This window comes from Juglans regia, chromosome 16 (assembly GCF_001411555.2).
Source record: "Juglans regia cultivar Chandler chromosome 16, Walnut 2.0, whole genome shotgun sequence".
Lineage (NCBI taxonomy): Eukaryota > Viridiplantae > Streptophyta > Magnoliopsida > Fagales > Juglandaceae > Juglans > Juglans regia.
The window spans coordinates 27,019,382-27,088,821 of record NC_049916.1 but is presented as its reverse complement, the minus strand read 5'-3'; the positions used below and the strand labels follow the sequence as shown (position 1 = coordinate 27,088,821).

At 35.9% G+C, this 69,440-nt stretch overlaps 11 protein-coding genes and 1 pseudogene across 15 annotated transcripts; 3 read left to right on the top strand and 9 right to left on the bottom strand.

Moving 5' to 3' along the window:
- Positions 1-9,880: 9,880 nt before the first annotated feature.
- Positions 9,881-14,543, bottom strand: LOC108995736 (serine/threonine-protein kinase PEPKR2-like). 4 transcript variants are annotated; one of them, XM_035686466.1, is made up of 5 exons: positions 14,322-14,543; positions 13,656-13,721; positions 12,611-13,529; positions 11,623-11,919; positions 9,881-10,552 (listed from the first exon to the last, which is right to left on the bottom strand). In XM_035686466.1, the coding sequence occupies exons 3-5, from the start codon at positions 13,407-13,409 to the stop codon at positions 10,215-10,217; spliced, it is 1,434 nt and encodes a 477-aa protein (XP_035542359.1). In that variant the 5' UTR covers positions 13,410-13,529; positions 13,656-13,721; positions 14,322-14,543; the 3' UTR covers positions 9,881-10,214. The 4 variants fall into 4 exon arrangements, with proteins under 4 accessions (XP_035542359.1, XP_035542358.1, XP_018826898.1 ...); XM_035686465.1 differs by having other exon boundaries at positions 13,656-13,698; XM_018971353.2 differs by having other exon boundaries at positions 9,881-10,579; positions 14,322-14,542.
- A 246-nt stretch (positions 14,544-14,789) lies between these two features.
- Positions 14,790-15,730, bottom strand: LOC108995696 (annotated as a pseudogene).
- A 5,019-nt stretch (positions 15,731-20,749) lies between these two features.
- LOC108995750 (protein DMR6-LIKE OXYGENASE 2-like) lies at positions 20,750-23,147 on the bottom strand. The gene is made up of 4 exons (XM_018971376.2): positions 22,775-23,147; positions 22,419-22,663; positions 21,385-21,712; positions 20,750-21,210 (listed from the first exon to the last, which is right to left on the bottom strand). The coding sequence occupies exons 1-4, from the start codon at positions 22,991-22,993 to the stop codon at positions 20,962-20,964; spliced, it is 1,041 nt and encodes a 346-aa protein (XP_018826921.2). The 5' UTR covers positions 22,994-23,147; the 3' UTR covers positions 20,750-20,961.
- A 1,685-nt stretch (positions 23,148-24,832) lies between these two features.
- On the bottom strand, positions 24,833-26,618 carry LOC108995749 (RING-H2 finger protein ATL54-like). Its single transcript, XM_018971375.2, has one exon. It carries the CDS (start codon positions 26,406-26,408, stop codon positions 25,218-25,220), a length of 1,191 nt encoding a protein of 396 aa, XP_018826920.2. The 5' UTR covers positions 26,409-26,618; the 3' UTR covers positions 24,833-25,217.
- A 908-nt stretch (positions 26,619-27,526) lies between these two features.
- On the top strand, positions 27,527-29,107 carry LOC108995705. Its single transcript, XM_018971316.2, has 5 exons — positions 27,527-27,897; positions 28,013-28,084; positions 28,251-28,333; positions 28,421-28,623; positions 28,913-29,107. Exons 1-5 carry the CDS (start codon positions 27,659-27,661, stop codon positions 29,003-29,005), a joined length of 690 nt encoding a protein of 229 aa, XP_018826861.1. The 5' UTR covers positions 27,527-27,658; the 3' UTR covers positions 29,006-29,107.
- Positions 29,108-31,074: 1,967 nt separating this feature from the next.
- Positions 31,075-31,818, bottom strand: LOC108995697 (early nodulin-20-like). Its single transcript, XM_018971309.2, has one exon. The coding sequence runs from the start codon at positions 31,766-31,768 to the stop codon at positions 31,307-31,309; it is 462 nt and encodes a 153-aa protein (XP_018826854.1). The 5' UTR covers positions 31,769-31,818; the 3' UTR covers positions 31,075-31,306.
- A 1,620-nt stretch (positions 31,819-33,438) lies between these two features.
- On the bottom strand, positions 33,439-34,128 carry LOC108995699 (classical arabinogalactan protein 1). The gene has a single exon (XM_018971310.2). It carries the CDS (start codon positions 34,073-34,075, stop codon positions 33,710-33,712), a length of 366 nt encoding a protein of 121 aa, XP_018826855.1. The 5' UTR covers positions 34,076-34,128; the 3' UTR covers positions 33,439-33,709.
- Positions 34,129-36,365: 2,237 nt separating this feature from the next.
- LOC108995744 (bifunctional riboflavin biosynthesis protein RIBA 1, chloroplastic-like) lies at positions 36,366-41,899 on the bottom strand. Of its 2 annotated transcripts, XM_018971367.2 has the most exons (8): positions 41,728-41,882; positions 40,414-40,574; positions 40,181-40,281; positions 39,844-40,065; positions 38,883-39,205; positions 38,464-38,593; positions 37,794-38,090; positions 36,366-37,071 (listed from the first exon to the last, which is right to left on the bottom strand). In XM_018971367.2, exons 1-8 carry the CDS (start codon positions 41,778-41,780, stop codon positions 36,796-36,798), a joined length of 1,563 nt encoding a protein of 520 aa, XP_018826912.1. In that variant the 5' UTR covers positions 41,781-41,882; the 3' UTR covers positions 36,366-36,795. The 2 variants fall into 2 exon arrangements, with proteins under 2 accessions (XP_018826912.1, XP_018826911.1); XM_018971366.2 differs by having other exon boundaries at positions 40,181-40,574; positions 41,728-41,899.
- Positions 41,900-44,358: 2,459 nt separating this feature from the next.
- On the top strand, positions 44,359-48,116 carry LOC108995746 (dicarboxylate transporter 2.1, chloroplastic-like). Its single transcript, XM_018971369.2, has 4 exons — positions 44,359-45,469; positions 46,036-46,349; positions 46,976-47,424; positions 47,778-48,116. The coding sequence occupies exons 1-4, from the start codon at positions 44,666-44,668 to the stop codon at positions 47,891-47,893; spliced, it is 1,683 nt and encodes a 560-aa protein (XP_018826914.2). The 5' UTR covers positions 44,359-44,665; the 3' UTR covers positions 47,894-48,116.
- An 814-nt stretch (positions 48,117-48,930) lies between these two features.
- LOC108995679 (phytosulfokine receptor 1-like) lies at positions 48,931-51,937 on the top strand. Its single transcript, XM_035686469.1, has one exon. The coding sequence runs from the start codon at positions 49,557-49,559 to the stop codon at positions 51,630-51,632; it is 2,076 nt and encodes a 691-aa protein (XP_035542362.1). The 5' UTR covers positions 48,931-49,556; the 3' UTR covers positions 51,633-51,937.
- Positions 51,938-53,764: 1,827 nt separating this feature from the next.
- LOC108995711 (eukaryotic initiation factor 4A-3-like) lies at positions 53,765-60,123 on the bottom strand. Its single transcript, XM_018971321.2, has 8 exons — positions 59,622-60,123; positions 57,748-57,988; positions 57,551-57,631; positions 56,167-56,274; positions 55,930-56,049; positions 55,270-55,437; positions 54,465-54,551; positions 53,765-54,129 (listed from the first exon to the last, which is right to left on the bottom strand). Exons 1-8 carry the CDS (start codon positions 59,930-59,932, stop codon positions 54,016-54,018), a joined length of 1,230 nt encoding a protein of 409 aa, XP_018826866.1. The 5' UTR covers positions 59,933-60,123; the 3' UTR covers positions 53,765-54,015.
- A 226-nt stretch (positions 60,124-60,349) lies between these two features.
- On the bottom strand, positions 60,350-61,559 carry LOC118344886 (photosystem II CP47 reaction center protein). Its single transcript, XM_035686769.1, has one exon. It carries the CDS (start codon positions 61,557-61,559, stop codon positions 60,627-60,629), a length of 933 nt encoding a protein of 310 aa, XP_035542662.1. The 3' UTR covers positions 60,350-60,626.
- Between the last annotated feature and the right edge of the window lie 7,881 nt (positions 61,560-69,440).

Below are 69,440 nucleotides of genomic sequence, written 5' to 3'. Positions count from 1 at the left end.
TAAGTTAAAGATGCATAATAATTTCATTCCATTTATAAAGTAATAAGTCAAACAGTAATAAGTTTAAACAGACCATAGGTTGAAGTAAGGTTGGGAAACATTGGAATTAAATGAAGATTAAATTCAAGATTTTTCCAGATTTAAACTGACTTATTGGAAAGTACAATACACCCACCACCAGATATGAGCAAGATTTTGCTACCTTATTGGCTATTGGAAAGACATGATATTTACAACTTATTGGAAATCAGGGTAGCAAAATCTTGCTCATATCTGGTGCTCTGGTACAGTCTAACTTGAACAAGTCAGTTTGCTGCAGCCAACTCAATCACAATGAGACAAATGGAAAAAACAAATACAATAATCGAAAATGTAGGTGAGCAAAGCCTTAAGTTGCCCCATAATGATGGTCATAAAAGGCCCAACTCACCAGATTTGAGCTAGCTATTACTTCTATGTATAGCGCCCAAAACACAGATTTCAATAACGAAAGTATTATGTACATGACAAAAGTATTCAAACTAAACCCACCACCCCACGGCTTTTCAACCTCCACTACATCCATATTTACCAAGTCCAACACTACCCAATGACCAAAAGCCCCCTAATCATTCCTCCAATTTGCACACGCTTGCCCCTTAAGCCTGGCTTTCCATTTCCAGGCTGCCATGACCATCACTGATAACCACAATAATCTTCCATTTCCAACAATAACAAAAAAGTGAAAACATAAGTACTAAATAAAAATAAAAATAAATAAGATCATTAGAGATTGAAGGAGAACACGATCAATCGAAGAGAATTTGATCTTCCACAACAATCTCTCTGTCTCTCTATTGCCCAATCCTAACATACCGATTCTAAAAAAAATAAACAACTCCAATTTTTGGTAATTTCTGCTAAACAAATGACCACCACAAAATTAACGACACCACCAATAACAACAACACAAATAGAGGAACACAACACAAATAATCTATTTTACACTAAAATCTAAAACTTACCAGCAAGAGAGGCCAGAAATATGCGAGACCCAATCCAACCCAGTCATAAAAACACTCCGAGCCAGAGAAATGTTTTCTTCGTATACGCTGGTGTTGGTCCTCGGCAAGAAGAAGTTTTCTTCATGAAATACACTGTGCAAGAGGAAGTTTTCTAACCAGATGTAAATAACCGGACTAAGAAAAACCAAACTCAATACTCTAAAAACCAAAGAAACGAAAGGCTCAACAAGAATAAAAGAAAGAAATAGAACTCTGACTCGGTCAGGGGAGGGGACAAGATCACACTGTAGTGACCAAACAGAGAACACAACACTCAGGGACACAGCCATGAGAGATATCGTAATGAATCGCGGTGGTTTGAGAACCCACGCATTTCCTTTAAACCGCGCGTTGGCGCAACGCACCGCTCTGATTGGCTCCCAATCCGGTCGACCGCAAGATCGTCGAGTGAGGCTTCTCCCAGTAGTGCGCATGTCGGACGATGGTTACCGGAGAAGCTCGAAACGGCCACCCCTTTATTCGGCCGAAAACCTGAAAAAAAACAAAAAAAAAACAAACGAAACTACCGGAGACTAAGGGCCGGCGAGGAGAGGGAGGAGAGGAAGAGGAAGAAAAAGGCGAAGCCGAGCGAGTTTTAAGAGAGAGATTGTCTGGTTTCCAGAGAGGAACGTTCTAGAGAGGGTCTGGGTTTGAGACTTGAGAGAGCGATTTTCGAATGGGACAAAAAGAACACAGATTGCTTTTAACGTGGACTTAACGCCGTTTGATAGACACTTAACGGAAAACAAGAATTTCCGTCTACAGCCGTATGATAGGCACTTATATAATAGAGATAGATATATATATATATATATATATATACACACACACATACTAGTTAGGGAGCATTTGCACGTTGTAGTTGAGTGAAACAATTTTCTTTTTTACAAAAATAATTAATGAATAATTTAATGAATGAAAAAAATAAATAAATTTTGACAAATATAAAAATAAAAAGTATAATAATTAAATAAAATTGGTCAGTACTGTCATTTTTAGAGTTGACAAAGATATAATAAAAGGAAAATCACTTTTACCCCTTATCACATAATATCTTATCATCGTTCATGGAATTATTTGGTCACACACACACACACACACACACACACATATATATATATATATATATATATGTATATGTGATATTATTTATTGTAGGTTATTTGGGTGAGTCTCTTAATTAAATCGTATTAGATATTTCTTAAAATTAGATAATGATCAACAAATATTATAATCCTCAAATGTCATAATCCTCTCATCATTTTATAATATGATATTTGATGATTATAAGTAAATTATTTATTATATTTTATTTATAAATCTAACATTAAATTGGCAATGAATTGATTTTTTATACATAATTATATATATATATTGAGTGATCACAGCAGTACTTGAGAATTGGAATAATATAATACGGTAATAAAAATCTCAATTGAGGTAATGAGAAGCAACTCCTCCCCTCGCCAGCCCTAGTGGTTTTTATGTTTATAGTTTGTTGTTTGTATTTTTTCCTTTTATTTTTATTTAGTTTTTTCTCCTTAGCGTCGATCCTCCCCAATCCTTCCGACAACCTCCGACCAACATGCAATGCCAGTTCAATCTCTCTGGTCGCCGATCTTCATGCTCGCAGAAGAAGAATGCGAATATGCTCGGCGAGTTTGACGCATGTGCAGCCATAGTTGTGCGGTATTTTCAACTGCAGCTGTGTACCAGAGGGGTTTCGGCGGCCACGCGCGGCCCCCCAGGTCTCAGAGGCCTCAAATCTTTCAGATCTGCTCGTCCGTTCACCTCCTTAGGTGGCGCTTATCATACACACGCCGCCACCACCTGTGTTGGTCTGTTACCGCCGACTCGGCTTGGATTCCGACTGCTCTTTGTTACCGATTTCCCTAACCAGTGATTTTGTAAGAGGGATAGTGGATCTCTCCAAAAATTAACTCCAGACAATATGTGACAGTGCACCCACCACCACCACCGCTTCAAGTGGAGGAACTACCGTCTCAAGCGGTAGTTCTATTGTTCGTTTTTTTGCGAACACTTTTCCGTCTTTATATAAGAATGCCTCTTCTTGTAGGACAGGAGTAGGGATCAAGATATTGATCCCAAATAAACCTCACCCCCTCTCCATGAGATGGTTAAAAGTGATTTCAAATTAATTATTGATAGAATTCATTAGTTTTTTAACTTCTCATAAAAAGATTAAATTTATTTACATACATATCAATTTATTTATATTTAAATATATCTCAATAAAATTTATAAAACACTATTATTCACGCATAGATTTAACTTTCTACTGTCATTCTTTTCATTATTCAAAGTCGTTAAAAGGTGGAAAATATTATTGCATGAAAGTCTGATAGTGATATTCCCGTTCTGTTAGTACTCCATTTCCATTTCCCTTTCCCTCCCAATGATATATCTTATTATTATTATTATTATTAGTGGGTTTTCTTGCACAACCCCATCACAGACAACTAGGGCTGGGCTCTGACTCCGACGGAGTCGGAGTTGTCGTTTTTGACCTCCGACTCTGACAAGAGTCGGAGCCCAATTGTTACTCCGACTCCGACTCCGAACTGGAGTCGGAGTCCGACTCCAATCTCCGATTGAAACTCCGACATCAGATCGAAGCTCTGACCTCCGATCGGAGTCGGACCGTTTATTTCTCTGCATTTCTAACAGAGAGGATCGCTCGATGTGCGCTCGAGCGAAATCCATACAGAGATATTCGTTCGTATTACGCTTGACTCAGCGCTTGAGCAGAACTCATCCAGAGAGGTTCGCTCGACGTGCGCTCGACGTGGCGCTCGAACAAAACTCTTCCAGAGAGGTTCGCTCGAGCAGAACTCTTCCAAAGAGGTTCGCTCTACTTGCACTTGACATGTCGCTCGAGCCAATGTTAAAAAAAAAAAAAAAAAAAATCGGAGTCGGAGCTCCGATTCCGATTTCGACTCTGAATTCAACTATCTATTCGGAGCTACTTCGAATTCCGACAACTCCGGAGTCGGAGTCGGAATGGAAGTCGGGCAGAGTTGGAATTTTCAGAATTTTGCACACCCCTACAGACAACACCCAACCCCTCCCAATGATATATCTTTTTTTTTTTTTTTGTTAGATATTATATATCTTCGGGAAACTTGTTTAAATTTTATCATTTTTAATGTCTTCGTCATTCATGCTCGGCGATGTCCTTCGGCTAGACTAAAACAAAATAAAGATAAAGAAACGCACGCGGACCTACACGAAGAAAAAGAAAAAATATCCAATATCGTTGTTTTTTCTTTCCAATATCAATATTTGTTTTACACACTTTAAAAAGCACTAGCATTAATTTCTTTATATGTATTATTGATGAAATACATAATAATATAATTATAATTATAATGAAATTAAAATTAAAACGAAGTCAGTTTGAACTGAGGCACGAAAATATCGCTCTCTTTAAGGATATTCAAGCCCTCTGCAGTGTATAAAGTCTCAAATTAACCGGTGCAGCAGAACTCATCTTGACTTGACTCTTTCAAGATACAACAGTCCAACTGATCGTCGTATGACTCAAGCCTACTCTTCACAAGTGGTTGAGCCCAAAGTTCCACTAAAAAGAATACATTTCTTTTATCTAGAAATACTCTAAAAAATATATACTCACTAAATTTGTTTTTCTTATCTCACTTTCTCTTAATGTTCACATTCCCGTACCCACCGATCAAAAGAACATATATAAACCACATGGACAATAAACGCCCTAGGAGGTAAAAAGACTTAACGGGCAAAAATAATAAAAAAGAATTAAAACACAAGCAGCCCACCAACAACTATAATAAAGATACCAAATGACTACTTTATAACAAGCCTATTAAAAAATGTTACTGGCAATCAAGAGAATAAAGGTGGGCTGAAAAACGTTTAAGCAATAAACCTCATAACGTACAATAACGCTTCAACCATTAAAACTATTAACGGAATAAAAACACTTTAAAAACCCTTCTCAATATCAAATGTCACCGTAATTGCACTAAAAGAAACGTTACAAAAACTCTATTTATTAAAAAAATACCAACATGTATCTTTATCACATTTTTTGAAAATTAATTTTATATATATATAAAAAAAAAAACTCTCATATTGAATTATGCATTTTTGAATCAAATAATAAAAAAATATTATTATTTTTAATTTTTTTCTTAAAATTATTATTTTTTATATATTTTACAATTAAAATCATGTGCTCAAAAATACAAATTTTATATATCTAAATATTGCTAATTTTATATATCAAAATGATCAATTTTATCAATAAATATTAATATGTACTAAAAAACACTTTGTATCATCTACTTAACACAAATTTCATATATCAAAATCATCTTAATACAAATTTTACAAAGTTGATTTTAATGGGTAGGAGAGAAAAAATATTAAAAATAATGTTTTGATAGTTTGCTCCCTCTTTGTTTGCCGACTAAGTTTCTTGTCCTTTTACATTTCTAAAGTTTGACTTCCACCACCAACAATCGTTAGTCTTCACACAAACTTCTTTTTTCTTCATTCAGTGGAAGATGTTTGAATTTGTACAGCATGAGTAAAAAAAATCTTACGTATATACATTATGTTAAACCAAATTCAAAAACATGGTCAAATATATGTCCGGATGTAAAAAAAAAAATCTCATCTAGAGGATTGGAGATACAGAGGGTAGATCTCAGATCATACATATATACATTAAATTAAACCAAACTGAAAAACAATCTTCAAAAAATATGTTCGGATCTAAAAGTAATAATAACTCGTTTGTAGGAATTGACAAACATAGAGGGCAGATTTGACATTGTTCAGATCTAGGGGAAAAAAACTTTCGGTCAGAGGACTTTAGAGACAGAGAAGGTAGATCTAAAATCATACTCATATACATTAAATTTAAGTAAACTGAAAAACATACTACAAACTATGTGATTAGATGTAAAAAAAAAAAATCTCAGACGATTTGAGAAATAGAGAGAGAGAGTAGATCCGACAAATCTCTCAAACTAGACTTTAGGGCTGCTGTTTTTCTTGCTTGTCTTCATATCGCACGCTGCTATATGCGATTTCGTGGAGACTGGCAGTTGTTGGTGGTGGAAGCCGAATGGAACAAAGAGAGTTTCTAGACCCCGAGGCGCGTCGTTGGTGTTTTCATTACTTCTCTTCAGACTAGGTTGTATTAGGAACCCTAAGATTTTGCCTCTTGTAATTTTGTGGAGCGTTACGACGACAGCTACTGGCTTTCTGTAATGTGATGGTGAGGATAGGAGACGGAGAGAATGAGAGAAAGAAGAGAAAAAACAAGAAAGAGAGAGGAAGGGAAGAAGAGTCTCGAAGATGGATGTTAGGAGAGAGAGAGAGAGAGAGAGAGAGAGAGAGTTTTAAGAGAAAAATAGGAGTGTCAGCGCTGAGTGGGAAGGAAATAGAGGAGAAAAAAAAACTCTAGGATTTTTTACTTCTTTAAATAGCGTCGTATGGGAGAGGGGGTGAGGTGGGAGGGGCTGAGATTTTGAACTTCAATTTTGTTTTTTTGGACTTTAGATGTAAGAAATACATACTGTTAAAAATAATTTTGTACGTAACTATTACCCTATAGCTTGATTTTTTTTTTCAAAATTAATATACAATTGCCCATAAAATTGTAATAAGAAAATAAAATCTTCAAAAAATAAATTTTATTTATTTTCAGCATTTTTTCCCTTTATTTTGTACTTTAATAACTAATCCAAAATTAATAACAATATTTGAGGAGTTTTAAAATTTGTAATGTATTACAATTTGTTTAAATTGTATTTTGTAGTTGTACATGATGAAAGTTTATATTATAATTATATGATTAAATTACTTAACACTTAGTAATGTACTTTCTAGGTTTAAAATTAACACATTATATGTTTATTTTGGAAGTAATAAATATACGACATATGCAATCAACTATATTTATTAAAATTAACAATAATAGTTTATTAATATATTTATAAATCTTCGTAAAGTAAGAAAATATATTTTATTAATAATTTAAATAGATCTACATATTCATTAAATCACTTAATGTCTTTAATATACTGTTATTTAATATAATTTATTAATAAGTGGGTTCGATATTTTCAAAATTTAATATTAATTGTTGAATATTATATTTTATATTATTAATAGATCTCATATTGATAACATTATTAATATTGTTATTAGTAACACTATTAATAGGAAATTTCATTTCCTGCAATATTTTATTGTGTTTAATTTCCGATTTTGTAAATATTGATTTTATTTATTACATATGTTATTATTCTTAATATGTTAATATAGTCTTATTTAACAAATATAAATATACATTTGTTATGTTCTATTTTTTTAATGTGTTCTTTGTAACCGATCTGCTACTTTTGTTCTTATTTCACTCTTCTGCATTCCGTTTCTTGTTGATTTCCCCTACTTCCACGGTGTGACGTCCCCAATCTCTGCTTGGGATATAACGGAGATTTAGAGCATTGGGACATGTAACACAAGGTTACATACCCTCATACATGACAGTTAATATGCAATGCATCATAATATTCAACTAGCAATATGCATAAATCGCAGCGGAAATAAAGGTGAAAGTATAACTTTTGCCAGAATGACTAGAAACATCATAATTTTAATTATCAAGTTCAAAATATCAATGTAGCATAGACCTAGTACATCTAAGAGTTAAAGTCAAATCATTCTCTTCGTGCGATCTAAAATATGAAGAACTTGGGCTATAAACATCAGGATTAAATCCAATCTCCTCTCAAGGCCTGACTCCTCCTCAATCAGTTGGATCCAGCGCTCCATCTAACTCGTCTTCCTCGAGACTTGACACATCTTCTATCATCCTGAGTGATAGTGGTCCCACAAGGGATGAGATTTACTCGAAATCTCAGCAAGTTAAACAACCAACTTGCACAAAGATAAATTAAACATGAAGTATGATAAATATGCAATGCATGAGATAAAGAAAAATCAATATGCATGTCTCTCATCCAGATTCCTTAACAGTTTAGAAAAATAGAGACACATGTTTTCATTCAATAAACATTTTTGGCATCATTTTTGAAAACATAATTCCATCATAAACTTTCATTATTATTAGCAATTCATAATTAACATCATAACGTGTGGTAATGTCACAATTCTCCATTTGCACTATGAGTACCTATCGATGACCAATTCAAGTTTAAACTACGTTGTCTATAGACTCTTTCTCAATGTATTGATAAATATAACATAACATCATAACGTGTACATCCACCAGTATTAGATGCCGTAGCATTTATACCATATTTATCTTCTAGCAATAATTTATTTCTCATCAAATTGAAATTTTTTTTAATAGATTTATTCTATTCTTAGACGTAGTAAGTAATTTATATTAAACAAACGAAATAAAGTTTTTTTTTCATAAAAGTATATGAACTTGTAACTAGTTATAATGATTCCTTATTTATTACATGTGAATTTTAAGTTTTATTTCTGAAAAATTTAATGTCATATTAGTTTATTAATATTAGTTTGTTCAAATAATAATGATTTCCATAAATATCTACTCTAAACTGTCAGGTGATACGCCTATCTCCTCCGTCTCAATGCAGAGGTCAACATTTTTTTATTAAAGAAAATTTTCCATGGTTGATTTACGTCATGCATTTTACTACGGAGATGTTTGGATTCAAAATCCACCTCAACTCATCTCATCTCATCTCATCATTATAATTTTCTCAAATTTCTACACAAAATATAATAAGCAATTCAACTTTTTCAAATCTCAAAACAACTTTCTCAAATTCCCACATCAAATATAATAAATAATTCAATTTTTATTATACTATTCACAAACCATCTTAACCCATCTCAACTCATATCTAAATCTAAACTTCTCTTACATGTCTTGCACAAACTACAATAAAGCAACTCATGTATTGGTATCAATTTTTTAAACATTTAAACTTTTTTTTTTAATTACAAGCTCATTAAAATACACTTCATTCACCATTAGGTAAAAAAAAAAAGATTTATTTTATATTTTTTCATATCTTCCAAATAAATAATATTTCATTCTAAAAATTAGTATATCACACGGAATTAAAAATCCAAAAATAAAACTTATTTTTAGGAAAATATAAATATTAGTTTAATTGACTTGTAACGTAGGAATTGTAAAGGCATCATCCTCAGAATAAATAATAATGCCGACATTCTTGCTGACCCATCCATTTGAATGCTTACAGTCTTGCATCCACTGAAACTGGAGTTCAGAATTTATCCAAAAATGTGTTTCTATATAAAATCGTTGTCAAAAAGTTAAAAAAATAAAAAAATAAAAATTTGTTGATTGTGAGATGTTTCTTACAACCATTCATCTTTAACATTAATAATTCCTAACAATAATTTTTTTTTTTTTCTACTAATCACTCCATACCAAAACTCATTTCACATGCCTTTCTTTTTTTTCTTTTAATCAGGTGCTATACGCAAGGAGCATATGTGCCTTGCACATAACACCTTAACTAGTATATATAATAAGAATTGGTCTAACCTTTCAAACAGTTGCTGAATCCATGGGCAGACAAGAGACCACCTGGCTAACTGAAACAAACGATACCTCAACTATACCTTCTGTCTTTCACAACCAGACCGACCCAAATAAACAAAGAAGAGAAAAGCTTAACCCACCACGACAAAACTGTAAAAAACGAGACCCAATGAACAAAAAACGGATTTATTTGATATGCATAGACCACTCTACTTTTAATTAGCACAAAACTTCTACAATAAATAGATACAGATTTGAAGCCAATCAGGTGTCTCGGGGTGTAATACTCGGTGATCAGACTGCAGATTCACGACTAAGGCAAATCAAAATAACACAATTTCTATCTACATAAAAAGATATACAAACCAGAATTACATATTTTCCGACGTGTCAGGCCAACCCAATTGTTTAGACATGACCTCTTGGTTCCAGGTAAAGGGTCAGCTGGTTATTAGCCTTGTTTCTGCACAGCCAAGCCTAGATGTTTTTTATTACAGAAGGGGCAAAACAATCTAGTGATTTTAAATCAACCCCACGATGGGTACAGGTGGCGGCTGTGTCAGTGGGTTATGGTTTATACAGCCAACTCAAAATGCTGTACAGAGATTATTAAGCTTCATGTTAGAGGAACACTGTTGTCGGATTGGGCTGGTGGGGCTGCAAAGCCTACTTCTCTTTGGTTCAGATATCCTCACACGTGAAATGGCCACTGCAAGGGCATCAACCAATCCACATTCCTGCTCTTCTGACCTCCTACTCGAACTATCCGACGATGAATTTAGGCAAGAGTCATCACTGAGAAAGCTGCCGGCAATTGTCTTGTTTCTCTCTGACTCCACCCCAGTTATAGCAGTCAGTTGTTTGGAAGTCAGTTTTACACGGTTTCTCGTTTTTGACTTGAATGTTGAAGTCTCCAATATTTGTTCTGTATAGAACAAAAGCCACGGATGTCCTAAAAAATTTCACAACTTGATTAAAAAAATCCATAAAATGGGTAGAAAACGAAATCCCATTTAGTCTAGATGAAATAAATGGGGAATATAACTCTATACTGCCCTACACAAAAACCAAGGCTGCATCTGTAACACTGGTGAAGTATTCTAAAGGTAATGGCTCTAAATTCTTCCCTATACGTTGAGTTGAGAATTGAAGATCAAGTCTCGGACAGGTTTCTACAGTCTTCATCCAGTAATTGGATGGCTGTAAACTGGTATAAACTGCAAATACAGGACCCAGACCCAGACCCACAAGCAGAGCCCTATATTCAATCAAGCAAAACATGGCGACCCCATAAGATCCAAGAGGCTGGACAAGCTTCAACATTTGTTCGCTTGGTCATCTTGATGACAAACTACAAATGCATAAAAATACTTAATTTTCATTGCCGTGCAGCTGAACCAAGATGGCCTCCTTTCTTCATCTTCTCCTTCTCCTTCTTCTTTTATTAAGAAGATTTGAAACTAAAGACCAAACTTAAACCCACGCTGCCTCTTTGGCACTTCAGCCAAAGCAAAAAAAAAAAAAAAAAACAGCATACTCTCCTTCAAGGTTGATAAAATACTTGATGGAACTCAAAACATTATAGATGTTTGCACAAGACTACAGAAATGCATCAAACGAGGGATGCAGGTCTGGCTTCCTCAAAAAGCCTCCCATAGATGGCAAGGAAAATTTCAGACTTTGTGATTTAAGTTATTTTTTACTAGGTACAAATTAATTCTTCAAAACTCAGAGGCCCCAACGAACATTTAAGGTTGCGTTTGGATGTTGAAGTGAGTTGAGTTGAGTTGAGTTGAGATGATAAAATATTGTTAGACTATTATTTTTTAATATTATTATTATTTTGAGATTTGAAAAAGTTGAATTATTTATTATATTTTATGTTGGGATTTGAAAAAGTTGTAATGATGAGTTGAGATGAGTTGAGAGATGTTTAGTAACCAAACGAAGCCTGAATTCACTTTGTGGAAACAAAAGGGAATAGAGGGAGCTTACTTAATACTTCGTCAGCAGTTAGCCTTGCTGAAACATCCCTTGTCAGCATACCAGCAATCAGATTTCGGGCAGGTTGAGAGACTGATTCCCATACTCCAGTCTCAAAGTCAAGGTTCACCTTCTTGATAGCCTGAAAAATTGCCTCCACTGAATCACCCTGAAATGGAAGCATGCCAACCAAAAGTGCGTGAAGGAGGACACCGGCACTCCAGATATCAACCTTTTCTGAGTAATCACCAATCAAGACTTCGGGAGCAACATAAGCAGGGCTGCCAACCACACCTGCCAGGCTCTGACCTGCAGAAAAGAAACCACAGTTTCATTTTAGGCAAATCTACTAATTGTTGAATACAGTGTACAAGAAAAAAAAGAAGATGGATGGGAAAAGCAAACCAGTTGCAAAGCCTACTTACGAATCCAATTACTGAAACAATTATTACCAGGGTAAGGAAAAAGGCAGTAACAGTAAAACAGATAGAACAGAAAATAAATAAGTTAACAACCATTACAAGTTCAATTATTTACACCATCTGTGACAAAAATAAACTGGGGTCCCAGCAGAATAAAAAAAAAAAACAGGAACCATTTCAGGTCCAGATCAACAGAGTTTTGATAATCTTAATTGTTTTCTTCTTAAATCTCATCATGTGGTCTCAATATGTTTGGGCAGCAGGTATGTTTGACAAGCGGGCACAAGACTTCAAATGAAGTAAGATAGAGTAAAGACCATGTTTCTGATTTAAAGCCAAAAGGAAAGTGGTAAAATAGAAACAATCACCATGCTTTCCACCATATTTCAGAAATAATGAAAACAAAGCAAATGATTTACAAAAGAAAACGACCAGAATGATGTCTAGTTGATGATTGCATACAACCATTCTCATGAACAATTAATTTATACTTGAGCAACAGGTTGTACAACGTCTTCCTTAAATTAATTCTAGAAATAAAATATATGTATCCACTCCATTGATAGAAATATTATTACCATTAGACACCCTTGCAGCTAAGCCAAAGTCTGCAAGCTTCATCCGTCCTGAACTTGTAAGCAGGATGTTCTCAGGTTTTATGTCACGATGAATAACTCCCATCTCATGGCAATACTTGATGACCAAAACCAGTTCCTTCAGTATATTCGCAGCTCGATGCTCTGAATAATTGCCTTCCCTAGCCATCTGATCAAGCAACCGTCCTCCAGAACAGAACTCCATCACAAGATAGAATGATTCTGCATCTTCATACACTGCCCTTAGCGTTACAATGCCAGGATGACCAGAGAGATGCTGCATTATCTCCACCTCCTGATATACAAGCTCCTCACCCTTCCGCAATGTCTTGCACGCAAACTGCTCTCCACTCACTTTATTCCGACACAACGTCACTGACCCAAACTTCCCTTTCCCAATTATCTCACCCAACTCATAATCCTGATCAATCTTCTTCTTCCTACCCATTTGTGTCGCAGCATCAATACACCCAATTTTTCTCTTAAGACCCCTTGCAGGTTGGCAGGTGCTCCTGCAAGGTGGAGCAGTAACTATTCCTTGAAATACATTTTTACTGGAACTAACTTCTTTAATATCGTCTTCCTTACACTTCTTTTTGTGCCTTGAGCTGCTTTCCAATGACAAGTGAGACCAAATGGTTAATTGTTTCAAAGAATTGCGACTTAACTGCAAAATTTCCAATCCCTTCCTTTTCTTCCCAAGTGCCTCCATGATACACATTAAGTTAGAAAAAAATCGTAAAACATCGTAGATGCCATGAGCACCTGAAGAATATTGCATTCACTGTGTAATTGACAGAATCTCCCCTGTAATTCTTGAATCCAAACAATAACCGTCAACTCTTTTCACTGGAACACTGGGAGAAACCCCTACATCAATCGATTGCTTTCTTATTGAGTTCTGCACTTTCAGGAAATGAGTATTATTCAGAATACAATTAACCCATTATCAATTCCCATGAAACACCATAAAAATCCTAAATTGACATGATGATTATGAAACACAAAAAAGGGGCATAGTTTAGACCTTTGAACATTGGAAGCCGCTTGTTCTTTTTCTTCCGCCCCATCTGCTTTGATCAACAAAGGCAATCTGAGAACGCAAGATAAAAAAAATGCACCATTTTTTTGCTATAAGATTAAAGAAAAAGAATATAAAAGCATGCTTTTAAGGGATTAGTCTTGCATCCATTAGTTGGGACCTAAGAAAAACCATAAATTTCCTCTCATCCGAGAAAATCTAGTAAGCATATTTGATGTTGATTAAGGCAAATTTCTCTTCTTTTCTGTTTCTTTCTTTTTGTTGAGATGAATTTCTCGATCTTCAAAACAGAACTCGCTAAAAATATAGAATTCACCACTTCTTGAGATCGAAACAGAGTTTAATTTCAAGCCAAACTCCTAGACCCTAGTGAACGAAATACAAAAGTAGCTGTTTATCAGTTAAATTTTGAATGGCCCACTGCAGGATAATTTACATATTAAAAGATAAAACATTGTCCCAAGTGCCTTTCTTTCCTTATTATTTGCCTCTGTTTTCTCATTAACCAAACAGGAGATAATCTCAAGGGGAAAAAAGAAGAAGAAAAAAATTTCGGGACTAATAAAAGTAAGCTTTGGATTGATAAACTGAATGATGGACAGGGAAACCATGAAGAAGAAAAAAAATGTAAGCATCGGTGCGTGAACTTACCTTCATAGAGGAGAAGGGAATTAGATGGAGTGTTGATTGGAGACTACTGTGGGCTTTGATGGAAAGAGAGAGCTGCGTGTCGGAGAGAGCGAGAGAGAGTGAAAGGGCTCACGTGAAAAGGGCAACAGCCGTATATTATTTAGATCTCTGTCGGTCTCGGACGTCCCCATTAACTACCATGTGGTTCCAAACACAGTAGTAGTGTGAGACCTGCAAGTCTTCAACACAAAAGTCGGGGTGGAGCCAAGTCCCAAGTTCCAGCATTCCTATTTTATACTTTTTTTTTTTTTACTTTTTTCTAGAATGTTAATTTAAATTAAATTTTATCATCATCGTTAAATTTATTACGTGAAATATTTTTAATTAATTATTATTCGAAAGCACTTGAAAAGATAAATACTTGAGTATCGATCATCATGAACAGCAAGCGTCTTGATTAACTAATTACAGTACGACAACATTCTTTAGTTAATTGAAAGCTCGAACACGATCCAAGCAGGATTTCCCATCAAGTTGGTTGCCTTGTTGAAGTTCCATGTAGTCTTTGCATTTCATCCCAATGTATGTTGCTGCCTGCTCCTTGCTTTCCAACTCAGGTGCTGGCCTGATTATCGTCTCCAACGAAGGCCCGTTCGCAATGCCGAGTGATATCCTCGTAGCTTTGCTGTTCACCACCGCTCGATGCACGTTACTCTTGTACTTCCCATTACTCAAAATCTAAAACAAAAATAAAACATCATTGTGTAGAAATTAGAATATACGGCAGTATTCGATTAAGAAAAAATGGTATTTTTCATCTTAAATTTTATTATCTTTTCCATTCAAGTGATTATGAGGTATCGGTACTTGCTGATTATGAATGATGAAATTAAGAACAAAGAAGCTTTAAACCTGGAGCTGATCGGCAGTATTGAGTATTGACTAGAAAGGAGTTGGGAATGGCATTGACATTGACCCAATTCCCATTGTGCCGTGTTTGGAGGCCACCAATTCCATTCTGCATGAGAAGAGTCAAGAGGCCGTGGTCCGAATGTGGTGGCGAGCCCATCGCAAGTTCTGGCTGTGGACAGGGCGGGTAAAGGTTTGCACTTATAAACCCGATTCCAGATTCGTGGCCTTTTCGATGTAGCAGGGCTCGGCAAAAGTCCCAATACCTGCCCCATTTCGGAGTTCCTCGACGCATTAGTAAACCAGGAATTTATCAATTGATACCATGAGGATCCTTCAACATCACCTAAACTCATCTGAACAGCCGCCAGACCTTTTTTTGCAAACTCGCATGCTGCAAGCACGTGATTCAAGTCCTCGTACCCATCCTGCAAACAATAATCACATTTTGACACTATCGGGATCCCAACAGATTTCAACTTATTATCCACACTTAGTGCATTGTTTATCGCCTTCCACATGATAACTGAGATATTTTTTAAAATACAAAGGTGTCAAATCCATTCAGCCCATCAAAATTTTGGGGCTCGGATACTTATGCACTACCATGCACTCTTAGCAGTAAATTTCCTATTTGTATTTTCCTTCCACACCAAGACATCTGCCTCATTTCTTACCTTGCTTAAAGTTTTTAGAATCCCTTCAGCTTTTTCGACCCCAAGTAATTGCACTCATTAACTTATAAATTCTGGTTCTCCACAATTGGGTAAACATCTCCAAGAGGGCCCTCATATGCCCAACTATCCAACCAAAAAGTTACATTTACATCCCTTATTTTCCACTTTGCCAAACTTAGAACATCCAGGATACATGAGTGAACCTTCCTCCAAAATCGAGTACCCTTACTTTCTTCCAAGAACAAAATATGGTGATTTTTAACATATTTCACTTGGAAAAATCTGGACCATAAAGAATTTTCCGTAACAATCTTCCAAGCAAATTTCATAAATAAAGACTTTTGAATATCAAGAAGGCTTCTAAAACCCAAACCCCCTTTCTCGGTTGGCAAACAAAGTTTCTTCCAAGATTTCCAATGCTTCTTAGGTCTCACATCTTTAATACCCAAAAAACAAATTACTAAAGCATCTACTAATACTTTTCATAACCGATAAGGGGACATGCACAATAGATAGCAAGTGAATGGGAAGGCTCATGAGGACATGTTTAAGCAATAGCACCCGAGCACCATTGGATAGTAATTTATTTTTCCATCCCTCAATCGTAGTTTTTATTTTATCCAAAATTTTAGCTAGATGCATAGCCTTCAAACGGCCCGAGACAATTATTTAAAAGGTAAAGTTCCTTCCGCAAAGCCCAACATATCTAACAAAGCTCTACGTCTAGTCATCTTAATACGTTTAGAAAAGGTAATAGTGGGCTTAGCCTTACTCACATGTTGGCCCGACCATCTCTCGTACATACTAAGAATCTCAGCAATAGCCCGAACCAAGGCTTTACTACCATTCATAAAGATTACTATATCTTCAGTATTACTTGGATTTTGTGGAGCAGGAGGTGTTGGGCAAGAATGGAAGGCTCCCTACAATTTGCAGGTTCAGCTTGGGTTCAAATTAAACTATGGATGGTACGAGTTGGAGAGAAACTTAAAGCCAAGAAATTAATTACCACACGGGATGAAAATATTCTAAAGGATCTAAATATTCTAGTCAAGTTGTCAGAACAAAGGAATGCTCAGCTTGTCTATTGGCAACACCCAAATCCAGGAAAAATAAAATTGAATGTAGATGGGGCCTCAAGAGGAAATCCTGGAAGAGCTGGGACAGGTGGTGTCTTTAGAGATTCGGGTGGAGATTTGTTTGTTGACTTAGGTATTGGAACTAATAATTATGCAGAATTGTTGGGCTTACTACATGGTCTTTGTATGGCAAAAAACATGGGTGTTGAGCAGCTTGATGTGGAATTAGACTCATTAATGGTGGTTAAATAGTTTAAGGCGTAGAGGTGTGAAAACTGGTACCTTGAGGATTATTGGGAGGAAATCTTAGAGGTGGCTAAGTTCTTACAGATTAAAGTATCACATATATATAGGAAAGGGAATGCCTCGGCAGATTTTTTGGCGAGGATGGGAGCAGAAGTGTGTAGTGGTCAATGGTTGTCTCTAGTGGATGTTCCCTATGGGCTTAAAGGAATTTTGTGGATAGAAAAGGCAGGTCTTCCAAATATTCATCTCGTTTAAACTCATGATGGTCTAATCTCTGGTTTAGGGTTATGTTATGCCTCATTCTCAGTTTCATATGGTTTTTTTTTTCTAGTGTTTTTGGTATACTGTAAAATGTCTAGAGGTTATAGTCTCTTGGCCTAGGTTTTGGTTTTATGAATATATATAAATCTCAGGTATTAGTGTTTGTTACTACGGTTTTCCTCCGCCAAAAACGAGGGATGTCAATAGGATGAGGTATTTTTAAAAAAAAAAAAAAAAGGACTCCAATCCCAAGCTCATTGATATTGCTTTCAATAATTCCCTTGCCACTTCTCGGATTCTTTTATAATAATCCAATGAAATATTAGAATTCATTTTAATTAATATTAGAATTCCTTTAATTAATATTATAATTCCTTTTACATGAGAAATATATATATACATAATATATGTATATTTATAATGAATTGTATTATTCATCATGAGATCCTAATGATACCGAGTAGAAAATACTCTCTCAAATTCTCCATCAGTACCCAACATCATGGGTATCAACTTGAGGTTATCCTCTAGTGATAGCAATGAGTCATTTTGAACATGAGTCGTCTAATATTATTGCATGCTCAACACTTGTACGTGTAGACAACCGTTTTTAAATGGACAAATCATGAAAGAAGACAACAAGATTTTGCTCAGCATCCCTACACCTCATACTATACATAATTTTTTTTTTCTTACTAAATATGTGGTCTATAGATGACGAGTGAGAACTTTATCTGTTCAAGCCGAAGTGATCACAGAAGGCCATTTACCTCTCTGATACGCCATGATTGATCACTTGAGACAAGTTTTCAAACTCATGAGCACACATGCGCAAACTACACACGTATCTACACTGGGAAAGAAAAGAAATATTTAAAAATTGATTGATATTTTACCAGGAAAAAGCCCCAATTCTTGCACGCCTTGCCAAGCTCTTGGATGACTTGAGACTGTTGATGAGTAAAGAGGAATGCAAATAGACAGGCATTGAAGGTATTTGACAAAAGTCATCTATCAAATGTTTTTCATTCCATAATCTCATTTATGTGGCCTTTTACCCTTACTACATTTTTACAATGTCTCACAGTATTTATAGACCACAACAGATGGCAATTACATGGGTATCAGATCACATGATTTCTATTATGTAAAATTCTTCTAGTGCCTTCCGTAGAAGTGCACAATATTCTTTCTGTTATATAGCATCTATTGCCACAACCAGTGGCAGAACTAGGAATTTGTTGTAGGGGTCGAGTAAAACTAAAATTATAATAAAATATTTTTTGTTCTATTTCTAGATCAAAATAATCTGTAAGATCAAAATAATTTTGTAGAGAGGGCTAAGATAATTCTTTAGAGAGGGGGCCAACACAAGATGAGATTAATATAATCCTATTAAATCATAAAAAAATAATACATTTTTTTTTCAAACCTTGGGGGGGCCATGGCCCCCCTGCCCCTTGATAGGTCCGCCCCTGGCCACAACTGTACTTTTCTGTTTTGCCTTTGAGCTGATTTCTCTAAAAGCATCATTTTAAGCACAATGATCTGAGGCAGAGGAAATGTGTGCCTTAATATCCCCCCACGAATCAAGCGGCACCGAGAAGATGGTGAGGCTTGAGCGTATAAAGGAGAATCTAGTTGTGGATAGAGGCTTGGTGAGTATATCAGCAACTTGATATTTACGTGACACAAAGGAGATTTTGAGAGCTTTAGCAGCCACACAATCCCTCACAAAATGGTTATCAAGATCCATATGTTTAATCCGAGAATGTAAAACAGGATTAACGGACAAATATGTGGTGCCAAAATTGTCACACCACAAAGTTGGCGGATCAGTAAGAAAAATTCCTAATTCTTTTAACAATGGTTGTAACTATAGAAGTTCACATGCAGTGTTAGCCACTGCCTTATATTCAACCTCAATGGAGGACCGAACTATAGTAGGCTGCTTCTTAGAGCCCTAGGAGGCAAGGTGAGAGCCAAAGTAAACACAAAAACCTCCCGTAGACTTACGGTCATCAGGGTAGCTATTCCAATCAACATCAAAGAAGACAGTAAGTGTTAAAGACGTGGAAGAGGAGAAATGCAGCCCAAAATTAGCAGTTAGACGAAGGTAACGAAGAATCCTCTTGATAGCTTGCCAATGAGGAAGACGAGGACAATACATAAATTGACAGACTTTATTTACGACAAAGGAAATATCAGGCCTAGTAAAGGCAAGAAACGGGAGAATTTCCACCACACTGCGATAAAGTTGAGGATCCTTAAAAGAGGAGCCATCAAGAGCAGTGAGTTCCACTGAGGCAACATAGGGGTGGACACGGGTTTTAAATTATGCATGTTAGTACGAATTAACAAATCAAAAGCATCCTGTTATACAACATCTATTGCCATAGTTGTACTTTTCTGTTTTGCCTTTGAGTCGATTCCTCTAGAAGCATCCTTTTGAGCCCAATGATATGAGGCAGAGGAAATGTGTGCCTTAATAATGAGGAGTGCCTAAGGTGAGTAAAGAGAAGTCAATGACGAGGATTGGGTCTTCCGAAACTGCTTGATCTTTGGGATTTGTGGTGTAAGTGTAAAGGGAAGGAATAGAGGTGAGGCCAGGTGATTACGCTAGTTTAGTGCATGTCATCGTGGGAAATTGATAGAAAATGGTTGAGAGGATGATCGGAAAATTGAGTAGGAAATGGTTAGACGTGATTGAGATCAGATGTGGAAAAAACGAGTGTTGGATGGATGCTGATATAAAGTAAAAAGAAAGACCTGTCTTCGTAGAGGACTTGGTCCAATTGAGTGCATTTATTTAAATTAGTTGGCCACTTGAATGCATTTTGTTGATGGTATGGATGTTGGAAACAAGATGGGGACAAATTAAACACACAAAGAAAGAGAAAAATGGAAGAGGAATACACCACTCAATTCTATTCACCGAATCATAGCTTGAGTACATGGCTATACAAATTCAAAAGAAAATTCTAGAGTCTAAATTAATGATATCTAGTGCTATTCAAGTCCTCGGACGTTTTACACAACCACATGCTAATAAGAGACACACTTTTCGGTTTTCGCGATTTCTTAATTGGCCCCAACTTTCTCAATAAAAATCCAATTGATAAGCTAAATTTGGATAACTGTAGCTCCTTCAAATTCTAATAGAAAGTAACCATTCAGTTTGATCAGCAATAAAGTCAAGTTTAATTTTCAACAATGGAGCTAGCTAGCTAGCTGATATATTTGCCCATCTTACTTATTATATGTTAATTAATAAGGATAACTTTGAAGCTTCCATTAATATTTATTTTCACCATGAATGAAATCTTCCATGATTTTCGGGTTTATAAGTGCTTGATCCGATAAGATCCAATAAATAACTACACAAGCATTATTCGAAAGCACTTGAAAGGATAAATACTTGAGTATCGATCATCATGAACAGCTAGCATCTTGATTAACTAATTACAGTACTACGACAACATTCATTAATTAATTGAAAGCTCGAACACGATCCAAGCAGGATTTCCCATCAAGTTGGTTGCCTTGTTGAAGTTCCACGTAGTCTTTGTATTTCATCCCAATGTATGCTGCTGCCTTCTCCTTGCTTTCCAACTCAGGTGCTGGCCTGATCATCGTCTCCAATGAAGGCCCGTTCGCAATGGCTAGTGATATCCTCGTAGCTTTGCTATTCACCACTGCTCGATGCACGTTACTCTTGTACTTCCCATTACTCAAAATCTAATATGTACAGAATTAAATTTTATCATACTAAATTATAATGTGCTATATTTTAATTAACTTCGCATTAAAATTATTGATATAAAAAAAAAATCACTGCTTATAACTACTATACATGATTATGGATATAAAATTAAGATAGAAATATCAAATATTGTTCGAGGTTTGCAGTACCTCAAGTTGATCGGCAGTATTGACTAGAAAGGAGTTGGGAATGGCATTGGCATTGACCCAATTCCCATTGTGCCGTGTTTGGAGTCCACCAATTCCATTCTGCATGACGAGAGTCAAGAGGCCATGGTCCGAATGTGGTGGCAAACCCATTGCAAGTTCTGGCTGTGGACATGGAGGGTAGAGGTTTGCAATGAAAACTTGTAAACCCGATTCCAGATTCGTGGCCTTTTCGATGTAGCAGGGCTCCAATCCCAAGCTCATTGATATTGCTTTGAGTAATTCCCTTGCCACTTCTCGGATTCTTTTACAGTAATCCAATGAAACCTCCCTGCAATAACAACCAGCAACGAATTAAATCTAAGAGCACGCGAAGATCCTTTTAATTAATATTAGAATTCCTTTTACATGAGAAATATATATATTTTTTATAATGAATTGTATTATTCATCATGAGATCCTAATGATACCGAGTAGCAAATACTCTCTGATCAAATTCTCCATCAGTACTCAACATCATGGGTATCAACTTGAGGTTGTCCTGTAGTGAATCGTGATAGCAATGAGTAGACAATTGACCATTCCGAACACGAGTCGTCTAATATTATTGCATGCTCAGCACTGGGACGTGTAGACAACTGTTTCGAAATGGACAAATCATGAAAAGAAGACAAAGGCTAGGGTCCATCTGTTCAGACTGCTCGGTTCTAATTTTATCGATAAATTACTGATTTATAAATATTTTTTTTTCTAAACGTTATTTTCCATGCATTATTCTTTTTCTTAAGAAAAACATAACAAAGCATAAAACATTTTTAAATTTTTAATCACATATATATCGTAATACGTAAGACTTACATGCATATATGGTAAACAGTTTCATCTTCTATATGAAAATTTTCAGGCCGAAGTGATCCCAGAAACTTTATCATGATCCACCTTTGAAGATCATCTAGATCACAGACTAGTATTGTATTATCGGTAATGAAAAATTAAGTACATGCAGTGGCTAATTGCTAAGCCATATATAAAGGTACCTGAATCCAGGAGGTTTGTTGGGGAACTGAAACTCATGATCATCAGGATTTATAAGGATTTTGAGAAAATCCCTCCAGAAGAAAACATTCTCTAATGATGTATTAAAGCTGGTTCCGCACCTGATCGGGTCCAACAAGTTCTTCCCCTCGAATTCTCTCTTTTCGTCCTCTGTCAGATCGAAAAACTCTCTAATATTCTCTATCACTGCTTCCATTTGCCTCTCCGGTACGCCATGATTGATCAGCTGAGACAAGTTTTCAAACTCATGAGCATGCATGCACGATCTTACATATATATCTACACTGGTAAAGATCTAAAATAAATAAATATAGTTAAAACTTGATTAATACTTTACCAGGAAGAAGCCCCAGTCCTTGCAGGCCTTGCCAAGCTCTTCAATGGCTTGGGACCGTTGATGGGGAGTGCCTGACGTGAGTAAAGAGAAGTCAATGACGGGTATCGAGTCTTCTGGGTCCTCTGAAACTTCTTGATCTTTGGGATTTGTGGTGTAAGTGTAAAGGGAAGGAATAGAAGTGAGGCCGGGTGATTCGGCTAATTTCTTGATGCATGTCATCCTGGAAAATTAAATAGGAGATAAAGGTTGAGAGGAAGATTGGAAAATTGAGCAGGAAATGGATAGACGTGATTGAGAGATATTGTGGGGAATTGAGCTGGCTGGATGCTAATATAAAGTGAAAAGAAAGACCTGTCTTCGACGAAGACGACTGGCCGTCCAATGCATGAATGAGTGCATTTAATTAAATGAATCGGCCACTTGATCCAATGCGTTTTGTTTGATCCAATATGGCTCCCTAAAGGCACGCACAAAGGGGGTTTAGATAAAAAAAAAAAAGAAAAAAAAAAAAGAAAGAGCGGTGCTATTCATAAGTTTCATATTTTGTATATATATTTAAAAATATGTTATTTTATCTTTTTATCTTATTTTATGTACAAATATATCTAGAATTATTTTCATTACGTGTATAAAAAAATAAAATGACATATTTTTAAATAGGTATGTAGGATGTGAGGTTTATGTCTAAAATTTTTTAAAAGAAAATAGCTAGACGACTTAATGGGAGACTATTTTTTTTTTCACCTTCTACAACGTCACGACAAAAGCTCAAGCATAAATATCTCTTCCAGTGAATAGATCATCGATTTTTATTATATAGTGAAAAATAAGTAACTATAAGAGACCGTAAAACAAGTATATTATAATAAATTTTTCCTCTCCAACTGTCCATAAATATAGGCATTATGCTGAATCACGTAAATTTGTGTGCCTACTCTCTTTATTTTCCCTGTGTTTTCTTCTAATTCATTATTATAGATATACGCACCAATATTGTACAAGCACATTGGATCACTGCGGGAGACTCCAAACCACACTGATTGAGACTCGAGTCGTCACAACGGGTCGAGAATGACTATTTTTTCCATTGTACTAGTTTTGCATTTTCAAAAATTGATTACGCATCGATTACCTAGTAAACTGATACATCCGATTTTTACCGGTTCCGGTCCGATTTGGTCCGATTTTTCAGTTTTAAATATACTAATTTATATATAGACTTAAAGTATATTACTAATAGTAATATAGTATTAGACTATTAGTATTATGCAATAAAATGTAAATTATAATTAATATACATTATATACTAATATATATTAGTATTATTAATTTACTAATGTATTATGTATTTATAAAAAAAAATATATTGAAAATTTATTAGGCCATAAAAATTTGGTAATAATATTTGAGTGGTTTTCTTTCTTTTTTGATAAATAATATTTTAGTGATCTTATTTACAACTTTGATATATAAATTCAAATATTTTGATATTTAGGATTTTTTTTTCAATTAATGTGATTTATCAATTTCAGTTTAAAGTTTTATAATTTCAATTTATTTTAAATTAATTTATATTATTATATATTATATAGAATCGGTCCGAATCGGTTTCGGCCGATTTTGCTATTACGAAAATCGATTTCAGATTGGTTTGACCAGTTCTGGCCGGTCCAGTCTAATTTTCTGATTTTTTAAATTTTTTTTTACACCCCTAGCCTAGAATCATTATATATTTGACAACCATAAACTTTAAAGGAAACGTATTAATAGAAATAGAAATCCACGTAAATAAAGAATTTTTTGGCTGAATACTGAAGACAAGAAAGAGCTCGCATCCACACGAGGACTATAGGGACATTCACGAATTTACCCCCGCACACCATCAATACCTCAGAGAGCTAATTCAGAGGCTTGAAGCCTTGGGTAATAGCACTAGGAAAAAATTATCTTTATTTTTTTCTTTCGAAAATTCTTTCCATCGGTGTTGAAAGAGAGAGAAAGGAGAAAACAATGTTTGGAGAGAGGACTTCCGTTGGTGTCGAGAGAGAGGGGGAGGAGAGAATAGCAACAGAACACATCATTTATGGCAAGAATACATATTTATAATATGCCATTGAATCGCACAAGTTCACACAAAACCACAGGACACTGTCAAAATTATTCTGGCATAGCAAAACTGGAAATAAATTACAGTTGTTGGTGCTTCCTTTGAAGCCTAGAAACATGATAAATACAGAATGAACATATTTGCTGGGATGAATCCATTTTGGATCAATCCCAATATCATATTTTCACTGCAAAATCTAGGATCTCATGTGTTTTGACTTTTTTCTCTTCTTTGTTTGATGTACGAAAAGGAAAATTCTGCAATCTCTCAGCTTGTTGAGAGAAATTAGTTTTTCCGACAACTCACCTGACACCACCCATATTACACACACATATATCAAAAGCTTCGGATAACTTTGTCTTGGTTCTGGCTATAGTTGAATAGCAAGAATTTCCCATTCCAGGAAAACGATCTCTTCATGGAAACCGGCAGATTTGGCATCGCTCTCCCTTTTGAAGAACTACCCAATAATTTCAATGAATTTCGATTACCCTCGAGCCTTTTCGGAACGATTCTTGTGTTGGATTCGTTCACTTTTACCCCTTGGTTATGTGAACTCCCATGGGAACCCAGTGGAACACGATTTGCAACAGCAAAACTGATCTTTGAAGCTGACAAAGAGTCCAAAGAAACCGATCTTCTCATCGGTTGGATGTCGTTTACATCTTGATTTGAATTCTCAGAAATTTTCCCATCATTCACAGCAGCTAATTCTCCCTCATCCTCTATATCAATCCTGATCTCACGAACCTCATCATCTAATTCTCCATCGGATGCACCGCCACTTTGCGGAATTCCGACTGGGGTTTCTTCCCCTGGGCTGGAATTATTTACATTAGCCTCCGGTGGTGGCGTCTGGACTGTGTTCTTGACTATGGGTGCACGACACATGGGGCAATTGGTGTGTGATCTAAGCCAAGTATCAATACAGGGAACATGAAAAGCATGACTGCACTTGGGCAAAAGCCTAAGAGTTTCATCTTCTTCAAACTCGTTCAAACAAACAGAGCACTCTGCTCCTTCAACAAGACCTTCACCTCTCTTATACTTACAGACAGCGATCGAACCGATAATCGATGGTTGAAGACCGACGGTACGGATGTACCAGATGGGGTGGTCAGGCACAGGTCCATCTTCTTCATCAAGAAACTCATCCTGCAGGGTCTCCACAGTTTGTGGCTGCGGCCTCCTCCTTGAGTCCCGTCTACCTAAATAGTACCTTGAATAGATAGCATAGCAGCAAACAAACAGAAAAGCGGCGGCGATAAATGTGATCGTGGCGATCATAAAGGGAGAGAACTTATGGTGGGGTTTGTTTGACTGATCATCCAAAGCTGAGGGGGTACTTGGCGGAGGAGTGAGCAGATATGAGATATTGTATATGCAGGTTTTAGGGCAGACCTTTAAATCTAAACATATCTGTGGACAAATGTTTCTAACATTTTCTGCGACACATGATGTTTGACAGAGCAGTGACATGGTTGAATTGATCGCATCTTCTATCAGCTTTCTATGCTGTAACCCCATATCAGAGAGAAGGATTTGGATTTGCGAACAAAGAAAACATCAAGGCAAAACCATCAGGCAGATGGGAAGAGGGAGACGGGAAGGTTAGGTGGATGGATGTTGAACAAAGAGATAAGGAATGGTTCTTGAGGGGGTAAGGTGGAATTTGGAGGATTAGGTGTGGTGCTCCTGCCCTTTGTTTTGATCCACCGCTTTGACTTTGTTGTTTCATTTGTCTTCTTCGGCGGCAGGCTTGGGCTTTATTTATTGGAACCAGCCTGAAATGAAGACTTTGTTACTTTATTTTATAATATTTAATATTATTCAAAAATAAAATGAATTGAATTGAAATTAGACAGAGGTGGGAAAATATATCACTAATGCAAGTCGGGGAACATAATATCCAGGAAAAGACAAAAAAAAAAAAAAAATTGGGCAATATGGAGGCTCAAGTAAAGAACATATAATTATTATAATTTTTTTAAAATTATATATAAAATATAATAAATAATTCAATTTTTTTAAATTTTAAAATAAAAATTATATTATAATAATATTTTATTCAACTTTAAACAAAATATCTCATCGCATCTTATCTTATCTGAACTGCATATTCATGCATAGTCCTTTTCTTAGTGAACAGAAACGGAAACATTAAGTACTGTAACAAGATGTAAGATGGGCCTTATCCATTCGATAACAAAAATATTCAAATAATTTTCAACCCGAACTCAGATCAGGCCGAATCCTAGAGTAACGATTGTGAACAACAATTTTTCTTGGGCTGTCCAACAAAATTGTTTTGGGCTAGTTTTGACTTTTGAGCCAACTTTAGGCGCATGCAGCCCAAGTCTAAACTCCCCCTCTCTGTGTGGCACGTACGACAGCAAGCAACATGATTCCCTAAAGCAAAGGAAAAAGGCGTCTTTGAAGCATCGAAATCCAGAATCCGAAGTTTTAACGTGCAAGGAATACAAGTAAAAACCCTAATCTTGGAGCTACCAGATCATATATGCAGAAACGCTTAGCGTGCTTGAATATTCTTTTGTAGCAACTTTTCCTTAGTCTTTAATTGCAAGCACTCTCACACGTAAACGCCACATATATATATAGGAAAAGTAGATCGATCCTGCATGGGCACCAAATGAAAGATGCTGTGCAAATATATATGCATTAATTTTTCCGACTAATTCATGAAACTCCATCTTGCAGCTTGAATCTCTGTCATTTTCGGTGTCGTTGATAAAGAGGAAATTAAATCGTTGATCAATATGCTTAGAGCTGGTTGTTCTTTGGTTTCCTGCAACTCGCGAAGTAGTATTCTCGAAGTACTACTTGGTCGTCATGAGAGGACGTCTTTCTCCAGCTATACATCTCAGTTGGTACACCATCCGGATTTTGCTATGGATCATAAGCTTGGAAATGGCAGCTACTTGATGAAAGGAGCTGGGTCACGGTACTTCATGTTCAGCACTAATGGCCAAACGTGGAAAAAACTCCATAGCAATACGTAAGTAATTACCCTATTTCATCATATCATTATAAGTTAAGCCCTCCAAATGGCTTTGTTTTTCAGAAATGCAAATTAATTAATACTAAAATAATATTTTCTTACTCGATTCTAGTGTTAACAATGACAAGGGCAAGGTTCAACCACCAGCACTAGCTTCTCCAAAGCTCACATTCCCTCGTAATTGGTATGTATTCCCTGATCTGCGATTCAATTTTTCACTGGAAAACAAAGATATTAAAGTATGAATTATGCAGGAATCCTAAAATATATGAATTCTGTATAACAACGTCCCATGACTTTATGTACAAAAAAAGACTATTGATGAATTAATTACCTAATTAACCATACAGGATAAAATGGGTTTTTGGATCCGGAGTAACTTTATCAATATCGACATGGAAACAGGATTGGAGGAAACGACTAAGGATTGGAGGTATTAATGAAGTACTTGGCCATTAATTTACACGAAATATTGCTGAAAAGTTTCATGTTCTTTAATGGAAATGTAAAATATGTTTAGGAGAGACCGAAATGGTGGTTGAAGAGGTTGAAAGCGTGGCAGAGATAGTAGAAAAGGTTGCAACTGTGGCAGAGAAGATATCAGCAGAGGTGGCAGACAAACTTCCTGAGAATGGTAAACTCAAGGAAGCAGCTTTGTTTGTGGAACGTGTTTCAAAAGAGGCTGCCCATGATGCTCATCTAACAAAAGATTTTATTCACAAGGTAATATTAATGCTCGATCCATAAGTATATATCTTTGACCCCTTCTTTTTCATATCTGTCTTTTTAAGGTATATATTTTGGTTCTGGACCCAACATCATGATCAGCACTTATTGGTCAATATTATCAAACAACACATGATGAGTTTGTTTGATTCAACAACATAGTGCATCAAAACCCAAATTTGTTTGATTTTTTTTTTTAATGAGAATGTTGAACGGCTGGCACATCTTATATAGTTGGGAAAATCATGTAAATAATATTATTGACTGATTTTGGATCAAAACATAGGTGGATGCATTGAAAGAAGACCTGGAGGCACTACTGGTTGAACCCATGAATATTGATCAGATTGCAAAGCTGCAAGGATCTGAAGGGAAGTAGTAATGCAATATGGAAATACTCCAAGCTAGGTTGGATATAATTAATGATTCATTCATTCTATTTTGAAACGTTTAAAGCACAAAAATACAAGTCGTTTCCTAATTTGACCTTTCTGTCTGCAATATCTTGACTCGAATGATATATATATATATATATTTTATATATAGAAATGAAAGATTCGATCCTTAGTTCTCTTAGTGAGAAAATAAGGTGTTATCAATTAATCCAAAAGATATTAGCGACTTGAATGATAATTTTGACTTTATTTTATTTGAGCTTTTGTTCTTGCTACATCTAGAAGAGAATTCATTAGAAGGTAAAATTCCTCAAATATGTTTGCAGATGCCCAGCAATTTCGTGGGTATAAATAATGGTCATAGACTCATAATTATTCAGATTAGATTCAATATAGGAATTTTTGAGGTGCATGTTCGTCCTGGTCCATCTAAGATATAGCCTTTTATATATGGGCCTGATTTATATGGCCCTTTTCTTGTGATGCAATGCATTAATTATAGAGAAAAGATATTTATAATTATGAATTATATAATTGATGTGTAATTACTTAAAAAAAGTGAATAAAATATAGGATTCACGTTAAAAAAATAAATTTTTTAATAATAGATCTCACTATTTTTTAAAACGATTACGTGGTGTTTATATACTTAATAGAATTACTATTAATTATAAGTTTGTGACTAAAGGCAAGATAGGCATCTAAACTTGAATGTGATTGGGGTTGGACTAGTCCAGATGATATAATTAGTGATATCAATTATCGGTCATAATTCCCATGATCCTTGGAGTTTGTCGATTGGTTATCGGGAAATTATTTCAAGCCAGCGGTTATCCTCGGGTTGAGTTTTGGGTTGAGCGACGTACGCAGACTGTTGAGCTAGCACTTCGAATTGGGAACCCCAAGAATCCGTGCATGCATCGATCCACGCCATGCAAGGGGATATGGTGGCATGTTCGATCGTATATATCTTTTGGTGGGATTCAAGACATCTTGATATGAGAGGCCTTTTGACCACCCGAGATTCCTTGTAAAGATGAAAAATTAAGTTGACATTAATTAGCGTAGTTAATGGGATATTGATACAGGATTTCTAATATTATTTGGGAGGAATAAATTGTTGCAAATTATTATAATATTTGTAATTAGGCCATTCAATTCTAATAATATTGACTAGATATTACCTTTCAAATATATATGTATTAGATATAACTTGAGTTTTCCTTAAAAAATGAGATATTGTTATATATATATATATATATATATATATATATATATCGGATTCATGAGTATAACCAATAAAATTCTAAATTACTTAGATTATTTCTTGCCATTTATGGGATTGACAAGACCGGGATTCTAAGTATAACCTAACTAGCTCTTTTAAAATATGCAAATTTGGAAGAGACGTTCTTTCGTCTCTCCGTCGAGACTTTCATGTTGTCAATCAAGGAGGCCATATATATATACATGTTCCCTATTCCAAGAAATGTCATTGACCTAAACGGGCCAGCTGCCTTTAACTTTGATGGCCAAACCGGGAAAAAAATGAATAATATGTCACAGGCTCTTTAGTATTTACATGATATAAATGTAGCTCCCAAATATAAGGAGGTACAAGCTGGACCAACTAAAGCAAGGTCTTCTTCCTTTGGAAAACCGAAAAAGAAACTTAAAGCAGCTTAACAATGATGTGCCCGCCCTACTGTTTTATTCCATCCATTTCCCTCAATATTGCCTTTTTTCAGAGACTCGTATCATTCAACAATCAACAGAATCAGGACGTACAAATTACAATGGGACTGTCTCCCCATATATAGCTGCTTTCTTTATTTATTTCGTCTTTCCTTTTCTTTTCTTTTCTTTTTTCCAAATCTCAATGTACTTGGTCTATTCATCAAGTGTCATTTCGATAATTTTGACAAAAATGTTACCCTCAAGATCTGGTACATGAACTGGCCACCCACATAAGATTGAATCCGTACCACTCAAAATTCGTCAAAAAATAAAACTGAAAGTTACAATATTTCAAGAGACAGAAAACGATCATAGGTTGACGACATGAATAAGATCATGATATATATTAGTACGTAGTAGTAATACATTCTGAGATATGAAATCATACAAATCAAAACATAGTCACGGTAAGCATCATCAAAAGACGGACAGACAGAGAGATAGAGAGAAAGACAAGAGAGAGGGAGAGTGAAGGCTAAATAAATACTAATAGATGTAAAATAAACCAGTACTGCAGCGCATGCAGAGAAAGATAACAGCCTTAACAGTTAAACAACGAAAGCGGCGGCGAAGAGACCGACGGCCAGGGAACCAGAGACGGCCAATCTGTTCGAGACAGCGGCGCTTTGTGCTGGGGAAGGCGCTTCAGACGGTGGAGATGCGATCGATGTGGGAGGACTGGCCGGCAACGGAGTAGTAGTAGACGGTGTAGGAGGAGAAGGGGAGTAGGAAGGAGAAGGAGAAGGAGAAAGAGACGCATCACGGGGAGGTGGCGACTGCAGAATAGGAGCGGCCTTCGGAGATGGAGAATGGGCCGATGGAGACGACGCCGGAGGTTCCGCTTTTGGAGACGGTGTTGGAGCAGTAGGAATCGATGACGACGGTGGTGGAGTACTTGCAGTAGTGGGTGGTTTCGCTGGAGACCATGCCGGAGTGGAATCCGGAGACAAAGCCAATGTGGCGCCCGCAATCAAGGCCAAAATCAGAACCACAAAGCTTGCTTGGGCCATTGGTGAGAGAGAGAGAGAGTTGTGAATAAAGAGTTTACGTCCGAGTAGCAGGGAGCGAAACGGGAGTATATATAAAGAATCGTGATAGAGACGGTCACGCGAAAGTGGAAATACTTGCGTTAATAAGAAGTGTCTGTGACTGTGCACAGAAACATGTGTCTTCCGCATTTTTGGATAAATAAAAATAAGAAATGCTTAAAGTGCTGTCGTTTTTATTTACTGTACATCTATCCTATATATTATGAATTTCATATGACTTTAGTGATATAAAGCTACGAATCAATTTTTAGATCTAACATTTATATCTCAAATTTATTATTTTTTAAAATAATAAATTAATATCGATAAATTAACATTTTGAGTTGCTGAGTTCTTTTGGATCAATTGACAACACTTTAATTTTTTATTAAGATACAATTTGGATAGTGAGTTGAGATGAATTGAGATTAAAGATGAAAATTAAATAAAATATTATTTTGAATATTATTATTATTTTATAATTTAAAAAAATTAAATTATTTTATATATTTTATATAAAAATAATAATAATATGAGATGAATTCTTATAATTAAACAAGATATAAGAGAATCAAATATCGAATCCATCGTTACCATGTTAAAAAGAAAAAAAAAAAAAAAAAAAACATTTCGAGTTTGCTGGCAGTCGAGATATGTTGGGGGTTTATATGGGTGTGCTCGACCACTAAGGTAGAGTTGGCAATTCATGCTTCGTCGTACACGTGGGCTCGTATAACTGGCTGTTATTTGGTACCTCATTAATCCTTACTTGCTTTCCATTTTAGAAAATAGAAATCAATAGAACGTAGAGCATGGTTTTGAATTTGGACGGTCGGATTTTCTGTTCTAGTGTAGTGCTCAATAATATTTTTGTAAATTTTAAATATAGATGACATTAATGTGATTTTAAAATGAAAGAGATTTATATAATATTTTTTTTGCTTTAAATATGACTCATTCTTTTTTTTAAATCTCATTATTTTTAATTATATCTCAGTTTTTTTTGTCTCAACTTAAGTTTATGATTTTTTAATATTATATCTGATACAATGATATAATATCTTTATCCTTTTTTTAAAAAAATATTTTGAATATATATTAATTTTACAAATCTTCAGTTATTCCAAAAATAAATGTATAAACACACAAATACATATATAATATACACTTACATATCCATATTAATCTTCGGAATCCATCATTAGGTATCGTTTGGAGAGTAAACTCAAACTCATTTCAATTATTTCGTTCTAACATTTCTACCATTTATTTTATTTAATCTGGATAAAATTAAATATTTAACGAACTTTCTTTTGGGTCACAAAATTATGAATATTTTCCAGCGCTCGACGACCGCATTTAGGCAGAGTCCCAAACCTCTGAAATCTGAATTCAACCCTGTTGCACAAACTCCACTCTCCAGCCATTTTTTGACAAAAAATGAAGGCAAACAAATTTTATTTATTTATTTATTAAATCGCGTAGATTACTGCCAACGACGAGCCAATTCAGATTCGAAAATCTGCTCACATGCGGAGTACAACATCCTACCGTAAACTGATCTAGATTTACAAAATTTTCAGTAGATTCTAATTAATTTTGGAAATATTTGCAGAAGATTTTGCATATTTTCGAGTATTGTAAGATGTTATTTTTATTGCCAATATAATTCGTATCCAAATCTTTCTCTGCTTTTTGATGGATTTACGAAAAGACACACTGCCATGCCGTTGTGGTCGCTACAATTTCAAGTAATTAAGAATTAATGAAAAGAATAGATCAACTGATAAAAAAAAATCCAGAAAGATTTAAGGAGACTTGTATAAACGGCAGAAACAAATAATAAAGTTAATTTTTCACAGACAAATAATTAAAGAATCCAAGAGCTCGAGGTAAAATACTCCGAGTAGTCGAATCAATCTACTAGATCAACAAAACCCCAGCGGACACGGCGATAACGACAAACCCGGGGAGTGCGAAACAGTTGGAAACGGCACCGCTCTCCGCAGGGCCAGGTGCTTCGGAAGGTGGCGCGAAGATCGATGAGGGAGCGCTTGCCGGAGTTTCGGATGACGCGGGAGGCGGCGAAGACGGAGAGTTCGCGGTGGAGAGAGCGGGCGCAGCTGCTTGAGGAGAAGGTGCAGAAACTGGTGGACTCACTACGGGGGATGAGGCCGGTGTAGATTTCTCCGGGGACTGTGCAGGAGAAGACGCCGGAGCTTGTGCTGTGGTGGAGGCCAGCAACATTGCGGCCAGTAGCATGAGAATGACCATGCTTGACTGAGCCATTATAGATCAAGTTTTACACTTAACAAAGCAGAGAGAGAGAGAGAGAGAGTTAAGAACTTGTGATTCTGCGAAGATCACAGAATGGTACCGGTATTTATAATGACTGAGGGATTGTTTTTCATCAAAATACGCTACATAAATTGGGCGGTGTGGATTGCTTCATGATACAGCTGGGATCTGATGATGATAAACCGAGTAGACAACTCAGATGGAAATTTTAAAAAACACGGTTGGATACTTTGCCACGAAGGTACAGTTGTCTGGAATTTGTAATGACCTTCCATATTTGAATTTTCGGAATTTTTATTCCGATATTTTCTATTTTTGAGTCAAAAAGCTTTTCAACGTTGAGAACGAGAGAGATTTTTATTTTTAGCAAGGTTCGATACAGTACTATTTTATCTCATTTTATTATTATAATTTTTTTAAATTTTTATATTAAATATAATAAATAATTTAATTTTTTTAAATTTTAAAATAATAATAATATTAAAAAATAATATTCGAATAATTTTTTTTTTTTTTCATCTCATCTCAATTCATTATCCTAACCGAATTATAATTAAAATTATTTTATTCTCAAATTGATATGTAGAGCATCATCTACATCACTTAGATGATAAGATTCAAATTTTAAAATTTATTTTTTAAATCAAATTATATCATATGTAGTATGGAACTTTTAGAATAATAGTACTCAATCAAATATAGGGTGTGCAAATTTTACATATTTACATAAATATCAAATTTACTTACATTTTTAAAAATATAGCAGTACTTAGTTATTTTGTTCGAAATTCAGAATTACACGCGTTGGGTTGATGATGTGTTGGTTCATGGATGACCTACCATGTGATGGTACTCGGAGTGGATCGACCACCTCAGGCTAAGGTCGTGTTGATTAAGTGAAGTAATTTCAAAATATTTTATTATTATTTATATTTTATATTTTATATTTTTAATTATTTACTATTATTCATAAATCACCTGATATCACCTTAACATCTACAAGTAGCCCTTGGTCTCGTTTGTTTTCACAACTTTTTTCAATTTATCTTATCTCATTTAATCATTATAATTTTTCTAAATTCTCATACAAAATAAAATAAACAATTTAACTTTTTTAAATCTCAAAATAAAAATAATATTAAAAAAATATATTCTAACAATATTTTATTTAATTTTTAATTTTTATCTAAACTCATCTCATTTCATATGCGAAAACAACCATGACAAATCATCCTCGAAGTTCATTAAAAAAAAAAAACTTTATTTTGTTTGTAAAATAATTTGTATTTATATTGTTTAAGATGTTGTAAGGGTTGCAAATCGTGTTTTTAGGTTTATATTCGTGTCGTGTCAAGTCATAAACATTCGACTATACAGGTCAATCCGAATCCAACACATTGAGCTAAACGTGTCAAATTTACAAACTCTAATCCAACCTTTTTAGATAACGGGTTGTATCATGTTACCCATTTTGACCCGTTTAATAATTAATTAAAAATGTATTAAACAACACAACTCATTTAAACTAGTTTGTTTTATATACATGAGTTGAACTAAAATGTATAACTCATTTAACCTGATTAACATAATTTCACATAAAAGTTAAAATCTATATTTATTAATAACCATAATATCTTAAAAATTATATATCATTATTTTTAAAATTTTAACATATAATAACCCCAGCCTCCAAAATGAAGGTATGAGTTTGAAATCTCCCTAAAAAAAAAAACCAATATTACAAGCCATAAAATGACAAATATAGGCGTAAGTTTAACATTACAATCCTTACAATAAAAATATAAGCATATTAAGAAACACCGATATTACAATTTAACAATAATAAAATTTTAATTTCGAACTAAATTCTAAACATGTCAAAACAGGTTAATTTCGTGCTAAGTAGGTCGATCCGTTATTGACCTGTTTATAAATCGTGTTTTAACGGATCAACCCGTTTGATCCGAATCCGTTAACATCAAAGCTAAACCCGTTAATTTCGTGCCGTATTCGTATTGGATTTACGAGTCGTGTCAAATGTAGACACCCTAAGATGCTGCCAATAAAAAATTGCAAGGTTACATGTATGCACGTATATAGGTTGGCTTTCTTCAGAATCTTCACATGGTGGAGCCGTTTGTTTGGTAACAGTTTCAAAAGGGATTCTCTGCCTTTAGGTCCACAAGGAAAGAAAAGATAGAAAAAACAATAAACCAGAGACAGACAGGCAGAGGGAGATAGATATCTTTGAATGCAAACCTATGGTACCAGCAAGAATAAGTTGATAGCTCCAGCTAACTGCATCAATTCTCATTTCGACAAATGGAGTAAAAGGTTCAATTCGTGGCCAAAGTTGTGACCTCTTTAAGAAGCCATAATTCAGAAACTCGTAATGCCATCAAACAGAAACTACCTTCCATGAAAAATGGGACTAATTTCCTTGTTCAGAATTAAAAGAAAGAATGACATCACAAAACACTTCGCCACAGTTTTTATGAGGGCTTTTGGCTAAAGCATATACCAACGTTTTGGATTCAGGTTCAATCTACAAAACAAAACGATATATGAACTGAATTCCATTAATCCATGTGATCAAGAGTACTACCTTCGCTAGAGTCAGAAATGACGGTATCTCGGAATTGAATTATGTGTCTAAAATCCCCATTTTTGATGCCAAGAAGTATGGAAGATCATAGGGCAGGCAGCCTAACTTATGCTTCGTCAGAAACAGCATCAGATGCAACACTGACCTGACCCGGTGTACCATTCCCATCGATGAGACTACTTGAATGGCCGTTAAATTCTAACCCATAGACATGGCCCATTTTAGCACGCTTGGTCTCCAAATATCTCCTGTTCTCCTTCGTAATCAGAGTTAATAATGGGACCCTGCCCACAATCTCCAAACCATAACCCTTGAGACCAACATACTTAGCAGGGTTGTTTGTCATCAGCTTCATTGTCCGAACACCTAAATCCCTCAGAATCTGCAGTCACAAAAACAATACATTCTTGTCAAATGTGTTGTATTTCAGGTTGGAACTGCTGTTTTTGGGTTCCTGGTCTTCGTATCTTCTTTACATTTCTTTCTAACCACAGAGCACAAATGAACATTTTTTAGGACTTGTTCATCCAAATTAGCTGTCAAAGGTATCTACTATCCAAGTTATATTCCAGTTGAGTATTTAAATAAAGCAGATATACAATTTGACTGTCCTTAAAAACATGATACACAAATGCAACTCTCTGTTACGGTTTTCAGAATGGCTTGATAGGACTTGAATGACAGCTGTTCAACAAGAGACGAGCAGCAACTCATCCGAACTAGAATGCTGATCATTGCAGAGGAAGAGTTCTACTGGCACTCAGGTTGATTTCCCTTGCTTTAAGCCACCTTAGAACTCTATAGATGTAGTCTTGAGTCCATTTTAATAAAATGCACTAGTTCTGTCACGTAGGAGTCCAATGTTTTGGAGCCCACTTAACATGAGCCTTAGTTCATTAATAAAAATTAATGTAGAGAATTGCTTTCCAAAGTTATGTTTAATTTTTAAAGGAGTTTCTAAATTTCACTAATAACCTAGTTTGTGATTAAACACCTCCATACGGAGCATTTCAAAGTCTATGATTAAACAAGTCATATGCTTTGTAAAACACTAAATCAAAGTGTTGTAAACACCTGCACGATAGAAATCCTACATTAGAGTACCTGTGCACCAATGCCATATTCTCGGGAGTCAACAGGCAATCCTAACTCCTCATTGGCTTCCACCGTATCACGCCCATCATCCTGGAGATTATAAGCACGAAGCTTGTGGCCCAAACCAATGCCCCTGCCTTCATGTCCACGGAGGTACACCAGAACACCCCTGCCAGCAGCCTCAATTTGCTGCATGGCAAGTGCCAGCTGGTTTCCACAGTCACATCTGGCCGATCCAAAAATATCTCCTGTGAGACATTCTGAATGCACTCTCACAAGAATATCCTGTCCATCCCCAATGTCACCCTATCGACACAGTAGCATGGTTAAAAATCGTCTGAAAACTAATATTGGCCAAAAGATCCCTACACCTGAAAAATCAATCAAATTTATCTTTAAGGTTCAGTCACCATGCTAGTAGCAGCTCTCCCTATTATGGCTGTGTATGTGCACTCACACACACATTCATGTACATAAATAACAGATTCAATCAAAGCATAGTAAAATATGGACAATCTAATACCAAAAGAATCTGAATGTTATAGCCTTCAGGGTGCCTTCTTTATTTAGGTTTATTTATTTAGTCAAACCATTGGCCCTTCAGTCAGTTTTATTTAGGTTCTGCTTGCAATGAAATATTACAGTTTATTTGAGCATCAAAACTACAAGCATTGCTTACCTTAACCATTGCAATATGCTCAATCCCATCTAAGATGGATCTATAGCAGTAGGATGTAAATGGCCCCCACATTGTCGGTATCCTGGCAATAGCAGAGCGATCGACCAATTTATCTCTTTTTCTTCTATACCTGACAAAAATTGTCCACATTAGAATGGAGCCTCTTTTATGTTCTGACGAAAGAGCACCAAAACTACGAATAATTTGCGTAGCAAACCCCTCAATATAGAAGTTGATTTAAGAGAAGAAGAAAAAAATAGTTCCTGAACAAAATGGTTTTCCAGACAAGCTGACAGAGAGGTTGAATCAATTATGCGATGAACCAACCCGATAAAAAGGCAAGTCTCCAGAACAGGCCTAATAAAGTATGCATAAGACTTGAAAAACGAGTGTACATCCAAAACAGCGGAATATTTTACCTAATCAAATCAGCGATAGATATGATTTTCAAATTCTCCTGCTCGACAAATTTACGAAGCTTTGGTAATCTAGCCATGGAACCATCATCATCCACAACCTCGCATAGAACTCCAACAGGGTCCAACCCAGCAAGCATGGCAAGATCAACAGAAGCTTCTGTATGCCCAGCTCTTTTCAGGACACCGCCATCTCTGTATTTCAATGGAAAAATATGGCCAGGGCGGTTGAAATCGTCAGGTTTTGAATCTCCGGATGCAAGAGCCAATACTGTTGTTGCCCTATCACAAGCTGATACCCCAGTGGTTGTACCATGTTTGGCATCCTACAAGAATAATTTAAGGCATTTATGTAGATCCTTACACTTAGAGAATGGGTTATGCATGTAAAAAGACAATTCTATACTACGGTAAGGCAGAATACTCAGTTGGATCTGTTATATGGCAACCAACTATCATAATAACTACTTTAGATGGCAGATTAAGCTTTTAAAAGTTTGTATCTGTATTCCATCATCAATATCCCTCAAATACATAGTTAACCATTATATTTTAATACATTAGACTAGCAAATATTGTGAATACATGATACATTTTTTTGGTAAGTAAAATAAAGTTCTATTGAATCAAGTAAATACGTGTGGCCCAAGTGCACGGAAAGTATTCAAAAGAGAACATCTAATTACAGGTTAGGATCTAGAAATGGATGGGAGAAAATCATGAGTACCAGCCCCATTGAACACAATAGCGGAGTCCCAAAAAAGTAATGTATGAAAAAAGAAACATCCAATTACATGAGGCGTTATATAGGTGCAATTAAATAAAAAACAAAAAACTATCACAATTTGAAGGAGTCCAAATGGGATGAGGGTCTCTCTTATTTCAAACATAAATGATATAAAATACAGAAAATGGTAGAATACAAATTTCAAATAGAAAATTGTCAACTAGGAAATTTACATACCACAGTCACTGTGAAAGCTGTACAAAGTTTCTCATCATTATCCTTCTGGGACACCATCAGAGGAAGCTGTAACCTTTCCAGATCTTCCTCTTTCATGCTTACACAAACTATTCCAGTTCCATGCTTCACTATAAAAGCCATGGCCTCAGGAGTTGCCAATTGCGCAGCCATAATTAAATCTCCTTCATTTTCTCTGTCCTCATCGTCCACAACTACTACAATCTGCATCACCATAAATTATAAGTGATGGAAAGATAACTGTTAAAGTAAAGACAAAAGAATCAGATGTCTAACGCTAATAGGTTTGTAACAAAACAAAGCTCGGGAAACAAACCACCTTTCCTTTGCGGATGTCCTCAATGGCCTCTGGGATGGAAGAAAAACCTTCTGTAGGGCTATCCAAATCAAATTCATCATTATCAATGGGAAAACTACCACCTGCAAGACCGGTATCAGCTGCCAGGGTTCCAAATGCAACAGTATCGGGTTGTATCTCAATTCCAACTGATTGATCACCATTGAGGGTGTCATTTTCAATATTATTCTCATTGGCATAAGACAGAAGGTCACCTTCTCCAGATATCAATGCAGCTCTAGTTTTACCAACACCTTTAATACTTGAGGAAAATTTGCCACCCAACTGGATCAAGGGCAAATCAGATGCATAGCTTTTTGCCAGGGAAGGATTTACACTGAGTAATCCATTGAAGGAATTGAAGCTTTTGCATACCCTATATACAACATGTCAGTAAGTATAACGGAATAAGCAATAGACAGGAAAGACAGCGAAACTTGAAGTGTCTCTATGGACGAATGTTCGCAATGCAATTAGAGCTTCTGAAATCTGAGCATTTTTCTGAGCATTTTCCAAACCTAATTAGTATATGCAAACTCAAATACCTCCCATATTCTAGCTAGGACAGGAACCTATTTTTCAAGAAAATTATTTTTGAAAGCAGACCTTTTCAGATACTTGCTTGAAGCTCACTGTGTCCTGTTCTTTTGGAGAAATGAAACCACTAAAAACTATCATGTTCCAATATATATTCCCATCCTCTATTTTTTTTTGTGAACAAATTGTTTCTGATAATACTGCCAAGCGGGATGCAAAGTTTGGATCATCGAGTTATTTATCAACCAAGCCTATGTAATTGTGTGGCTTAGCAGGGTTTGTATTTTCCACTACCCAGACCACATAAACAAGGAAAAGGTATCTTTTTTTTTTTTTTTTTTTGGGGGGGGGGGGGGAAGAAAAATACATTAGAGCAGCTGAGATCAATATGAAAAATCACGTGTTCGATGAAATTCCCCACAGCATATTCGTGAGGTTCTGTGTTCCCCTTTTTCTATAGGGACTAGGTATCCGGGAACAAAGACCCGACTAATCCCGATGATTTTCTATTATCCATTCATAAAGAGAAGTTAACACGTACAAAGCAATTATTGCAGAATATGCTTTGTACGTGTTAACTTCTCTTTACACGTGGACATATAAATGGAAAGAAATAATTGCAGAGTAAAAAATATTATCAATCTGTTATCTGTTTGAATTGTTCTTTATCATAAATGTTTGCTGTTTCTCCTTTAGATTTAGTATATCTGATTGCTGCAGTTTTGAATCACTTCACAGCATCATAAGTGTCATATTTTCCTTTACTTTTTCCCTGGCGATGTTATTAGATTCCAAGGTGACCAGCATATCATCGCTGTCTGAATTATCTTTAACAAGGAACTTGCAGAAAATTCCACAAGAGTAAATGCTAAGAAAAACCCACCAAAAACCAGATGAATTTCAATTCCGAGAATCCTTAGATGATATTTAGAGGTGAAAAAGACATCAAAATAAAAGCACTAGATGAAGAAAGTAGAGAAAATAGAACTTACTGCAGGCGAGAGAGAGGTGTCGTTGAAAGAGAAGAAATGTTGATGAACGCCATTGTTTCTTGCTGGAAGCCACCAAAAGCGCAAATCCTAAAGCTCTCGACTCCTTAAACCAAGATGGGGGGATCCCTTGTATATATTGTGAGGGAAAGGAAGAAAAATAGAAATTTTGAGAAACAACGGCGACTTGAATAGGGAATGCAAAGTCGGTCGTACGCGGGTGACGTAGCTCTGTCCCCAACCAATAATATCAGACCATCGTTCACCACTTCGTTAATTCTCTTTTAATGAAAAATTCTAAACATAAACTCTATACCTTGCACATCTATTAAAAAATATGTGATTTTATTTTTTTATCTTCATATCCTCATATCTTATAAGATATGGATGTGCAGGGTGTGAGGCTTCTATGTAGCACAACTTTTTTTAATTATCACTCTTTATTTTCTTACTTGAAATTTATTGGAGGTGTGCTTGAAATGTTCATACATGGATTGTTTAATAATGAATGACTATAAATATAAGTATTTACGTAATTCGATACCGAAATTTATGCCCATTGGTCTTAGATGTAAAATCTATTATAAGCATGGTCGAAGAAGACAAACTATCAATTCTCACTAAGCAGAATACAATCACCCCATACAGGGCCGGCTCAATAGTTTATAGGGTTTAAGCCTAAAATTTTGATTGAGGGTTTTTTTTTTTTTATATATATATATAAAATTTTAAAAGTAAATTTAAATAAATTTATTTTTATTTTTATTTTTATTTTTACATTACATTTTTATTTAAAAATAATTATTATTAATTAAAATTTTATACTACATTTTTAACTAATGACTGATTTAATTCTTATTTAGAAAATTTCGATTTAGAGAGAATTTTATTAAATCTAATTTTACAAGACGTGCTCTAGTCTTATGGATCATTTGAGAACACAATTATTTTTAAATATTGTCAGATATAAATTTATAGGAAAAATGATGTATATTGGATCAAATATTGTCATTATTAAACTCTTTCTTTCTTTCATTTTTCCTTCCATTCAAATATAACGAATTTTATTTAGTAGGCTTACCATTTGCACTGAGTTTAACCCGAACAGGTAAAAGTCTCAATAAACACTTTAAAATGTCAGATATAAATATAAAAAAAGGAAATATAGTATTAAAATTATATTGGTCAGGACTTGTAGTCAGAATTTAACACGTAGTTGTTGAATAACATTGAGATCCAATAGGAAGCATGCGGGTGACAAGAGGTAGGTTGTGTGGCCGGTAGGTGTAGTGATTTTGGAAGAGGAGTTAAAATTAAAAGAGAATAAATTATAGTTGTAATCGAGTGTATAAATATAATATAATTATTTTATAAAAAATAAATAAATATATAATTTATATAAAATAATAATAAATGTTATTATTTTTTAAAATAATTATATAATATTTACGTATTTTATAATTATATATAACGTTACTATTACATAAAAGGGGCACGGAAGATCAGAGAGAAAGGCCCACCCTTCTCTTTTGAGATCTCTGGCTTTAAAAATTGCAACTCCATGGCGCCACTTCCTCCACTTTGACCACTTCGTTGGCATTCCTCCTGGCCATTGAAAGGGATCCCTCCCTGCCTCTGCGCTCTGCCTATGCCTTGTTCCGACTGCGGGTGAGATGTTGATGGAGGGGTTGTCTCTACTTCTAATCTTAATCTTTATTTTATTTCAATATCACTTGTTGATACGCCACATTTTGAAAAAGTTTTTTTTTTTTTTTGGGTTATATGTACATATGTAATACATATATGTATATATTATGAATAGTACTATATACCACACTTGATCTTATTTTCTTTTTATTATATAAAATATGAAACTTGTAATAATAAAAAATTCTAAATGATATATTCTAATCATACTTTCATCTTATTATTACAAGATGATATCGTTCATTAATATTTTATTTATTTTTAAATAAAAGATAATTTAGGGTGATAAAATTGTCATGTTTTCAATAGTATGATGAAAATGGAAAGATAATATAGTACGTAGCATTATTATTTTTTATAACCATTAAAATCATCATTTGTTCTTTTAAATAAAGATTTAAGAGATGATGTAAATGACATTTCATTATAATAAGATAAAAATAGAATGAGATTGTCGTAAATCATATAATATATAATATTAATAGTTGAGAAATGCTATTCATCATCTCTACGTCATATATTAATATGTAATTTGTCATTTTTATCATTATATTTAAATATATATTAATATGTGTATATTTAAATAAAAAGATAAAAATAATAAATTATATATTAATATGTCGTATAAAGATGATAAATATAATTTTTCTTAATAAGTATAATATAATAGAATAATGTTAGAGATAAGTCAATATAGAAGTGCACATTTTGTACTCACTGTATGACTGCTTCTAGTTAATTATTTTTAACACTCACTTGAGAAGATGTGTGGTCTACATAATGCCACATCATGTATATAAAATTGATATACCTAATAATGACTTATATATATATTTATTTAATATAATAAGCATATATTTAATGGAATGTAAGACATTTCTCACTTATCTATTTAATTCAACGATTTGGTTTGGGAGTTGGCACCCACAAAATAGCCGATGTCAATCCAAATCTACCATGGCCAAGCAAACACAGATACCATTCTCCCATCAAATTCATATCTTATTGACCATTCAGTTTCATAAAACGAGTTTCTGCTTTTTGTCAGTTTTGTGTATGTTCCTTCCATAGATTTGATTTCCCTCCTCACAAAACCTGCACGCACCCTGATTGTATGTAACAGTAATACCGCTGTCTTCTCCCTCTCTCAGAGTCTCAATCTGCTCTGCAGTGCACTCTTCTCCACCCGCATCCCGCAACCACTACCAAAGCTCTCTGCTTTTTGGGTAAACAAATGGAGAGCTTTGCACTGCATTCTATCTCCACCTCCTTCTCTCTCCCCTCCCGCACTTCCTTCCTCCTCCACCGCTCCCGCCCCATCTCCAAATCCCCACCTTTTCTTCCAACCCTCCGATATTCCTCCTCCTCCTTCTCCACCTTCTCATCCTCTTCCTTTCCCACTGTCCCAAAGCCTTCCCTCCTTAAATCGCGTCTCTCACCAATTCACGCCTCCTCTTCCTCCAAAACCACAAACCCATCTCCGCCTCCTCCTCCTCCTCAAGGTGCCAAACCCATCCCATTCATAATCTCAATCTCCATCGGCCTCATTGTCCGCTTCCTCGTCCCCAAACCACCACAAGTCACTCCCCAGGCCTGGCAATTACTCTCTATCTTCCTCTCCACCGTCGCCGGCCTCGTCTTGAGCCCATTACCCGTCGGCGCTTGGGCTTTCCTCGGCCTCACCTCCTCCATCGTCACCAAAACGCTGACCTTCTCCGGCGCCTTCGCCGCGTTCACCAACGAGGTCATCTGGCTGATTGTCATCTCCTTCTTCTTCGCCCGCGGTTTCGTGAAGACCGGGTTGGGGGATAGGATCGCCACCTATTTCGTCAAGTGGTTGGGGAAAAGTACCTTGGGGTTGTCGTACGGCTTGACGATTAGCGAGGTGCTTATCGCGCCGGCAATGCCGAGCACCACCGCGAGGGCTGGTGGCGTGTTCTTGCCAATAATCAAGTCCCTGTCGTTTTCAGCAGGGAGCAAACCGGGGGATCCCTCGGCTAGAAAGCTCGGGTCTTATCTCATTCAGTCCCAATTTCAGGTTGAACGGATATTGTTACTGTATAGATAATGATCACAAGAAATGTAGTACGTTTTTTTTACTTGCTTTTTAATCGATACCGATATTGGAAGATAGAAAACACAACTTCCCGCATTTGTTGGCATTATTAAGAGATATCATGTATTCATCAGATGGCGTTCATTCAAATTGATATTATTTATTTTGTATTGCCTAAAAAAAATGATGATTTTAGTGCTACCATAGATAATATTTATTTATTTTCATATTTGAAAACGCTTTTTAGATAATAGATCACTTGCAGAATAAAGGAACATTTAGGCATGTTCATATTTATATATTTCATCATAGAGGGTTGATTATGAGATTTCCTCTTTACCGGATACCTCTATTTTTTAATTACTCTCTCTTCCTGGGACAGATGGAGGTGCATTGGAGGATTTCTGCATTTGTTTTTTTTCAGCATTTAGACATATTACACTCTGTTCCGTTATGATTTATGAATGTGTATCGTTCCATCTTCCTGGTAGTTTTGTTATCATGTGACAACTCGGTGACTAATTGCATTACTCACGTGTGTGTGACAGTCTGCTTGTAACTCTAGTGCTCTTTTCCTAACTGCTGCAGCTCAAAACCTGCTCTGCCTCAAATTAGCCGAGGAGCTAGGGGTGGTCATTAAAAGCCCCTGGATTTCTTGGTTGAAGGCTGCTAGTTTGCCAGCACTTGTCTGTCTCCTAGCTACTCCATTAATCTTATACAAGCTATATCCTCCTGAAGCCAAAGATACACCAGATGCCCCTGCCATGGCTGCAAAGAAACTGGAGCACATGGGCCCTGTCACCAGAAATGAGTGGGCGATGGTTGGTACAATGCTTCTTGCAGTCTCTTTGTGGGTCTTTGGGTATGTAGCAGGCCTTTGTGCTGTTTAATGCAAGTTATCATCTAATAAGTAGTATATATCAATTAACCAATGACAGGGAGAGTTGAAGTCTCCATTTATTTTTATAGCCCTTGACCTTGTTCCACTTCATTTGAAAATGAAATATTGTGATGAGCGTGTGAAACCATTCACTATGCTTGATACCTTTCAGAAAGTTCCACGTGATAGTAGTAAAAAAATATGCTACGATTCTGCACATTTTTGTTTAACGAGTTGGGGAGTCCCATGGTTTGATTTCAGAATACCAGAAGTGAAAGGTTGAAATGTGGGTTGTCTTAAATCAACATGACAGTGCCCTCTGATCACATGAGTAATAATCTCTAGTATATTTTGGAATGTGTCGATCAATTTCCCTAATGCTGCATGGAAATATGTTCTATATTTGATCCATTTTTGGAGCTTTTGTTTGAATGTGATCGTATTACCAATAATCATTATATTTCTTAGTATATATATAGAATGTGCTATATATAATATTTTTTTTAGATCACAGTTCGCAACTCATTATGTTTGCAAGTTGTGGTTTCTATTCAAATCTGTTTTGTCCTGTTAGGCTTCTGAATAACCACTATTTTATTGGTCTGTAGAGACGCTCTTGGAATAGCAAGTGTTGTAGGTGCAATGATAGGCTTATCAATACTCCTTTTGCTGGGAGTCCTGAATTGGGAGGATTGCTTAAGTGAAAAATCAGCATGGGATACCTTGGCTTGGTTTGCGGTTCTAGTGGGTATGGCTGGACAATTGACAAACCTTGGTATCGTCGCCTGGATGTCTGATAGTGTGGCCAAGTCCCTCCAGTCTCTGTCTCTAAGTTGGTCAGCGGCATTTGGTGTTCTTCAGGCATCTTACTTCTTGATCCACTATCTCTTTGCAAGTCAAACAGGTCATGTTGGAGCTTTATACTCTGCATTCCTTGCAATGCACTTGGCAGCGGGGGTTCCTGGCATGTTGGCAGCTCTGGCTCTGGCTTACAACACTAATCTTTTCGGTGCTATAACACATTATAGCAGCGGTCAGGCTGCTGTTTACTATGGAGGTGTGACTCTTTTATACAGTCATGCATAAATTATTCATTTACCCTTGCTTTTAGTAGAGGGAAAAAGTAGAGGGTTCGTCTGCTTTCATTTCAGTTATCCTTCTGATCTATAGTTTCCGTTTCTCATTTCTACCATTTCTTTTGGAGGGTTTTACTTTCTGCCAATCGGTTTGTTAGTGATGGAAAATAGAAGGTTTTATTTGTTCTGATTATTGCTATGATTGATGATCATAAATTATTTGAAGATGTCAATATTCTTTCATTCTTCTTTATTTGAATATTATTATGTCTCTTGTCCTTTTAAAATCTATTGCAGTGTGATGTCTAATTAGATTTTTATTGTTCTTCAACAGCTGGTTACGTTGACCTTCCCGACGTATTCAAAATGGGCTTCATAATGGCTCTTACGAATGCCACCATCTGGGGAGTAGTTGGAGGATTTTGGTGGAAGTTTTTGGGCCTCTATTGATTTTCAGTTACTACGTAAGTAAATGGTCTTTCCCTGGTGTACGTTGTCCTGTTGAGGACATTGTTAAGCTCGCAATTTTTATCTCGAAGAAACTTTTTCATTTTTAGTAGTTATTTTTATGAGCTTGAGCTCTGTTTTACGATTGAATTAGTATAATAGCACTAATTAAGCATGCATGATTAAGTGCTTCGGTGAATGAATGTACTTGAGAAACCTTGGAATATATCCTCTCTCATTCTGCAGCATTTTCACTGAATGCCATTTGGTGGCTTGAATGTTTCATTGTTAAATGATATTTTTGATATTCAAGCCTTTTGAACTAGTTATGGGAACCCAAGCAATATTCTTGCGGCTGGATATCCTGGTAGTGAGAATACCTCGGAATAACTTATTAATATTCATTATTTTATTATTACTTTTCATCTACTTTTTACTATTATTTAATATTCTATCATTACTTTTCATTACTATTCACAGAATACTTAAGAATACTTCACTACCCAAAGATGAAGGTTTGGTGCATAATGCATACAAATAGGCTGTCAAATTATTGATGCTATTTTCAGAAATCCAAGAAGCTTTTGAATAGCACTAGACAATTCATGAAAGTTTTTGGCTGCAGAAAATATTGGAAAGTCGAATTATATATATACGTGGAGGCTAGCTAGATCAATACGTACTGACCTTTCCAAGAAATTGAGTGGCAGGGAAATTTGTAAAATCGGCTAAGCATGTCAAGCATCATCCTTACTTTATTGGCATAGAAAAATATGCAGAGTAGGTAAAAGCATGTGTGCCCCCCTTGACTCCCCCTTCCTTGCCGGTTGTTGGGTCGTCGGGGGACCGGGGATAAGAGAAAAAGTGAGCAAAGTGGTTGATTCGAGGAGGATATTTTTAGTACTGCAGTATATCATATTGTTAACAGGAATCCTTGAACGATAATTGTTACATTTAACAAACTCCTTTTTTTATTCTGAACATATTTAACAAACCCCTTTGAAAATATGATTAGCAGTGTTCAAGTCTGAGCATGGCCCGTTCCTGACTTCCGAGACAACGCTAATCTACAAAAATGGGAGTGAAATGGAATTCTATTCTCAAGGGATCAGTTTGTGTAGACTTGGTCCTCAAGATATTGATTCAATTCAAGTGACCGCCGTTGATGTTGAAAGAAGAACACAAAAACAGTGACTACGTTTTGCCCAGCTTTCATCTGTCTTCACGCCTGCTTCCTCGCACTACTACATTCGTATATATCGGGCAGGATCGTTGTCAAGCGTTACCACCTGGTTGGCTCCACAAAAGCTTCAAGCGAGACTTCGTAAAAAAGATTGCAACCGTTGAAAAATGAGTGGCATTAAAGGGTAAAATAATTGAAAATGGAGACTTCGTCAAAAAGATTACAGTCTGTCATGTCCTTTTCAAATGGTTACCGCTCTACTACTGCAGTTCTTTGCGTCTTTAATGACATGAAAGTCTTTTTTTTCTTCAATCCCAGTGGAAGAAGCAGGTGTAATGGGATTGAAGAAAAATAAGAGATGAACAGGAAAGAAAAAACGGAGAAAAGAAAAATCGGCTTTCAAACCCTCTTGTAGAAACTTCCCTCCCCCTCTCTCTCTCTCTCTCTCCAAATATCACTTTTGTACTCGGCGACTCGCCTACAATGGGCTTCCGAGGTTTCTTTCTGTCCTTCCTTTTATTGGCCTTCCGTTTCGAGGTTTCGATCTCAAGCTCCAGTAGCCTGGCATGCAATTCAAATGACCTTAAAGCATTGACGGGTTTCTCCAATTGCTTAGGATCAGTGATTGCTGGGTGGAACAGCGTGGCCTCACCTGATTGCTGTAATTGGACTGGTGTCACTTGTGATAGTTCCACTGTTTCTGGCAGAAGGATAGTTGGCTTGGAACTTAGTAGCAGAAAACTCACGGGGAAGATCTGTGAATCCTTGGCAGACCTTGATCAGTTGAGATTCCTAAACCTCTCTCATAATTTTCTAAGCGGTTCACTTCCTGATGATTTGTTTAGACTGCAAAACTTAGAGATCATAGACATAAGCTTTAATGATTTTGTTGGTCCTATCAACGGAGGCATGTGTGCATTATCTTCTTCAATTCGAGTGCTTAACTTCTCTTACAACTATTTTGCTGGGGAACTTCCAAAAGATTTGGCAAATTGTACCTCTCTTCATCATATCTCCTTTCATAGGAATTCTTTATCAGGAAGCTTGCCTCTTCATCATATCTCCTTTCATAGGAATTCTTTATCAGGAAGCTTGCCTGATAGTGTCTTCCAGCTGCAAAATCTTCGTGAACTGCTTATTCAGGATAATAGGTTCTCCGGGCCGCTGAAGAATGGAATTGCCAACCTTTCCAACCTTGAGAAGCTGGATATTTCCTCTAATTTGTTTTCTGGAATTCTTCCGGATGCTTTTGGGAGCCTTACAAGACTTGAGCAGTTCTCAGCCTCCTCAAATCAATTCATCGGTCGTTTGCCTATTTCGGTTGTGAACTCGCCATCACTTCAAATGCTCATCTTGAACAAAAACTCTCTGAGTGGTCCAATCAATCTCAATTGTTCTGCAATGAAAAACCTCGTCTCCCTAGATCTTGGTTCAAATCTGTTCCACGGTCCAATTCCTGATGGTCTATCCTTCTGCCGTAGATTGACTGTGCTTAATCTTGCCCGCAACAATATAAAAGGTGAACTTCCCAACAATTTTAAGAATCTCGACGCCCTTGCAGTTCTCTTACTCTCAAACAATAGTCTTGAAAATATATCATCAGCTCTTGAGATTCTGCAACACTGCAAGAACCTAAGTATGTTGTTCCTTACGAAGAACTTTTATGATGAAGAAATGCCTAACGGTGGTAATCTGCAATTCCAGAACCTCAGGGGTCTAGTTCTTGCCAACTGTAGACTCAGAGGTTCGATCCCACAATGGTTGAGGAGTTGCACCAAGTTACAGCTTTTGGATTTAGCGTGGAATAATTTGGGTGGAAGAATTCCGTCCTGGTTTGGAAAGTTTGAATCTCTGTTTTACTTGGATTTGTCAAATAATTCTTTCAATGGCGAGATACCAAAGAGCTTGACAGAAATACAGCGCCTCAAAAGCGGGGATATCTCATTAGAAGAGCCTTACACAAGTTTTCAGATTTCCTTCAATACTCGTGCAGCAAGTGGGCAAATTTTTAGCTATAAGCAGATTTCAGGCCTTCGACCAACTTTAGACCTAAGCAAAAACATGCTCGAGGGACCAATCTGCCCATGTTTTGGAGATCTGCAGAAGCTGCATGTTTTGAAGCTGAAAGAGAATAATCTATCAGGAAGTATTCCAGGAAGTTTATCAACAATGACAAACTTGGAGATTTTGGATTTGTCTCATAATAAACTGTCAGGAGAAATACCTTATTCTCTATTAAAACTTAGCTTTCTGTCGGCTTTTGACGTATCATATAATCAGCTGTACGGGGAAGTCCCAAAAGGAGGTCAGTTCGATACTTTCCCAGATAGAAGCTTTGACGGAAACAACGGCCTATGTCGTGGGGGCTGTACTCATGAATCTGAAAAAACTCCAACTCATTCTTCGAGAGAGAAAAAAATGAAAATCTTTGGCTGGCAGTTTGGAGTCGGAGCTGCAAGTGGTTTTGTTCTTACTGTCAGCTGTTGCTTCATGTCCGGATGGGTTCTTCCGAAGCCGCGAAAAAGAAAGAAGGCAGCAACTAGAATTGGAAGGATATGAGGCGTGTTCCAGTTAGGAAATATGTCAGAGTTTTCTTCGATGGTTTGACAGGATTGCCTTTGTTTCACTTCATGCGAATATCAAATTGTGCAGAAAGAAGGCAAGTATGACAAATCATCGACTTTCAAGATTGTAGTAGAAAACCAATAAAGCGAGTTAGTTATTTAAAAGACCTGGAGGAAAAGGAAAGGAACAGGCTTTATTATGTTCTTACTTATTATTATTACAATAAATCTTCACAACTGAACAATATTTTAACTATAAAATATTTTTATTTTAACTATAAAAAAATTATATAAAAATAATTTTACAGAGTGACATGATTTGATATCAGATATGAACTATATAGTTAGTCAAACTATAAAATTACCGTGTCGTACTTTTTTTTTTATTAACTTGAGCTCTGTTTTACCTCTGCATAATGGATCAATATGATCAAGTGCTTCGGTATAAATCAAAACTGAACAAATTCTCTTTTTTCAAAAAGTTGCAGGAAAGAGTAGGCCAGGCCAGTGTTTTTGGCTTTTTCCTGATATCTTTTTGTATTCTACTAGGAAGCGAACAATTGTTGGAATCTTTTATGCTTGAGGGCATAAAGTGATAAAACAACAAGTGGTGTGGTGTCTGGCCACAAAGAGACATCAACCATCAAAAGATAACTCGAAATGTCTTGAGAATGTTGAAGATCACAAGTCATGCAACTACTTTTTTCTTAATTTCGTGCTGGAGTGGATTTTAGAAAGAGAAACTCTCAATTCTCTCAAGAAAATTCAAATATCTTCGAGTGTTTTTGCCGGAAGCTCCCTCCTCTTCGTTTCCTTTCTGATACCGCTTTGTGTATATGCTTTGGCTTTCATGTTAGTGTTTTTATTCTCTCCCCTCCACTGATTCGGTTTTGGTCATATCTACCATATTCTGTCGACCAACAGTCGACACGTGCCCCACCATGCAACCCTACAGCCGTAAATCTACTAGGACAACGCGGAAAAGCCACAAAAATTCCTGTGAGTGACCCTCAAGCACGACTTGCTTTTGCTCGTGGCCTTCATGCACCACCGAGTCCCAACGAGCTTGTCGGCTACACGTGCCGCACCAACAAATCCCCCACCTCAAGATCTTTCAGATTTGCCCACCTCACCTCCCAACCATAGATGCGCAAGAAGATAGATGCTCTACCGCAAATCAGTTCATCCGATTCTGTATTTTCTACTATGTTATTGCTTTCCCTAACTGATGATCTTGAAAAATGAAATACGGAATTTTTCAAAAAATATCTCAAGACAACAAACTGCAGTGCACACACAGCTTCCATCGCTTTCAACGGTGGTTCCACAGTTCCCATAACTATGCGAACTGTTAAAAACTGTCTTTAAAGACAGTGCCTTCTTTGTAGGGCATGAGTGAAGGCCAAGAAATTAGTCCCAAGACCTTTTTTTTCTTTTCCCTCCACATTTGCACTGTGGTTATTACACCGAAGCGTTTGTTGGGGAACCCCACCCCCTCCACATGTATTATCTTTCTCTTATCTAAATAAAAACTTGCTTGCTTAGGAAAAAAAAAATACTTATTTTTCTTACAACCACTGCTTTTCTAGTTGTTGGAGCTTTAGGCGGATTATGATTTATAGCAAACAACGGACCACCCAAGTTTCGTGGAGTTTCTTGTGTAAGTAATAATAATAAGATTGAGTTTGGTTTATATTCAGTTTTGTTATAAGAGGAAATCATTTATATAAAAGTACACATCTAGAGTAGTGATTTCTTTGTTGGATTAGGAAATTTAATTCAAACTCAAAGGCCACTTCATCTCATCCCACGTCGTTTCACTAGAAATGGATATTATCTATCGATAGATATGAATCATATGATTAGCTTTATTAGCTCCTCCCCTTCATCTCATCTATACCCTCCTCAAAAGCATTCATCATTCTTTTGCACCAATCAAAAGTAAGGATTAAGGCCTCGTTTAGTTATACACGTGAGGTGAGACGAGATGAAAATTAAATAAAATATTATTAAATAATTTACCCAAAAACATAAAGCATGAAGACTGGATTTTCTTTTCTGGGTGTCAAAGACCACAATAGAATAAAACATATCTGGACTACAAGCAATATTCAAAACAACACGAGAGAGAGAGAGAGAGAGCTACTCCAAAATATCCATTGCCATCACAAGAAACCCATACAATCCGAGCATTAAGAAAATCTCAATCACATAATCTTATCGAACAGAATGCAACCCTAATTTATGTATCTTTCCACAGAACCACCTAGAGAATGTTGTCTGTCAGTCTCAACGTCCCATTGTGTACAAACCATCGCAAAGAAAATTATGTCAAATCACAACTCTAATGCACCACACACAAGATGTCCGGCAAGTCTTTATATCAGATCAGCAACATTCATTGGCATTTCATCGATTTGAGTACTGTAATACTGCTCTATGTCTCTTAGAATTTTAATATCATCGCTTTTGACAAAGTTTATTGCAACACCCTGCAACCATAAAAAAGCCAATTCAATGACAATGACAATTTCACGATTCCTAGCTGACTCTAGCTGACAGACAATACCATAAAAGGGAGGGAAATAGAGAAAGATGATGAATAAGAATGACACAAATGGAAACAAACAAGACGAATATGAAATGATTAAAAATACTTGCACAGTTTTTTTTTTATCGGTAGCAAAAATACTTCACAGTTGAAAATATTGCTTCAGTAATGCTATAAATATATATATATATATATATATAATCAACTTCTCAAACAAAGGCCATGCAACAGCATCAATATATAAGCTTATCCACAACACAACAATAATAATAGTACCTTTCTTCCAAAACGACCAGAACGACCAATGCGATGAATGTATAGCTCACGATTGTTTGGAAGGTCATAATTGATCACCAAGGAAACCTGACAGGAGAAAAATGAAGAGAGCATGAACAGAAAAGCATAATCACCACAATTCATTCTGAAAAATAAAACTAACGTATACCATAGCTATGGAAGCTCAAATGCCCAAGGCCATGTGACCATCAGAGATGAAACAGACAACTTAATGAGTAAAAAACCTACAAAGAATCATGATCTCTTGTCTACAGAGGACAAAATGCATACTATACAATTTATAAACTTCTTGGAAAATTATTTCCCAAAACCCTATATATTTATTTTCTGTTCAAGTGCATGCACATATAAATACACAACAATAGAAACAAGTTTGGCACCACAAGCATATGGCAAGTTAAGCGTATGGCAAGTTTTGATCCCAAGTACCCAAAGAAATCCCAAACATCTATTTTTTTTTTTATATACTTATAAAAAAAAAAAAAGTCAAACATCTATTTTAGATATCGCAAACATTTATGTACTCCCGATATCAGGAATCACCAGCCATTCAAATATAAATCGGTAAATGTCTCCAACAAATTAGCATGGTCTACTTGGGCAGCATGTACTCATTTCCACCTCTCCAGATATAAATTGATTGCTGATGTTTTTCAAAGTAGCAACTTAAAATCTACTCTTTACCACCACCACCCCCGCACCCAAAACCAAAAAGTAAGAGCTTGTTGCAGAATATCAAAAATCATGTGATCAAAGATTAAAATAAAAAAGCTGGACATCTTGCCTGTTGAACATCAAGCCCCCGAGCCCAAACATCTGTCGTTATTAAGACACGGGTTTGACCAGCCCGAAATTCTGCCATAATCGCATCTCTTTCCTTTTGAGGCATGTCTCCATGCATTGATGAAACAGTGAAGTTATTGCTACGCATCTTTTCAGTTAGCCAATCCACCTGTTCCAAGAGTGTACAAGTATTTTAATAGATTCATTGACCAGTACATAAGAGCCATGAAGCAACAATGAAAACAGGAGCAGCAAATGGAAAGACATCTAATTACCCACAAATGCACTTTACTTGCTGAGCAAGAAGGGAAAAGAGGGATTATAAAATTCAAAGAGAATCTCAAAATGGCCCAAGCAAGAGACAAGACAAGTTTTTTACAATGGGATTTGGGGCAATTATTCTCATATATCAGAACAACTATTTACACAATGGTCCAGAATCAGATATGTGCCAGGTATTGTTTGTTGTAGCCGTTTGGACTTGTATAAAGCCATCCTTATGCGAACAAGGATAAGGCCAAGAATATCACCGAGTAAACTGAAAACCTAACAGGACTGGGTCTTCAGAGCATTAGATTTTTTTTTTTTTTTATATTCTTAAAACTTGGAAGGACACCACTCTTACAACTTGAATCCATAAATTCATGAATAATACTATTACCTTTCGCTTAGTGTTGCAGAATATAACAGCTTGGGTGATTGTAAGAGTGTCATAAAGATCACAGAGAGTATCAAACTTCCACTCTTCCCTTTCAACTGCAACGAAAAATTGTTTGATGCCCTGTAATCATAGAAAGGACAGAGAAGGAAAACTTTTATCAAACTCCAGATTTGTACAGGCAAGAAGAACTTGTATGAAATTCTAGATCCGCAATCAAAACCAGCTAATATTACGTACTTCCAGAGTCAATTCATCACGTTTCACAAGTATGCGAATAGGATCTGTCATAAACTTGTTTGTCATCTCCAAAATTTCATGAGGAAGGGTAGCAGAAATCAAGACAACCTACAATAACAGCATACAAATTTCAGTACCAAAGATGACAGTGTCTTGAGAACCTTGCAAGATACTACTTATAACAGGAAGCAATGTACAATTACTTTTATCTCTAACTGTGTAATATTACAAAGATTTACAGCCATGTGAATGTTGGAAAAGAACACTATCAATGCAGTGCTTGCAGATCCTTGAAAATATTTGGCATCATGAATCACCTCAAAATCAGGTAGACAAGTCGAAATTCCAATAATTAAGGAAACAAATTTCAGTAGTCCCTCATCTACTAGTTCATACTGCAATAACTCTACAAATAAGCAAGTCGAAGGAGCAAAAGAAAATCTAAAAGATGCTTCACATTTTGAAGTGGTGAAGTTTCCCAGCCACATAATTGAGCATAATATTCTTCTTTTATTTTTCTAAGTTGATACAGTATGTACTAGCTCTACTCATTTTCTTAAGTCTTATTTTTTTTACAGGTAAAAGAATATGAAGCCGGAAATTTTTCTGAAGTCTTATTAACTCGTGGACTTTTTTCTTTTTTTTTTTGTTGTAGGTAAACTCATGGACATTTCTTAAGTACCAGATTGCTTGATTTCTATAGTTGTAGCCCATAGGTCTAAGTTTCATTAGGATTACTCACTCATTGAATCGCTGTTGAGTCTTTTTATGTAGTTGGACTAAGTTTCAACCCTAATTCAGTAGTCAGAGTGTCCAACCCAGGTGCAATTGCTAGGAAACCTATACCTACCTGTGATTACCAAGGCTACACTTCCTTCTTTTGCTTCTTTTTCAAATTTGGAAGTAGACAAAATATGCACTCTGCAGCAAAACCAGACCTGGAACTTTGATTTTAACCCATAAATCCTTAAATTCCTACCAAAAGTCCTATTATATAACACCATATCGAGTGCTACCTGTTTTTCACATCAAACCACTACTAACATATCCTCAGAATCTAAGGTCCATCACCACAGATGGTGCTGGAGAATTATTTCCCAAACCAACTATTTTTTCCCTTCTTTTTTCCCAGCATTAAACCCTACATCCACTTTTATTCCTGCTATTACTAAATGTACAATTAGAAGACGTTGCAGAATGCAATCCATATATATGTGTATATGTATATATATTGATGTGCAGCAAGAAATCCATATATTAACAATTGGTCCATACAGATCATAAATTGTGCATTGTATATAAGAAAACACTTAATTAAATTGAAAAATTTGTAAATTTTTGTTAACCCCTTTTTGGGAGGTGGAGAGAGAGAGAGAGAGAGAACCTGAAGCTCTGGTGGTAGATATCTATACAGATCATAAATCTGATCCTTGAACCCTCTGCTTAACATCTCATCAGATTCATCCTGTTGGAGCATCAAACAAATCAAAATCTAATCCCCACCAAGCTCCTACACACAGAACATTAAAAAACAAATCATCTGTATAATATTGATGCTGCGGGGACAAGTTGGGAACTCACAAGAACTAATAATTTGATATTTCTAGTTCGCAGTGTTCTCCTCTTAATCATGTCACAGACTCTGCCTGGAGTTCCAGATACCACATGAACTCCATGTTCTAGCTTTCTGATATCTTCACCCACACTCTTGCCTCCAATGCATGCATGTGCTTGAATGTTTATGAAATTACCGATTGCCAATATAACCTTCTCTGTCTGAGCAGCCAATTCCCTTGTTGGTGACAAGATCAAGGCCTGGACCCTGTTTAATAATTTTTTTAAAGCACCAATACCGTCATTTTTTTTATAGATATATACCGTCATTTTTTTATAAGTAAAGAAAGTGATAAAGCATCAATACCATCATAAAGCAGCCTCAATATAAAATGAAACAAAAGGCAACATATCATCCGCTCTTGGAGATGCTTATAGAAATGAACAATATTTTTTTTCTGATAAGTAAAAGAAAAGAACAATCGTAACACCATGAAATAATAACTGTATCTAGTGAAGTCTCATGTCCTCATCAGGAGTAAACAAACCAACTACATCATCTCAAAGTGACCCAAGACATTCTCTGAAAAGGTTGGTTTTTTACCTCATACTTCTCCCACTAGGATTCTAGAATAATCTGAGCACTGCTGCATGAGGGTTCTCAGTGGGGATCCGCAATAAGGAAATTTTTTTATCTCACACCTATTATTTGCAGATGGCATGTTCATTTTTTCGTGGTGAATTCTCTAGGTACACCAAATATGAGGTGGGAGGTGGAACAAAGATGAAGTTTTCGCATAATCTATGGTGTGGCAAGCAACCTTATAAAAGGACCTTCCCAGACCTATTCAACAATGATAGGAATAAGGATGCATCAGTGGTAGACAACTTATAGTCCTCAAATGGTCTTCTTAATGGGTAGCAGTGTTTTCCAAGGGGTAAAAGATTGGGAGATAAAATCCCTTCTTCTATTCTTGACTCTATGCTCTCTTAAGAATTAGAGAGGATGGGGAAAACGAGATGCTTTGGAGCCTATCAAAGAGAGAGGAGTTAGAATTCAAGTCCTTTTATAATATGCATTAGACCCCCAAGACAATATCAACTTCATTTCGAATATCTTTCATTGGAGTTAGCAGAAGAGCATCACAAGTGCCTTAATGGGTTCTCTCTCTCTCTCTCTCTCTCTCTCACACACACACACACACACACAAGTAACCTTAATGGGTTCTCTAGAAAGACTTAGATAGCATGTTTAATTAACCTTACTAATAAATATGTCTACAACCAAAAATTTCATCTCTTTAGAAAGTGTTTGCTCCTTTCTAACAATTTACAGCTGAGATATACAGTGGCAAAATTTAAAAGTGATCTAACAGAACATGAGCACATAATGCACAATAATTTATCTTTACCTAAAATTTTACACCTAAATAATTACCCTTTCAAAACTCAATCCCTAAAACATAAGCCACACCCATAACTTCCCAATTCCCATTTTAGGCTTTCTAGAAGTAGATATTTTTCCTACATTATCTTTTGTAAAGTCGGCAACACAAAGAAGGCTTAACCAAAACGATTTACCCTTTATTTCGTCCTATTAAATTTTTCCTAAATTTTCACACCTTGAAAGTAAGGGTTTCACAGCTCTACTACTACTAGCACATACTTTTATTCTCCAGAACAACCCCTACAGCTTAATTAAGGCACGTAAGACGATTTAATTCCGGGAACGAAAAACCCCCCAAAATAGTTTCCAAGGAACAAAATCGCCCTAAAATAAAATTTGACATACACCTAAGCCCTATAACGAGAAACATGTCTATATACATATATTAAAACAAAAAAGCACATAGGATGAATTCCAGGATTTCTAAGAAGATTAGGGATTTGAAGGGACGCACTCTCTGGTGGTAGTTTCAACCTTCTGACAAACGGCTAGGGCGATCATGGAGGTCTTGCCCGTACCGGACTGGGCCTGGGCGATGACGTCTCGACCGATGAGTATGGGCACCACAGCCCGCTGCTGGATGGCCGAGGGCTTCTCGAAGCCGTAATTGTAGATGCCGCGGAGCAGGTCGTCCTTGATGCCCATCTGATCGAAGCTTGTGACCACCTGCACCTCCCGCGACGTCTCGAACTCAAGCAGATCCTCTGGCGCGGTCACGCGACGCGCGTTTGGTCGGACAATACTGGCGCCGCCGACGTCGGTCATGGCTCTAGCTTATTCTTTTGGTTCTCGGAGAGGAAGCGAAACGAGGACAATAACGAGCGCTGGATGAGACTCGATAAAGGGTCGAGTCGTTTTGACCCCTATGCATGAAACCATGCGCTTTCTAATTTACCAATATTATTTTTAATAACAAAGATCAATGTTTTTTCTTTTAGAATTTAACAAAGATCAATGTTAATGGCTGGACCGCTTACGTCCAGTTTGTTTTCTTAATTTTTCTTAATTCATTTTATTTTATTTTATCTAATTATTATATTTTTTTAAAATTTTCATATAAATAAATAAATAATTCAATTTTTTTCAATATCAAAATAAAAATAATATTAAAAAAATATATTCTAATAATATTTAATTCAATTTTTAACTTTAATTTCAACTCATCTTATTTTTAACTTTAATTTTTAACTTTAGGCGGTTCCCTAAAAAAGATAGCGAAAAAGATTATTCCTAAAGTCGAGACTAAGAGGAATGTATAAACCAATGCTTCCATAGATTCGATTGTGGTTTACAATTATAGCTTCCATACCTGTTTATTTTGGATCGTCTCCCGGATAACTAAAAAGAAAGAATCAAAGGAAAGTCAGCAATTCAAATCAAGATTTATCCGGTACCCTATTTATGTTAAACTATGTTAAATCACAAAAAGAAAGATAAAAAGTAAGAAATCAATCTTATATCAGACTACTTGTCTTCTTGTAGTCGGATCCCCAAGTTTTTGGAATGCTCCAAATTCTACTTGAGCATCCAAATCTGGGTCAATACCAGCAAAAACATCTCTGAACAAGGTTCTAGCATCATGCCAAATATGTCCGAAGAAAAAGAGTAGAGCAAACGAAGTATGTCCAAAAGTAAACCAACCCCTTGGACTAGTACGAAAAACACCATCGGATTTCAAAGTAGCACGATCTAATTCAAAAATTTCTCCCAATTGAGCACGTCTAGCATATTTTTTCATAGTAGCAGGATCACTATAACTGACTCCATTCAGTTCGCCGCCATAGAACTCCACAGTTACACCTACTTGTTCAACACTATACTTCGATTCTGCCCTTCTAAAAGGAACATCTGTTCTAACAATTCCGTCTCCATCTACCAAAACAACCGGAAATGTTTCAAAAAAAGTAGGCATACGACGTACAAAAAGTTCATGACCTTCTTTATCTCTAAAGATAGGGTGCCCTAACCACCCAACAGCTATTCCATCCCTGTTGTCCATTGAGCCCGCTCTAAATAATCCCCCTTTTGCCGGATTATTGCCGATGTAATCATGAAAAGCTAATTTTTCAGGAATTTTAGACCAAGCTTCTGATAAACTTTGATTTTCGGCTAGCCCAGCGCCAACTCTTCGATATATTTCTTCTTGGAAGTATCCCTGATCCCATTGATAACGAGTGGGACCAAATAATTCAATCGGGGTAGTTGCTGAACCATACCACATAGTTCCAGCAACAACAAAAGCGGCAAAAAAAACAGCAGTGATACTACTGGAGAGGACGGTTTCAATATTTCCCATACATAATCCTTTGTATAGACGCTGGGGCGGACGGACACTAAGATGGAATAGACCTGCTAATATGCCCAATGTACCTGCTGAAATAAGATGTGACATATTTATCATCATTGAATGAATGTGCCACATCTTATATAGTAGGATGAGAGTGAGATAATAATTTAGTGTATAGATTTTTTCCTTTGACTAAAGCCTTTTTTTTTTTTTTTTTAGAAAACCAACAGATCGGATGTGGTGGGATTAGCCCATGTACTCCCTCCAATGATATATAGACATGTTATCATATAAGAGACCTTAGTTGAAGCCGAGAAGAACCTGATTAGGCCCTTGATTTCAAATGTGACTCTCTCTTCAACTTCCTATGGCTACGTTTGAAATACGGAAGCAGTTGTACTTATTTGAATTGAGTTCAAACTTAAGCCTAGTCTAATATTTAAACGCACAACTCTTAAATCACTAAAAATCACTTAACTCAATATCTCTTTACACTTGCAACCCACAAACATTTTCAACTCAATACCTCTTTACACTTGCGACCTACAAACTTTTTTAACTCAAGATCTTTTTACACATCGAGACCCACAACCTTTTTTAACTTCTCATAAATACATCTAAACTCATCTTAAGTAGGTCTCACAAAACTCACTTCACCATCTCAACTCATTACTATTCATAAAGAACTCAACTCAGCTCAGCTCAGCTCAGCTCAGCTCAGCTCAACATCCAAACGTAACCTTAAGTTCTGTCTTTCCTCCTTCTAGTCTCTCCCATTTTGATTTTTTTCTGGGATAAATTATACGTTAAAGTCTTACATTATATATCTCTAATTAATCGATATTTATTTCTCTTCCTCTCGTTGTCCATCTTTAATTCTCACAAAACTACCATCTTTGGCATATTTCGCAATCAGATAATGCTAAATATAGTATTAGAGTGTGCAAGTCACGTATACTCTCTTTAAAAAAGAGTAAGATCTACTATTTAAAAAATAATTTTTTCATATAGATCTTAGATTTATTTATTTTTCTCAAAAAAATATGTGCAAGAATTGCACATCATAAAGTACTGCAAATATGATTTCTCTTTTCAACGTCTATCAAGTCCAACTTACAAGAGCCACATGTAGATTACCATGTGCAATGCAATGACTTGACCCACCCACTCGCCAACCTAAATTTGGGGTTTGAATCCTCCTATCAAGCAAAGTTGTCACAAAGAGACAGTTGGTATAGTAGTTATTTTCGACATATTTTGTGCTCCTGCTCACACAGACTTGCAACCAAATAAATGAGAGGGATTAAAGGGAATAGAAAGGCCTCTCATGTCTAAGTCAGATGCGTTGTTCAATCTTTTCAGTAGAAGACAGAGGTGATGTTCACGTACTTGATGAGTAGACGTCCATGGATATATATAGAGAGTGAAGAAGGACCTCCTTTTAACCTGGCAACAACCTGATCTTTTGTTTGAAATCAAGTCCGGGCATCTCTGTTTGAATTCTTCTCATTATCCTGATCTTATCTTATCCTAGTGAGATTGTTGGAATGCCTTGGAGCACTAGCATTGGACTCATCAATGTCTATAATTTGATGAATTTCACTCAAAAAGCTCGGCATTGGATTCACCTTTTCATTAAATCTCAAGCTTTTAACTACAGTGTACTCTCCTTTATCTTCAAATTTAGTGAATTACTGTTTAACATCTATCCGATTTTTTTATTCAGAAAAAATTATTTCACACGCAAAACCGTTCTCTCTTCCCTCTCTATCCTGCTCTCTCCTTCGTCCCTGAAATCCCCAATCCCTCTTCTTTCTTTCTCTCTTCTCCTTTCCCTTTCTTTCTTCCCGAATCTGGCAAACCCTACCCTTCCCTCTCTTCTCTTCCTTCTTCCTCTACCCCGGAATCCCGAAATCCTCAATCCATTTTCAATCTCTCCCTTTCTTTCTTCCTCTCCTCTCCCTTTTTTTTTGTCCCGTACTTTTTGTTTGTTCTCTGAAGATGAATCTCTGTTTCCATTAACGCTCTATAATCACCGTCAAAGTTCTCTATATTGGGTTCTGACTTTTCGTCTTGGACTATGTTGATCCGGCATTACAGCATGAAAAGTGTGATTTTTCTTCATTCTTTTAATGCTTTTTTTTATTTTTATTTTTTAAAGTTGGATCTTTGTATAATTACGATTTCTTCAATTCGTAAGATAATTGATTGTCATGAAATTTGCCGCATGACCAATACCAAAAATCCCCTGTTTATGATATTGGTCTGACATTTCGTATTGTGTTTGGCTTGAGGAGAAGGGGTCGTCCAAGAGCGGAAGCGGGACGGTAATTGCTGTTAAAAAACTGAACTCTGAGAGCTTACAAGGATTTCAAGAGTGGCAGGTAATTCTACTTTAAACGCTTTTTTACCTTTTTCTAAGCTAGCAATTATACTAAACTTGAAAGAGAAGAATGTAGTCTGAAAAATTAATGCGTTTAGGAAAATAAGACTATGCTCTCGTTTTGGCATGTGTTTACTATAGAACACAAACTGACTTCGACTGCTGAAGTTAAATATCACAGCTACTCCCACTTTGAAAAAAAAAGAAAAAGGTAATTGAAAATACAAACCATATTCAATTGTGGTTATATAAGTTCTTACCCATTGCTTATCATCTTTCTTGTATAATATCATTGGCTAGTTTTGTAAATAATTGTAAAGAAAAAAGGAAGATACTGTAATGAATCATGAACCTTGTAAATCATAGTAAGTCGTGATTGAGTTTACTTTGGTTGAAACTTGAAATGCTGCGTCTTCCTCTTTGCTACTCTGCCTGAGTTTGTGGTTTAAATTGATAATACATTTGGTGCCTAGCGGCCATAACTAGTTTAAAGTTAAGTTGATGTTTTAAATGACAGCGCAACTCTCACTCTCTCTCTCAAACACATGCATTTTTTGAGTTTGATTAGATGCTGTACTAAATGTTCAACAAACCATTTTATGTCTGCTCATCTCCGTGCTAATTTGTTGGTGCAGGCAGAAGTGAATTTCTTAGGAAGGCTTTCCCATCCTAACCTTGTTAAGTTGTTGGGATACTGTTGGGAGGATCAAGAGCTACTCCTGATTTATGAATTCATGCAAAAAGGCAGCCTAGAAAACCATCTTTTTGGAAGTAAGAGCTTAAAATAGGATCAAATTCTATTATCACTGTCCATATGAGCAAGCAATGTGCTCTTCATGAGTGTGATTTTTCATATAATAGAATTTGAGTAGTGCTTGGGTATGTTAGCAGAGTCATTACTAATGTTCTTGTAGTTGGGGAAGTAATGGTTGTCAATTCTGGATCCTGGGAACCGAACTGGGGGAATATCATATTGGTAGCCAATAGTTTGGTTATCAAGAATTATTTCCTATAATCTATAGAGCACCCTGTCACTGTGCCTGTCTATCTATATTGAACATTGGGCATGGAATGGAATACTTTCGAAGAAATTTATAGGGCATTGTTTGAACAATGATGTTTATGATAGATTTTTCATATTTGTTCTTCAAGATGCCAGGGGGTGCAATTTCATTTGTCATCTTCGTCATTCGTTTTAAATGCTTAAATTAATTGAAAAATAATAATTTAAGTATTAAATTAAATTATTAATTAACATATAATTAGTGTAATTGTAAAATATGAAAGAAAAATAAAAAATAATATTTTTAAAAAAATAATATTATATTATTATTTTGATGAATCTAATGGTTAATCCAATGTGGAGTTATGGATAAAAAGGTTTTAGATATATGGAAAACATTTACTTTTCATCAAAATTTAAAGATGAATTTGATTAATCCAATGTCAGTGCTCTTAGTTGGCATGAGTTGAATAAAATCTTCTCTCGTGGACTATGCAAGTCGTTATTATAGTCCACAACATGTATAGGGCGTTCACCTGAAGTCCATCTTTATGGATTTGGGTACCTGAGGTCCTGAGCAGCGTTATTGGGCCCATCAAGTCAGATAGAGAATTTTGACCCTTCCAGTAATCTTGGTTCTGGTTTGGTGCATGGTGCTTCTACTACCATCATCTTCCTCTGTCATATATATGCAGTGTTGTTTGATGTGGAGAAAGAGTGGTATGAGCGTATGGGATGGCTGTGGCACTATAATAGTGAATGGTGGGTTTGACGTAGTTAGGAAAAGCATATTTACCCCTATAAACTTTGTGCCTGCAAAGTTTTTTTTTTTTTCGTTATAATCTGGAATTGGGGCTTGCATTCACATTAAATGTCAAGAAACAGGAATGGAAACAAGGAGTTACTTACAGGAAAAGGAAAGTGAAACTAGTTTGAACTTATTTCCCCATTAAACTATATGGAAGGAGTGGCAAAGTCGATATCTTTTTGTACACAACATGAAACTTAATTAATTTTTGTTGCCACAAAGTAGAGGCTTTCCATGGCCAATAGTTTGGCACAAGCCATCAGCTGTGGACGTCTAGTATGAAGCTTAAGGCCAGTGGCATTCTTGACGATCTTCTTATTTGCTAGGTTCAGCCAAACATGGGTGGCTTTACTAGCGCATGAGACTTGCAGACTCCAACTAGCGATGAAATTATAATCGAGGGGCAGGAAGCTAAAATCATACTTGTGTAAAATCATAAAATTTGATGAGACTTTATAATCTTGTATAGGCATGTTCATCAAGGTCGGGTTTTTTTTCCCGGCCAGATCTGGAATCCGGGTGCACTCAGTCCAAGTAAAATTCTGTACTCAATTTTTTTAAAGACAGATTCCCAGTATCAAAGTGACACGTCATTTTGATAAACCAAAATGACGTCGTTTTATGCTAATAGTTAAAACACAAAAGGGCCAAAACCATTCATTCCTTATGGATCTCTCTCTCTCTCTCTCTCTCTCTCTCTCTCTCACACACACACACACACACACACACGTCGAAACCCTAGCCTACTGGCACTTCTTCCTCTGCCAATCAAAGCTCCGTTCCCTCGTGCCATCATCTTCATCACTCTGCGTCACTCCATCAAGAACCGTGTGTGTGTGTTTTGTGTGTTGAGCTTTTATAACTCATAGATTATTACATATCTCTTAGCTTGTGTTCAAAGAGTGTCGGATTGGTAGATGTTGTAAGTCCTTTTGATTCTATCTTGGTTTTTTCTCAGCATTTTATTTTGATTTGAAGGTTCAGTCAATAAATGCTTCGGGAATGATCGAAATTTTAATGTCTCTTTTTCTCATGATTAGTAGTCATATTGTACTTTGTATCTGTTATGGTGTGAAAGAATAGTAGCATATTTTTAGTTTTAACCACTAAAAGCTTTTTGGACAAGGAAAAGAGTAAACCCACAATTAAAAATTAGATTCCCATTTTTTATTTTTTTCCAAATGAGCATGCTCGACTTGATTCTTTTTTATTTTAACAATACACTTTCACTTCTGCTTGGGTTTTGGCCCGTTGTTAAAAAAATTAATTGGGTTTGGATGGGTGCTTGCATTTGTTAAATTTTACTATGTTTATTTGTGATGAGAGTGATTATGTTTAGGTGATTGTTGTCTTCATGTTAAATAGAACTGTATACTAATTAATTTAATTGGATGGAATAATTAAGAAGCAGATCGAAAAAAGAATATAATTTAATTAATTTCGTGTTTATGATATGGTGGTGTTACACAGTGTGTGATCATCAATGATATTTTGATCATCGATGTGTGATCATCTCTAGGCTCTTTGATGGACTATGTGGGTACTAGGTAGTATATATGTGTTATATGCAAATGGTCTAAGTGGGTATTGTTTCTGACTTGCTGTTGTTTGTGTTGTCTCTTGTACACATCGTGAATTACAACTATGCCACTTTCACTTAAAAGTCTAATTTTATTTTTGGGTGTGTACATCGATGTATGTTTTTTTATCGATCTTTGATTAGCATGAAAACATACATAGTGAATTAGTAATATACTGTACAGGAAAGGTTTTTTTTTTTTTTTAATTCTCCATAGCCAATTTCCAAATTTAGTCGAAGGATGTTAGATTTGGAGTTGTATGATTGGGGGATTAATAAGATTTTGACAATCACTGTTGATAACACCTCCTCGAATGTTATTTTTGTTGATTACATGAGGAGGAAGATAAATGATAGTGATTATACTATATTAGGTTGTGAGTTTTTTCACATATTGGTTGTTGCCCATATATTGAATTTGATTGTTATGGATGGTTTGAGATATGTTTATAAGTTTGTAACAAGGATTAGAGATGCTGTAAGATATGTGAAATATTGGCCGTTAAGATCTTCCAAGTTCCATGCTTGTGCGTCAAATAAAAAGATTAGTGGGATGATGATTTGTTTGGATGTTCCTACTAGATGAAACTCTACATATTTGATATTGAGTACTGCTAAAAAACACAAATAAGATTTTGAACACTATTATATGTATGTGGATAATGAATTCGTGAGCCCTATTAGTTATGATTGTAAAAAAAGCACAAATTTTTGTAGAGTTGCTGAAAATTTCTTATGATGTTATATTGAACATTTATGGTTCTTTGTATGTGACGGCTATTATATATTTTCAGGAACTTTGCACAACTGAAGATGTATTAAATGATATGTGTATGAGTCATGATGTTATCACTAGAACTGTGAGCATAAATATGAGAAGTAAGTATGACAAGTATTAGGGTAGTATGAATAGGTTCAACTTGATAATATATGTTACTTTTGTACTTGATCCACGATACAAAATTGTGTCAATGAGGTTTTGGTTGAAATTTTGCACAGGGTATGAGTTGGCGGATTATATAGAGGTCAAGGTTAAACTCTTATTAAGCTGCTTGATTGAGCAATATAACGCATTTTGTGTGGCTAAGGAAGGAGTTCTAATGTGGTTCAAGGGAGGTCAAGCACTACTTCTACTACCACCTCGAATAGATTTGATATCATGTTAGACAAATACTTGCAGGAGCATGGTTTTATGGAGTTTAGATAAAAAAAAAAACAGATAGGTACTTGTCAGTAGGGTGTGCACAAAAATAATCCGATTTTGATATTTTGGATTGGTGGAGGGTTAATGTCACCAATTATCCTATCCTTTCTGAGGTAGCACATGATGTGTTAGCCACCTCCATTGCCACTGTTGCCTCGAAGTCTACGTTCAGTACTAGAGGACATATCTTGGATCCTTTTAGGAGTTCATTGTCTCTAGAGACTGTCGAAGCCCTCGTTTGCACTCAAAATTGGTTAAGGACTAAAGTGGTCAATATCTGAGAGTTGGAAGAATACATACTATTGATTCAGAGAATTAGTTGTGATCCTTCAAGATTTAAGGTATGATTACATCCATGCATAAAGCTACAAATTAGTGACAAATTTTTTTTTTTTTTGGATTTCATGTTTATCTAGGTTGCCCCAAAACCCAATACATTTATACCCTTTGGGTTTTAGATTCTTACTGAGCAGTTGTCCTTATTGGGAGACTCTTACCATCAAACTCTGCCTCTCTATTGTTAGTCTCTCTCTCGCTCTCTATCTTCTCGCAAGGTGAGTAGTAATTGACTCTCTCTCTCTCTCTTATAGATGTGTGGTTTGCTGAGTTGGTTTTGGAGGCTGGCCATTTGCAGGTGGATTTTATGATTTAAACATCTCACATGATTCACATACTCCTTGTTCTTTCTGATTTCTTCAATTGTTTCTATTTTTAATGATTCAAGTTCAAGAATGGTGTAGAAAATTTAGCTTCAGCTCTTCCATGCCTTGACCAAGTGTTCAAAACAGAGCTGTTAGTTTCAAATTGAGAGTTCAGAAAATAGCAGAGGAAAAGTATGAGAATTTCAAAACTAATTAAATGCCATGCTTAGTGGTGTATGCTCTAATGAAGTAATTAGTATCATGTGAATGGTAGTTTACTGTTGTGTATTGGAGTTTAATTAAAGCAATGTATGTGTTTTGTAATTTTCTTAACAACTTAGTTCAAATAATGTAATATATAGTGGATT

Excerpts from the sequence above, each read along its gene's own strand:
- LOC108995705 (XM_018971316.2), top strand. The coding sequence starts at position 27,659 with ATGCTTAGAGCTGGTTGTTCTTTGGTTTCCTGCAACTCGCGAAGTAGT. Across the intron at positions 27,898-28,012 it reads AAAAAACTCCATAGCAATAC|TGTTAACAATGACAAGGGCA; the intron begins GTAAGTAATTAC and ends ACTCGATTCTAG. Across the intron at positions 28,085-28,250 it reads CTCACATTCCCTCGTAATTG|GATAAAATGGGTTTTTGGAT; the intron begins GTATGTATTCCC and ends TTAACCATACAG.
- LOC108995746 (XM_018971369.2), top strand. The coding sequence starts at position 44,666 with ATGGAGAGCTTTGCACTGCATTCTATCTCCACCTCCTTCTCTCTCCCC. Across the intron at positions 45,470-46,035 it reads TCATTCAGTCCCAATTTCAG|TCTGCTTGTAACTCTAGTGC; the intron begins GTTGAACGGATA and ends TGTGTGTGACAG. Across the intron at positions 46,350-46,975 it reads GTCTCTTTGTGGGTCTTTGG|AGACGCTCTTGGAATAGCAA; the intron begins GTATGTAGCAGG and ends ATTGGTCTGTAG.
- LOC108995697 (XM_018971309.2), bottom strand. The coding sequence starts at position 31,768 with ATGGCCCAAGCAAGCTTTGTGGTTCTGATTTTGGCCTTGATTGCGGGC.
- LOC108995679 (XM_035686469.1), top strand. The coding sequence starts at position 49,557 with ATGGGCTTCCGAGGTTTCTTTCTGTCCTTCCTTTTATTGGCCTTCCGT.
- LOC118344886 (XM_035686769.1), bottom strand. The coding sequence starts at position 61,559 with ATGTCACATCTTATTTCAGCAGGTACATTGGGCATATTAGCAGGTCTA.
- LOC108995736 (XM_018971353.2), bottom strand. The coding sequence starts at position 13,409 with ATGCAATATTCTTCAGGTGCTCATGGCATCTACGATGTTTTACGATTT. Across the intron at positions 11,920-12,610 it reads AGCTGCAAGGGTGTCTAATG|GTCAGAGCCTGGCAGGTGTG; the intron begins GTAATAATATTT and ends TCTTTTCTGCAG. Across the intron at positions 10,580-11,622 it reads AACTGCTGACGAAGTATTAA|GACATCCGTGGCTTTTGTTC; the intron begins GTAAGCTCCCTC and ends GAAATTTTTTAG.
- LOC108995711 (XM_018971321.2), bottom strand. The coding sequence starts at position 59,932 with ATGACCGACGTCGGCGGCGCCAGTATTGTCCGACCAAACGCGCGTCGC. Across the intron at positions 54,552-55,269 it reads GGGGGCTTGATGTTCAACAG|GTTTCCTTGGTGATCAATTA; the intron begins GCAAGATGTCCA and ends TTCTCCTGTCAG. Across the intron at positions 54,130-54,464 it reads CTGGTCGTTTTGGAAGAAAG|GGTGTTGCAATAAACTTTGT; the intron begins GTACTATTATTA and ends TTATGGTTGCAG.
- LOC108995699 (XM_018971310.2), bottom strand. The coding sequence starts at position 34,075 with ATGGCTCAGTCAAGCATGGTCATTCTCATGCTACTGGCCGCAATGTTG.
- LOC108995750 (XM_018971376.2), bottom strand. The coding sequence starts at position 22,993 with ATGACATGCATCAAGAAATTAGCCGAATCACCCGGCCTCACTTCTATT. Across the intron at positions 22,664-22,774 it reads AGGACTGGGGCTTCTTCCTG|CTGATCAATCATGGCGTACC; the intron begins GTAAAGTATTAA and ends AACTTGTCTCAG. Across the intron at positions 21,713-22,418 it reads AACAAACCTCCTGGATTCAG|GGAGGTTTCATTGGATTACT; the intron begins GTACCTTTATAT and ends TTGTTATTGCAG.
- LOC108995744 (XM_018971366.2), bottom strand. The coding sequence starts at position 41,780 with ATGGCGTTCATCAACATTTCTTCTCTTTCAACGACACCTCTCTCTCGC. Across the intron at positions 40,066-40,180 it reads AGGACATCCGCAAAGGAAAG|ATTGTAGTAGTTGTGGACGA; the intron begins GTGGTTTGTTTC and ends ATGGTGATGCAG. Across the intron at positions 37,072-37,793 it reads AATATGGCATTGGTGCACAG|ATTCTGAGGGATTTAGGTGT; the intron begins GTACTCTAATGT and ends TTGTGACTGCAG.
- LOC108995749 (XM_018971375.2), bottom strand. The coding sequence starts at position 26,408 with ATGGGGTTACAGCATAGAAAGCTGATAGAAGATGCGATCAATTCAACC.